Source organism: Idiotropiscis lumnitzeri, unplaced genomic scaffold (assembly GCF_059441095.1).
Source record: "Idiotropiscis lumnitzeri isolate Australia: NSW breed Sydney's pygmy pipehorse unplaced genomic scaffold, RoL_Ilum_1.0 HiC_scaffold_168, whole genome shotgun sequence".
NCBI classification, from domain to species: Eukaryota; Metazoa; Chordata; class Actinopteri; order Syngnathiformes; family Syngnathidae; genus Idiotropiscis; species Idiotropiscis lumnitzeri.
In genome coordinates, this window is record NW_028283706.1 from 288,363 (window position 1) to 360,451 (window position 72,089).

General features: G+C 46.1%; 1 long non-coding RNA gene across 1 annotated transcript; it reads right to left on the bottom strand.

Annotated features, from left to right (window-relative positions):
- Positions 1-29,736: 29,736 nt before the first annotated feature.
- LOC148314970 (uncharacterized) lies at positions 29,737-30,209 on the bottom strand. Its single transcript, XR_015841372.1, has 2 exons — positions 30,110-30,209; positions 29,737-30,016 (listed from the first exon to the last, which is right to left on the bottom strand). It is a non-coding gene; the product is annotated as an uncharacterized LOC148314970 (long non-coding RNA).
- Between the last annotated feature and the right edge of the window lie 41,880 nt (positions 30,210-72,089).

Consider the following 72,089-nt stretch of genomic DNA (forward strand, 5'->3'; position numbering starts at 1 on the left):
ATCCACATCCGACTTGTGGTCGAGTCGCAACATGGATCCCTGTTTGAGCCTGAAATGTGCAGTACATAGACGAGAAGTGGCGACTGCGCACCGGAGTACTCGAGACGGCACATTTTACTGATGAAGCACACGCGTTTGTTTGGCACTGGCATTCCATTGATTTTTTTTTTTTCATTTTATTTAGCATTTTGTTTACAGGCGACTAGTGCCTTTGCACATGGCATTATTTATATTGTTTACAAGATACCTTTACACAAATCTAAGCATTTGCAAATGGCATTACACCATCTCGGCACAATCTATTTGCAGGAAAAGATTTTGTGAGAGGTACCCTTTTTTTTCCTGTTCTTTGTGACATTGTTCAAGTCATGCAAAGCAAGCTATTTTGAATGTTTATTCAAATGATTTTTGTACTTCTATTTTTCATTGAAAGTAATGTGTACCAGTTGGTCAATAAAAAAAAGCAGTTAATATGCATTTTCTGCATTTATTTTGATTTTGGTCCTCAGGGGGAATTTATCGTGCATTTATCGTTATCGAGGTAAAATTGCCCAATTTATCGCGATATTGATTTTAGGTCATATCGCCCAGCCCTACACCTGGTTACGTAAAAAAAAAACTTTAAGATTATTTAGTTTCATAACAATGACATACACTGTATACACAGTCATATTGGATCGCGTCACGTGATCTCTGTGACGTATAACGTGCTTTACACTAGACTATCAATATCGGACTTGTTCACTGGTCTATTGTGGTATAAAAATGCCGGAGGGCGTCATCAAGTACAGCCTTAATTTAGATAGAACTCCTACCATCAGGTTTCACGCTCACTGAAATAACTTGAAACTGACAAAAGAAAAGGTCAAGACACTCTTAATGTAAAATAACCACTTAAAAAACGATGTCAGCTTGGTTATCAGAAAACAATAATATATCTTAGCAAAAGCGTTAACATCATACCTTTAAATGAGTTTATATACTTCGCTTCTAACTCTGCAGTCTTGTCCAGACCCTTGACTGCATGTTCAATAGTATCCTGCTTTGGGGACTTCCTGCATCTCAGGGAAGGCATTGTTTATTCTATAAAGAAAAAAGACAGTTTTGTGTTGAGAATTATTAATACTATAGGCTAAATGGAGTTTTAACAATATCAGTGTAAGAAAAATAAATTATAAATTAAAAAAATATCAATCCCTCCATCCCAATTAATGATTTCAACCATAATAGTTTATATTGAAGTTTAAACAACAGACAGACAGATTTATGCAGTGTGACTACAAAAATCTTACCAAAATTGCATTCACAGTAACCTTTGCTTTAAGAATCATGTAATTAACCAGTGAACATCGTGTCTTACACAAAAATTAATGACAGAAATTATCATGGTACTTGCATTCTGTTGTTCTATAACAAAAGTGCAAGCTGTTAGCTCCGCAAAGCTAACGCAACAAGCTAGCGTCCCTCGTGCTCACATTCAATGCAAACCTGACCACCGGATGAAAATACGCGTCGGTTTAGTTCTTTAAATGAGTAAAAGCACCATGACGTTTTATAATTATTCAATGCTTAACTGGAGCTCGTCAATTATGTCGATGTAGGAGCACATGTTTGCTAGGCCAGTGTTGTAGGCCCACATCCATGGTGCTACTTTGTATAGTGTTTTCCACACAACTATCTCTAACCATGAACAAATGCACTCGAGGCATGTTTTGAATAAAAACAAACGAAAAACACTTACCTCTCCGTTTCAACAGCAGTTCGAACTTCGAAGTGGTGATATTCTCCAGCGTTAAGCACCTGCTCGAACTGCGAATAGGTCAAATTCAACAGCGTCTTTTTTCTGTCTTAATAAGGACGCGATGAGAGGAGGAGCGCTTGCCTTTTCGTCAGCACGCCCCGCGCGGGTGGTGCTGCTTTATCACTCTCTATCTGTGCCCGCCCGCCGGCATGTCGATAGAAAAATAATATTCCTTCAAACATTACTTTCATCTTCTTAACGTTTTGTAGTGAATTTAACAGGTTCACCACTTTTTTCAAATACACCAATGGAAAACAGGTCTTAATTGAGGAAACATACAAAGAGCGTCTCACAAACACCTTATGATGAGCAATGTAATTTGATCACGTTTTTTGTCACTGCCTGGACGTCGGTTCACTGGCCTGGTGGCAGTGGCTTGTAGACACTGTCACTGAGTGGGAACGGATCTCAAGGTGGGTCAAACTAACCCAAGCAGTGGATCGGTCCGTTTTTTAAATTTATTAATTTTTTTATTTTATGTATTTATTTATTATTTAATACAAGGGCTTCGGCTCACTACCAGTGGGCGGGACCAAAGAATTTGGGTTTCCTTTGAGCTAGGAGGCAGTCAAAGGCAGTCCAATCCCCGGCAACATAAAGCGCCTAGCTCTGGGGACATGGAATGTCATTTCTCTGGTAGGGAATGAACCCGAGCTGGTGTGTGACTAGACCAGTGGTTCTCAATTATTTCCTGTCATGCCCCCCCTACCAAGAAGAAAACAATTCGCACCCCCCCCACCACAATTTTTTTTTACATTTCGTACTAATGTACATGTTCTTTGCATATTAATGTTAGATTGTCAATAAAATATCTTACCTTAACAAAGCTAAATTGATAAAAAAAAATATCATTTTGAGAACGACTATTGTGAGGATCTCGAAACTCAGTACTCTGTGGTGCTAATATTGATGAGATGATAAATATGTTGAAGCCACAGAACAAAAAGATTAGATATTGTTTGGAAATTAATGACGTACATAACAAAGGAATATCAGCCTTGATTGGAGTACATTACTGCATTTAAATTTTTAATAAAAATGAAACAATTATTGATGTTATGACCACTATGAAGAATTTAAAAAAACAATATATAGGGATAATTATAGTTTTCATTTTGTTATGTTTAGTCTGTTCATGTTGCATTATTTTTATGACAAAGATGATGGTTAATCGTAGGTTTGTTGCCCAAATGTACCGTTACAACCTGATTAATGTTGAGAATGACGAACTCAAACTGGACACTAAAACGTAAAAACACATGGACTTCTTGCCCCTGTCCACACACGTGCACACACACACACACCATACACGAAGATCCGGGAGGTAAGGACGGCTGTCCTCTCCTACAACGAGGCAAGGGCCTCCACCAAGTCACCCCAGGGACAAGTTTTATTCCCTGATGGTCATCAAATTATGAGGATCTCATTCTACGCCGGAAGGGAGGAGGGGAATTTTTCCCTAATGTGAGGTTTTCGCTCCTCCACTGATGATCACACTGTTGTATGATTTCATTATGATGATCTGTCTTAAAGCCGTAAGGACATGATTTTTAAATCCACAACAGGGGGGAAATGTAAGATGGGCTGAGGATAGGTAATCAGTTTGTGTATTCATAATCATGTTTTTATACACTCATTAATGTTTAACACACACAGAGACACTTACTTGTTATTTTAACACACACACACACAGACACCGTATCCTGAAGATGTGTTTAGTTAAACTGACCTTGGGTTATGATTTTCTGCCTGCTGGAGTCCCTGGTGATTAGTTATTGATGCTTTAGTTAAACTGACCTTTATACCGTGAGTTATTGATGTTTTCTGTCTCTTGGTGATTAGTTGTTGATGCTTTTCTGTCTTCTGGTGATTAGTTATTGATGAGTTAGTTTCAATAAAAAGGCAGAACGGAGGGTGAGAGTCAGAGGGTGTGCGGGATTGAACTGGCAAGACGGCTGTTTCGCCTCCTGGCTCCCTCTCCCATTCTGAATGGCACAAAACGAAAACTTTAGTAAGTTATTTCAGTCTAAAAAAAGGCGTCAGGGCATTTTTAAACCGGACAGTAAGTCGTCACTGTCTTGGTTCCTTTTTGTGCCTTGACCCATCCCGGAATTATTGAAAGGATGCAGTCCTATTTACAGGCCCCAGTGACACCCCAGGTTTCTGTTGTTTGTACGAGGGCGCTTAATAGGTACTGCTATTCACAATCGTCTTAGGCTGTTTCTTTGCAGAAGTTTATGGACAATGTGTAGTGCTGTAGGATGCAGTCTAGAGCATTCTTGACATTGAAGCTTTTGTTTCCAGCAACTGCTAATGCGACCGTGCATCAAACATGCAAAACACAGACCCTTGCTCCTCAAGAAGTCAATCTTATCCTTGTGATGCTTTCTCCTAAATTCCTTACAAATTGTGAGACTGTTGCTCTCCATTACAATTAGCACATGGTTTGGCAATAGCATCCACTGAAACAGGTTCTGCCTTTGGCGTGGTGGTTTTGTTGTTTTCCATCTTGGCGGGCACAATGACTGTTGTGAAGACTTTCTTTGATTTTGGTGTTTCTGTGTGTTGTGATTTTGTTTTCTGTTTTATAGAATCTTTCGTGCTTGTCAACAAAGTCAACAAAATCCTTAAACTTCACTCTTCTATTTGTTCTTTCTTGGAGATTGCAGGCAAATTTTCTCCAAGATTCTATAAGTCTGTATGGAAGTTTGTTTGCCAATGCCTTTATATTAGCCATGTTGTCCAAGTCCTCCATGTAATTAACATCTGCCATTATGTTCAAACAGCCCATAAGGAATAATGTGAAAGACTGAAGTGCAACACCATCTTCAGACTTGATTGTTGGCCAATCCATGGCTTCCTTTAAATATGCTTCTGCTATCATGAAGTCATCACCATAAAACTCCTTCAAGATTTGTTTTGCTTTGGTATATCCTGTCAGAGGTTCCATATGGATGCAGCTCTTCACCAACTCATGTGGTTGTTCACTAGTATACTGCAGCTAAAATTGAAGATGATCACGGTTATCACTTGTACGGCCTTCAATCCCATGTTCAATGGCACCTATACAGGTTTTATAATGCAGAGGGTCGCCTTTAAACGTAGGAATGGAAAGTTCGGGAAGTAGCGATGCTTTTTGACTCTTTGCTAAGTATTCTGCGACACTGGCTTGCTGTGAGATTGCTTGGCAAAGGCCATCAAGCACATGTCCCTGTTGTTCTCTACTTTCTGTCTGATGTGGAAATCTAGCCATTGGAATAGTCGAAGTGGGAGCATTTCAGGTCAACACTGCTTGTTGCTCTGATAGGCTGTGATGGTAATTGAATGTTTTTCCTTGTTTAAATTGTAACACACTCATCAGGAATGTGGATACCATCCTCCTGGGTATTTTCATATCTTCTCAAGACATCCAATTTAGCATCAGACTCAGGGAGTGCCGTTTGCATTGCATGCATTTGCTTCTTTGCCTTAATTGCAGCTTCTTCTTGCTCAAGTGCCAACCTTTGTTGTAAATCAGCAGCCTTTGCCTTTAAACATGCTCGTTCCATTTGAGCCTTTAATTTAATTGAAGACGTTGACAGAAGTGAGCTTCTGTCTGTTAGATTCTTTACTTCTACTTCTATGGGTGTAGTTAGTTGATGCAGATCTACTATCATCAGGTGATATTTGTTTATTGCATCCTTCCTCTGCACGTTTCAAAACGTCCTTCTTCCATTGCTCACATTTCCATTAATTACATTTTTTGGATCAAACCAGTTATTTTGGTCATCGGCAAAATCCTCTTCAGTCTTTAAATTTTGCACACCGGAATTGAGGTCCACAAATTCTTGCTCCATGCCGCTAAAGCAAACACGAAGCTCAGTTTTTTACAGCGTCAACATTTGCATCATCCTCCATCAATTGTTCAATTTGACGTTGCATGGAGGTCAATTGAGCAAATTTGCACCTGCGTGCCTGCATCCGTTTAGGCTTGTGATCTTCTACAGCTTTTCTCCGTCATTTTTAATGTCCGCTTTCCACTGTCTTGTTCCTCCATGTCAATCCACAATCAAGCAAACAAAAACGTCAAACTGACTGTAGCGTCTCAATTTGTAGGTCAGCTGAATGACGATCAAAGTTTTAAGCAGTTTACTCACGCACCTGTTACGTGCACGTCCTTGTTAACTCGCGATGCTTGTCAAGTATGGACGCATGCTAACAGCTAGCAGCTCATTGTCCCGACTGGAAAGTTGCTCCTTAGCTGTGATGTGCCTAGGGTTACACTATCTATCATTAACAAACACAGCAAGCCCTCCTCTTTCCTCTTACCGCTTTCCAGTGTCCTGTCCGCAAGTAGTATTTGGAAGCCGTCAAATTCCACGACGGTGTCCGGCGTTAGGTCTGTTAGCCATGAATCCGTGAACATCAGCAAGCTAGCTCATTGGAAGTTCCTCTCGTGCCGCGTCCATTTTCTTGGGAAGGTATCTAACATTTCCCATAAAAACGGACAGGAGGACGGGGTGGTCACGCCTCCTCTTTGCCTGGCGTTTCGCCCCCGCGCGACATCCCCCGTCTCTTCCTCCTCAACTCGTGGGGGATATCGGGTCTCGCTCCGGGAGTCGGCACGGGGTTAGCACGAAGTGCTAACAGCTGATCTCTTGTGTAAACGATTGATCCGTAGCTCCCAGTGACATCTCCGGACACGATCACGCAAAAAACAGCCCCCAGCAGCAATAAAACCACCGCAATTTGGATGTCCATTGCTGCGATGAGGTAAAATAAATAAAACTGGGTAAAGGAAAAAACACGCGAAAAAGGCTCAAATAGTGAGCCGTGCTGCTTTAGCAGGTAGCCACTCGCGTGGTGACGGAACCGTAAAAACAAATGTGGTCCCATCAAAATCTGATGGGATATTTAAAAATAAAAGCGTGAAAATTTGCTTATTTGTCTGTCGTCACCAATGATTAAAAAAATTAAAATCATTACAAAATCCTCAAGCTATCGTGATACCAGACAAGTTCTGCGGGACACCAGACCACCCCAGTTGTCCACAAAAAGTGGTCACTTCAAAATTTGATGTGGCATTTAAAAATAAAAAAATCACCTGAAATATGCACTGTGATCAACACTGATTTAAAAGAAAAATCTTTAAAAAATATCCTCAAACTATCGTGATACCAAACCAGGATTGGGGATACTAGACCACACCAGCTGTCCACCAAAAGTGGTCACATCAAAATGTGATGTGGCACTTCAAAATAAAAGTAGCCTGAAATTCGCTTATTTCACGGTCATCACCACTGAGTTAAAAAAAAAATAGCTCGAGCTATCGTGATACCAGACCAGTTTTGTGGGACACGAGACTACCCCAGCTGTCCATAAAAAGTGGTCCCATCGAAATCTAATTTGTAATTTCAAACTAAAAGTTGCCTGAAATCTGCACATTTCACTGTCATCATGCCTGACTTTAAAATTTCATTAAAAAATATCCTCTAGCTATGGTAATACCAAACCAGGTTTGGAGGACACAAGACAACACAGCTTTCCACCAAAAGTAGTCCCATCAAAATGTAAGGAGGCATTTTAAAATAAAAGAGCTGGAGCTGTCGTAATACCAGACTAGTTTTGTTGGACACTAGACGACCCCAGCTGTTCATCAAAAATGGTCCCATCAAAATCTGATGTGTAATTTCACAATAAAAAAAAAACCCACCTGAAATATGCACATTTCATTGTCATCAACACTGATTTTAAAATAATCATTTCAAAATACCCTCGAGCTATCGTGATATCAGACCCATTTTGGGGGACACTAGACAACCCCAGTTGTCCATCAAATGCGGTCCCACCAAAATGTGATACGGCATTTCAAAATAAAAGTAGCCTTAAATCAGCATACATCACTGTTATCAGGCCTGACTAAAATATCATGACAAAATATCCTCCAGCTATCATGATACCAGACAAGACATATTTCACTGTCATCACCATTGATTTAAAAAAATTAATTAAAAACTAGAGCTGCGAGCAGCTATAAAGGGCCCTCGCCACCCGGACAACGTTGGGGTACTGGCACGTTGGAAATGTGAAATATTTCCGAGAAATAACGTGAGGAATCTTCAAGAGGAATTTGCTTGTAGTTAAAGTTAGAGCAGCTTTTGTTTTCAAAGCCTCGTCAATGTTTGAAGTAAATTTGTTGGCAGGCACTACAGGTGCATCAAATCAAAGACTAATAGACTGAAAAACATTTTCTTTCCGAGAGCCATCACCATTCTGAACTCTCACACACATGCACACACACACGACCACCCTTACCTTGCTGAACAGCGACGTATTGTGTTGTATTTCTCCAATTTTCCATCACAATATTTATTCTCTTATTTATCTAATTTATATATTTGATTAAATTATTGTTGTATTGCACTGGAGAGGGGAGCTCCCTAATCTTGTTGCACACTGTACAATGACAATAAAAGGATTTCGGATTCTGATCAATTTAGAATGGCCGACTTCCTGTTCAATTTAGCATACGGCTCCATGAGACTTTTTATTAGGTCTTGGCTTTGTACACACTTCATCAAATTTTCAGTTTGGTGAAACAGAGATATGGGGCTGTTTTTTTTTGTTGTTTTTTTTTTTCTAGGGGGCGATAGCGAGCCATTTTTAAACAACTGTACGACAAAATAATAAAATATTGTGAATATTGAATCAACTCCCGGTTGAGTGGACGCTGGCACGTTTGGCTGCCACTGCTCACCGGTAACTCTCAGAAATTTTTTGGATCCGCTTGTTGTACCTGCTTTAGCAGTTTACAATCCCTCCAGTTACAGTGATTTTATTTATTATTATCTGTATGTTGAGCGATCCCGATTCTCATGAATGCCACCCACCGATTGCATAGTCGCTGACGCGTCTACTGTGGCTAAAGTTTAGCTTACCTATCAAAGTTAGCACCTGTCTGCCATGTGGACCCGCAGGCCAGTCTGCTTCTCGCACTTCTGCCTGTTCCTGTCATGTCATCAACCTGTGTCAGGACAACTTCAATCCACTGCCGCTGAACTCCGCTGGATTTACCGACACATGCCCGAGGGAAACGCACCACCACCACTGCTCCTCCTCCCGAACATCGCTCGTCGACCCTTGAAGGATTGTATGGCAATTACCGGCATTTTAAACATTTATGGGACAGAATGTCAATTATTTAATTTAGCAGGTTTATATTTACTGAATATGCTATGATCGCAAAATTCCGGACGAACTGGCGAGGCTGCCCGGCTCACCGTGGCTTGTCATCGGGACCGGGAGGCGGCGCAGGCGACGCAGAGAGAGGAAGCAGAAGCGGGGCTGCAGGTCCGGTGTCTTGCAACGGCTGCGACGGCAGCCCCATAGGCAACCACTGCCGAGTCTGTACCTCACCAACGCCAGATCCGTGGTCCACAAAATCGACGACCTGGGATTACAAATCCTGGGAAACCGCTATGTGCGAGACAGCAGTGTGATCGTCGTCACGGAATCCTGGCTGCACGCAGACGTCCCCGATGCTAGCATCCAGCTGGCCGGGCGCTCGCTACATCGCGCGGATCGGACAAGGGACACCGGTAAGAGACGGGGCGGGGTGGCTCTGTGTTTACGTGCATGAGAACTGGTGCGGCGATAGCACGATCGTCGAGAAGCACTCTTCCCCCGACATCGAGTTCATGTCCGTTAAATGCCGGCCTTATTTTCTCCCGAGGGAGCTAACGGTCGTGATTGTCACAGCTGTTTACATCCCTCCCGACGCTAGCACTAGCACGGCGCTCTCGCTACTCGCGTGCGTCATCAATAAACATCAGCGGGCCCACCCTGATGGCGTTCACGTAGTAGCGGGAGACTTTAATAAGGCCAATTTAAAGACTGTACTCCCAGAGTTTCACCAGCATGTCAAGTGCCCAACGAGGGGAGACAACACTCTCGACCATGTGTACTCGAACATCAAGCACGCATACAGGGCCCTCCCACTCGCCCCCCTCGGCCAGTCAGACCACCTGTCCTTGCAGCTCGCACCTGCATACATCCCTCTCAGGCGCAGATTCAGGCCCACCACAAAGACTGTGAAAACCTGGCGTGACGGCGCCATGAGTGAATTACAGGACTGCTTTCAAGACACAAACTGGGGCCTCTTTGATCATCAGGACCTTGATGTCTACACACATTGTGTAGTGGACTACATCAAGTTCTGCATGGAAACTGTGTCCCTACACAGGACTATACGGACCTTCCCAAATGCGAAGCCCTGGATGTCCAGCAGGGTTCGCTCTCTCCTCAAGGCCCGTGACGCTGCCTTCAGGTCAGGCGACAAAGCCCAGTACAGGGTGGCTCGTGCTGACCTGAGCAAAGGCATCAAGCTAGCCAAGGCAACCTACAAGGGGAGGCTGGAGGCCCACCTTGCCAGTAACAGACCACGGGAGGTGTGGCAGGGTCTACGGAGCATCACCAACTTCCGTGGCAGCAGCACGACCTCTGCAGACCCGAGTGCATCGCTGGCAGAGGAGCTTAACTGCTTCTTTGCTCGCTTTGACTCGCCCCAACCGTCACACCCCCGCACTTCATGCTCCAACTCCCCCCCACTCACCGTAGAGGAACACGATGTGAGGCGCGCGCTCCTGGCTGTTAACCCCAGGAAAGCTACTGGACCCGACGGAATACCAGGCAAGGTCCTCAAAACATGTGCCCACCAACTGTCACATGTATTCTGCAGGATCTTCAACCGCTCCCTGGCTCAAGCAGTCATCCCCTCCTGCTTGAAAACTTCCATCATTATTCCTGTCCCCAAAAAGTCACCAGCCGTCCACCTGAATGACTACCGTCCTGTTGCTCTCACACCAGTCATCATGAAGTGCTTCGAGAGGCTGGTTCTCCAGCACATCAGGGACTGCCTTCCTCCCACTCTGGACCCCTACCAGTTTGCATACTGGGCTAACAGATCCACTGAGGACGCCATCAACACTGCTCTGCATGTTGTGCTGGGCCACCTGGAACAACAGCAGAGCTATGCAAGGATGCTCTTTGTGGACTACAGCTTGGCATTCAACACAATCATCCCAGACATCCACGTCGCCAAACTTGACATTCTCGGCCTCCCTGCCCTCACACGCATCTGGATTAAGGACTTTCTGACCAACAGACCCCAGACTGTGTTGCTCGGCCCCTACACGTCCTCCACCTGCATGCTGAGCACCGGTTCCCCTCAAGGATGCGTGCTGAGCCCTCTCCTATACGCCCTCTACACCTACGACTACAGCCCGGCCCATGGCAACAACACCATCGTCAAGTTTGCTGACGACGCGACAGTGGTCGGTCTGATCTCGGAAGGTGACCAGACAGCCTACAGAGAGGAGGTAAAGAGACTGACAGCTTGGTGCAAGGACAACAGACTGCACCTTAACACTGCAAAAACAAAGGAGATTGTCGTCGACTTCAGGAGGAACAAGACGGTGCCGCCCCCCCTCTGCATCGAAGGCGTGTGTGTGGAGAGGGTCCACACGTTCAAGTTCCTGGGAGTACAGATCTCCGACGACCTTTCTTGGACTCACAACACCACAGCAGTGGTAAAGAAGGTCCACCAGCGTCTGCACTTCCTGAGAGTCCTCAGGAAATTCAACCTGGACAGGAAGCTGCTGCTAGCCTTCTACCACTCGTCCATTGAGAGCCTGTTGACGTACTGTGTCTCCACCTGGTACAGCGGCTGCACTGAGGCCGACAGAGTGAGGCTCCAGAGGACAGTCAAAACAGCGCAAAGGATTATTGGCTGCCCTCTCCCCTCACTGTCGGACATCTACACCGCCCGGTGCCTCAGAAGGGATCTCAACATCGTCAAAGACAATACCCACCCAAACTCACACCTGTTCGACCTGTTGCCCTCTGGCAGGCGCTACAGATGCATCAAATCGAGGACCAATAGACTGAGAAACAGTTGCTTTCCGAGAGCCATCTCCATTCTGAACTCTCACACACACACGAGAACACCCTTACCTTGCAGAACAGCATCGTGATGTGTTTTTATATACCCTATTCTGTACTAAATTCCATTGCACTCTCTTATTTATTAATCTAATTTATATATTTGTCTGTCTTATTGTTGTATTGCACTGGAGAGGGGAGCCTTCTAATCTCGTTGCACACTTGAGTACAATGACAATAAAGGGATTTCTAATTCTAATTCTAATTCTACTACGCATAGGAATGACTGATTGTAGTCATGGTCTTTACTGATTTATGATATTATTTTCACATGCTAAAGTTATATTACTTAGTTTATAAATGTGTGAACATAGTATTTTCATGACCTACACTCACATTCACATCATACATATTCAGTCTGCACATTACAAACTGATGACAAGCCAGACAGCACTTCATGGACAAATATGACAAAGCACATTCTCCACATAGGACATAGAGATGCAAACATACCAAATTGGGCACTGGATTTAGTTTTAAAATCGCTGCATTGGCTCCCCGTGTGTTTCAGGATTGATTTTAAGGTTCTTCAATTAGTTTTTAAATGCCTTAACGGTCTTGGGCCATCCTCGCGGACCCTGAGGTCCTCTGGCACCGGCCTGTTAATTATTCCTCGGGTGAGGACTGGAACACATGGCGAGGCTGCATTCAGCCATTCTGGTCCTCGTCTATGGAATAGCCTGCCGGAGGACATCAGGTCCGCAGAGACTGTTGATATTTTTAAAAGGAGGCTCAAGACCAGACCTGGGCATTGCACGGCCCGCGGGCCACATCCGGCCCGCCGGGTGGCACTGACTGGCCCGTATGACAGACCTGGGCATTGTATGGCCCGGGCCACATACCTTTGGTTGACTCTGACCGCGAGTGTAAGGTTAATTGGAAATTTCAAAATAAACATACTTTTTAATTTCACCTCATTCATGGGCGAAAGCTGCACTGCTTTTATTCTGAAATTGTTTTTTTTTTTTATTCCCGCACAATGTGCGTCGCACATAATGACGTAATGCGTTTATCAAGACATGCGCGCGATTGAATCACAACAAGACAACGTTCGTCCTCAAAAATGTCCGCTCAGGCTACAAAAAGAAAGGTAGATGCCGAATGTAGAATTTTCAACAAAAATTGGACAGCGAAGTATTTATTTACTGAAGTTAGAGGTAAAGCTGTGTGTTTAGTTTGCGGGGAGCAGATCGCCGTGTTGAAGGACTACAATTTGAGTCGGCATTACCAGACGAAACATGCAGAGAAATATAAAAACGGCACCAGATAACAATGAACTGGGACACTTTTTCTCAAAATCACAGTTCAGTGACAGTCAATATGTTGTATCTTGCTTAATGTTTGGTGCAAAAAGACAATATTGTGATGTCTTTAAAATGCTCAGAACCTTTACACAACTATCCAACAGTATATGGAACTCAAAATGTGTTTTGAAGTGAATGTGACAGAATATGTTTACTAATATGAGTCACAAATAGTAAAAAATGTTAATATTATGTCTACCATTGTGTTGAGAAATTTGAATGAATACATTTTTGTAAGGCAACCTCATTTTTTCAGTTTATTTGGTATTTAGTTTCATTGCTTAACTTTAATGCCAGCTTGTCAAAACAGTGCTATTTACTGCTTTTTAAAAAAGAAATACAATTAATATTATGCAGAATTGAGTTCAGCCTTTTGGCCCGGCCCTCCACAATATTTAATGTTTCTTATGTGGCCCCATGGAAAAAATAATTGCCCACCCCTGCTCAAGACTCACCTTTTTTGTTTGGCTTTTAAATAATTTATCTTAGTCTTTTAATTCAGGATTGTCATTTTATATATTATCATTGTCTTTAATTTTTTTTAGCTTCTTTGTCTTTTAGTATCATCATTTTTCTTATATATTTTAGCTGCGTCGTTTTATATTATTGTCTTTTAATTTTTAGCTTCTTCTCTGTCTTTTAGTATCATAATTTTTCTTATATATTTTAGCTTCGTCTTTTTATATTATTGTCCTTTAATTTTTAGCTTCTTTTTTGTTTAGCATTATCATTTTCTTTTATATATTTTAGCTCCAGTGTTTCCTCAAGGGGGGCCTCCGCGCTGGGAGGTGTGGCTGGCCTTCTCACAGGGGGCTTCATCCCGGAGGCTCCTTAGGCCCGGCGGACCGGGGCCCTCTGCACTATGTGTAGGGTCTACCCCGGTCAGTCTGGGCTAGGGGTCTGTGTGTTGGCGCAGCTCCCTGTGGGCGTGAGCCGTCATCCCTCTCAGCGCGGATGACCTACCCTGGGTACATTTTCTCATATGGTTTCTCTGTGCCTTACCCTGTCTTTCTACTAAGATGGTTTATTAAGTTGTGTGAATGCGAGTGTTCTGTGTGTGTGCGAGTTCAGGCGTGTATGTGGATGTGTCTTGTGTTTATGTTGAGTGGGTGGAATGGGTTTTAGTTTTTCGTTGTAATTTGGATGTTTTTATTGTACAGCACTTTGAGCCGCATTTTATGTATGAAAAGTGCTCTTATAAATAAAATTTGATTGATTGATTGGAGGGTTCAAGGGGACGCCATTGCAAAAACACATTCTGAAAGACATAATTTGATTTTGGAGCACACATACATGCACACTGACAAGATTACAGGGGAATACCAGCAGAAGAGACGGAGAGACTGCCCGCCGGAGAAGGCCAGCCGTGGAATACCAGTCTTGGGGACCAGCTGGGAATCAACCATCCAGACAATGATTAATCTGGAGAGGACCTTCCCTTGGACGTAGACCCGTGCCGGGGGAAGAATGTGAGGCTGGGCTGAGATAACGCACGACTCTTTTCGACTGTGCTTGCCCAAGTACATTTTCTCATGAGATTAAGAAAAAGCCGCTCAGTACTATTTCCTGAACCTCCGCCCTATTTCCTACCTACCATTCATTTCAAAAGTCCTAGATAATGTAGTCGCCACTCAACTCCACTCTCATCTCACCTGCAATAACCCTTTCAGTCCGGTTTCCGTGCACTTCACAGCACTGAATCAACTCTACTCAAGGTCACCTCTGCTCTCCTCATTGCAGCTGACTCAGATTCATTCTCCATTGTCATCCTTCTTAACCTGACTGCGGCCTTTGACACCATCTCACACACCATCCTTCTCAAAAGACTTTCTTCCATCGGCATCACCCACACCGCCCTCAACTGGTTCCATTCATACTTCAAAGACCGCACTCAGTTCATCCAGCTTAAATATTTCTCATCAAAGTCCCTCCCAGTCACCTCAGGTTTGCCCCAAGGCTCGGTCCTGGCCCCCCTATTATTTATCATATACCTCCTTCCCCTTGGCAGAATTTTCCGAAAATTCAATATCGCTTTCCATTGCTTCGCGGATGACACCCAGCTCTAGTTCTCCTGCAAACCCAGCATATCACTCCCTCCCACCTCCGTCACCTCCTGTCTATCTGAAATCAATGACTGGTTTTCTAATAATTTCATGAGGCTTAACAGCGACAAAACAGAAGTTATTCTTTTCAGTACAAAATCAATACAATCCAAAGTTGGCAGTTTTCCCATTCCTGTTGGCCCCTCCATTGTTTTCCCATCCCCTCAGGTCAAGAGTCTGGGTGTCATCCTTGACAGCACTCTATCTTTCCATAAGCATAATAACACAACCCGGTCAGCCTACTTCCATCTGCACAATATCAGTCAACACCGCCCCTCCCTTTTTCCCTCATCCACTTCTATTCTGGTCCAAGTCGAGTCAAGTCAATTTTATGTGTATAGCCCTTAATCACAGACAGTCTCAAAGGGCTTTACATAACCACAATCAACATCCACTGATCTTAACCCCCAGGAGGGCAAGGAAAAACTCAAAACCCCATTGGGGGAAAAGTGAGAAAACTTGAGAAGGGACCACAGATGGGGGGGAAACCCCCTTCCAGGATGACCAGGCTGCTTTGGATGCCAAGTGGGCAACATTTGACACATACAATGATGCTATACAATGTTAGATGAGATAATGTGAGAGTCAATTAAATGAAGTGCTGCAGGAAGATGACTTTAGTGGAGTGGGTCCTCATCCAGGACCGTAATCGCCATGGCAGCATATCCGAGGTTGAGCCTTTGATCTTGAAATAGTCAGTTTGGGGTAAATTCAGAACAGCCACTTCCAAGTGAATCACCATCACCTAATTCCCAAGCTGTGGAATTGGGAACAGAAAAAAAAGAACAGAAATAGTAAACAGGCCAACAAGTAGTTCAACGAAGTGCTGAAATATAGGGAAATCAGAAGAGGTGCTGCATGAAGACGACTTCGGCAGAGCAGGTCCCTCCCCGGTTGGTCAGTGCCGTAATCTTCATAGCAGGTCACCATCACCTAATTCCCAAGCAGGGGAAGAGGGGGCAGAAAAGAGGAGAAGCGGCAGTAAACAGGCCAACAAATAATTAAATTAGATGCTAAAGTATATAAATAAATGTCGCGCTGCAGGAAGACGACATCACTGGAACAGGTGCATGCCCAGTTTGTCAATGCCTTAAACTTCCTAGTGGGTCACCGTCACCTAATCCCCCAGCCGGGGAAAAGGGGGCAGAAAAGAGAAGATAAGAGAAAAAGCGGCAGTAAACAGGCCAACAAATAGTTCAACTAAATGCACAAGAGTATAAATGCGTCTTTAATAGTGTTTTGAACATTTCTACTGAGGTGGCGCCTCTAATACCTGAGGGTAGTACATTCCAAAGCATTGGTGCCCGAATAGAGAACGCTCTAGAACCTGTGGACTTCTTTTTGGCTCGCGGGATCACTAAAAGACCAGCATTTTGTGAGCGAAGGTTTCGGGACGGAACATATGGTACCACGAGGTCAACGAGATAGGAAGGTGCTAAGCCATGCAATATTTTATAGGCAAGTAGCAGAACTTTAAAATCACATCTCAAGTGGACCGGAAGCCAATTCAAATTGGCAAGTATCGGGGTAATATGATCAAACTTTCTCGTTCTAGTCAAGAGTCTAGCTGCTGCATTTTGAACTAACTTTTAATACTAGACATGGGGAGACCCGAGAGCAAAACGTTACAATAGTCGAGGCGAGACGTAACAAACGCATGGATTAAGATTTTTGCATCACAAGTTGATAGAATTGGGCGAATTTTAGCAATGTTACGCAGATGAACAAATGCAGTTCTAGTAATATTTTTAATGTGCATTTGAAACGACATAGTTGTGTCAAATATAAGACCGAGATTTTTTGTTGAATCCTTTTGGGCAATTTATCGATACTCATAGTGGTGTCTTTGAAAAAGGTACAGATGACGCGCTGGTCCAATGATCAGCATCTCGGTTTTATCTGAGTTAAGACGCAAAATATTGAAAGACATTCATAGTTTAATTTCGGCAAGGCATGCCTCTAATTTATAGCAATCACACGGATTCGTTATATCCAACGGCATGTATAATTGCGTATCATCAGCATAACAATGAAAACTAATGTGATATTTCCGTATAATATCACCAAGCGGTAGCATCTAGTACCAATCCCTGCGGAACTCCGCGTGTGATCTTACAAAGATCAGAAGACGCATTGCCATGAATTACACGGTGCGTCGTCTCCGACAGATACGAATTAATCCAAGAAAGCGCTGAACCTGAAATGCCAACACAAGTTTCAAGGCGTTTTAATAATATGTTATGATCAAGTGTCAAAAGCGGCGCCAAGATCGAGTAAGAGTAATACAGTGAACCCTCGGTTATCGCGGTTAATGGGGACCTCGTAGCGGTCGCTGCTCGGGCCCTAATAATAATTTCTACAAAAACAATAGGGACCTCGCCGCCGTCGCAGCTCGGGCCCTAATAACAATTTCTAGAAAAACAATAGGGACATCGCAGCGGCCACTGCTCGGGCCCTAATAATAATAATAAAAATAATAATGATTTCGACAAAAACAATGGGGACCTCGTAGCGGTCGCTGCTCGGGCCCCAATAATAATTTCTACACAAAGTCCATTGTGGTGACCCGCCCCCTTTTAAGTAAATTCAAAGTGGCCGACTTCCTGTAAAACCTAGCTCATTGCTCCAAGAGACTTTTTTGTAGGTCTTGGTCTTATACATACAGTGAACCCTCGCTACTTCGCGGTTCACCTTTCGTGGGTTCAGTGCTTCGCGGGTCTAAAAAATATTCGGGGGCATTGTAGTTTCGCCGAGCGGCACGACAGGGCGCTGGAGCGGTTAGACGGCCGGCGTGCGCCGAAGAAGAGCGTGGGCGAAGAGGAGAGTGGACGAAGAAGAGCACGTTCCCCCGGACACGATCGGTGGCGACGTTTCACGCGGTTCGGACCGTACCAGAGCTCCGGCCGGCGTGCGTGGCAGTTAAGCCGTAGAGGAGCACCTTCCTGTTAAGGATGTTTCTATCAAAACAAGCCTGAACAAATGAATCAACCAGCCAAGATTGTCTGTCATTTACGCGCGGGGCAGCCCTCGAACTCCGAGGCGAAGCCAGCGTGTTCGACTGCACACATGGTTTTTATTTGCATCAGCATAAGCAATTTGAATATGCAATACATACAGAATGGAAAACTTGACATTTGACTCCATCCCACTTGCCCACCCTCTTCCTGCCTATTCTAACGGTTTCAGCTTACAAGACACCTTTTGTTCATACTTCTGCTTATTCTAACAGCAAAAGTTCACTCTGAACTTCATTTGACCTGTGTAGTGTATTTTCACAAGGCTTAACGTGTTGAACTTATTTTATGGCCATGACGATATTGTTGCTTTAGAAATACCAAGCCTTGTGTTGGACCTCCCTAAATGCAGAAGTTACAGCCTTAAGAGGCCTCGGGCCCCAACATTATCTACGAAGGGTTAAAGAGGTCATCAACACCCCAAGGGAGGTGTTTACAGAAAAGGGTTCTGGCGTTGGGGAGTCACATTCGCGAGGAGGCCGTACCTGGCACCCGTAGCTGTCGAAAGTTTAATTAGAGGCCAGAAAGATACGAATGCATGTGCAACAAAGGGGGCCTGTAAGATTAGTTATAGTTTGAAACTTGCTAAGATGACAAACTAAACAACAAAACTAACAGATGAACATACAAACTTAAATTTCTTTAACATATCCCTCCTGTTTATCAAGTTTCAAATCTCATCATCAAAGGCTGTCGCTTGAGGGGGGAGAAAAACTACCCAAAAACTCAAAAATTCTTGGAGAAAAGGGTAGAAACCCATGCCCCGAACGAGAAGCCCAAAAAAATAATAACAATTAAAAGATAATAAAGCAAAGCTAATGCAGTTTTTGGTCCAATACATGTATGTACAAAATAAACCCGGAACATCAAACATTCACAACTGCAACTCTTTTCTGTGATGCAAGTTACATGAATCAGTGACCTTGAGCGTTTTTTCAGAGGCTGCAGGTTTTATTTGATGTGCGTGTAGTCAGCAGTCTGCGCCTGTGCAACTCGTCTGCGTTTGACGTTGTCCTGGTCTCGAGGTTGTGCGCTGACCAGGCACAGCCCTGCAAGGAAGTAGATGATGCATCTGGTCGACAGGGCAGTGCCCAGTTGCTGTTCGGCGGCTTGCTCCATCCTTCCGAGAGGGGTGTGTTTGCCACGGAAAACCCTCTTTCCAACTGTGGTCTTTTGTTGGTACATTGGAGTGTACGTGGTGGAGATCCTCTCCAAGGGACTTGCGTCGCTCAGCCTTCAGCAGGGACCGGAGAAGCTTGCACTGCGACTGATGGTTCCAGCCGCCACGCCCCTCGACCTTTGCTGCCGTCGGGGTCACTGCAATCACCTGATGAGGGCCGTCCCAGCGTTCACTGTCCCAACGAGGTCGTTTCAGCACCTTGAGGAAGAGTTGGTCTCCCACATGGACGTGGTTTATCTGTGGATCAAAACACACTGGCCAGTAATTGTGGTCAAACATGTCTTTCATGTGGACTGGGACAGATGTGCCAGTCGCTGGTGGTTCTGATGAACCTGAGAGTCTATGTGTGAGGCCATATAGGATAAAAAGGGGATAGTGTCCTTCCTTCGGCTGGCACTATCCTCATTGCTGTGATTGAAACACAGTCTGGCCATTGTCTCTTTTTTTTTTCTTTGTCTTGATAAGTCAGTTCCATTCGTGCGTTCCACAAGTCCTGCAGACTGTATGCAAAATGACGCTTTGAGTCAATTTTGCAACAACTGTCCCACTTGTTACAAACATTATTCACAAAATGCATCATTTTCACTTTAAATCACTCTTGAAATTCCAAATGTCAGGATAATTCGATTACACAACACTTTTTCCAACTGTTTTAACATCATCATGTGTTGTTGGAAACAACGTAATCCATTTTGAAAACACATTAATTATAACCAAACAATATTGCAACCCAAACAACTAACACTTTGTCTAAAAAAAAGTTTTTTGTTGAAAAGTCTATATGTGGGAACAATTTCATATCATACTTCCCCCTGTTGACACACATGTGTCACTCATGTTACTCCTCTACTCCTCAGCAATGTTTGCACCTTTTTTCTCCCAATGTGTGCATTCAATTAGTGGTGTATTTTTCCCTGGCGTGAGATCAAATTGTCAAGTTGATTTGCTGCGTGTGTGTGTGTGTGTGTGTGTGCATTACCCCTTGCTGCATTGTCTGCGAGGCAGTATTCAATTGTAATCGTTTCATTTTCTGTTCAGAAAATTTTGCATTTACAAATACTTATTTAGACGTGCTTTATGCACAACTTTTCTTTCATCTTTTGTGATTTTTTAAAACGCCGTTTGCCCAATGTCGACAGAACACATAAACATATATCTTGGCAGTCAGTCCAAATTGTAAAATGTTTTTTAGAAAACATCTTACAATTCTGGATCAGCACAGAAGTTTCTGCTGCTTGTCCTGCACATACAGATTTTAATATCCCTTGAAACAAAATGCTTTGTTAAAAAAAAAATTCCCACCCCTTTGCGGCCGTCAAAAAACTGTCTCTCCAGTCGGGAGAAAGGTGTCCAAGAGGTCAGGTCGCTGTTTGGTGGTAATTTGGACTCGGCTTCCACAGTCGTGTGGTGTGCCTTCTACTGGTGCGGGAAAAAGTGACGCTGGGCTGAGCGCACCTTATCAGTGTAATGTGACAATTAGGTCGCCGTGCAATGTGAATGTGGTGGGTGAAGGCTGCTTGATCCAATTGTTGTGACTAATATGCAAGTGATTTCATGAGCCCTGCGCGTCTGCAGCCACACAAGGTCATGAAACCATTTTTTGCAGTCACTGTTTGCTCAAATGGCTCATAGTAATTTGGTAGTGCTAATACATCTTAATCAATGAGTTCACACTTGACAAGTTCAAAAGCTTGTCAACCTCAAGTGTTCAAACATTTTTTTTTTCCTCAAATGTCATTGGCTTGTCATAAATGATGTCCAGCAATAGTCGTGTGATTTCTAAGTACTTTGCAATCCATGCCTGGCAATAATTGCGTACACCTATAAGGGACATCATTTACTTCTTTGTTATTGGTTTTAGGGCTCGGGCAACGCCTTCTTTTTGCTTGTCACCAAAAATGCGCCCCTTTTCAGTCAAAATGCGGCCTAAATATGTGACTTCCTTTTTTAACAGCTGCATCTCATCGGTTCAGTTTGATGACGCATTAAGTAATTCTCGAGGTCAAACATATGTTTAATATCTTCCTCAATGTCCTCACTGTTGTCACTGTCAGAGGGGGAATCCAGAGGTTTGGACATCAACTCGCAGTCCGAAGCCCCACTGGGGTCCCGGCCTAGTCATTCATTTTCCCAATCGTACACTTCCTTAAAACAAGTTCTCAAACCCTTCATTCATTATGTAAATTACTCGTCTTCTCCTTGGCCGCCCTCGTGTGCAAGCCTATCCTAGACGCTCACAGCAGAAAAAGAAGGGAGGGGGGGGGCCTCACTGTTCATACGCCAATCACGCGGTCCCCAGGCAACCAAGCTGCCAGGGGTTACGCCCCCTACCAAAGGCTCCAGTTTACTGGCCACTCCTCCCTGCCAATTTACGAGCAGGCAATCTCAAGCCAATGGCAACAGCTCCTTCCCCCTAAACTTTCCGCTCGTTCCAATTCACTTACGCTTTCCTTCTGGCATCTGCCCAACCTACTTTACCTCTCAGTCATCTCCAACCCCCTCTTAACTTTCCGCTCATCCTATTTCACTTACGCTTTTCCTTCTCAACCTACCTTGCCTCTCAGTTAGAGAACCAAATTCTGCCCCCGCACCTCAGGTTTGACACCACTTAAAATTCAAAATCAGGAAACACCTATGCTTTTGCAAAGATTCCTCATGTTCACTTTCAAAACCTTCATTCCATCTTTCATAACACCTACTTCTCTCTTTCAATTCATGCAACCAACTCAGTGTCTTACATCCCTCAACCACATAGGTTCTAATTCTGTTACTCTATACAGTTTTCCACTTGCAAATCTGCCTATGACACCTTTCTCACTTGCCCTATCATTTGGACTTCATCAATCCTTTCTATGGAACATTAATTGTTCCTTTCCCTTTTCTACACATTCTTTTTCTTTCTTTACACATTCCTTTTCTTTTCTTATTAACTTCCAATCTCTACACTGCAAAGTTTCCCTGGACTTTACTATACTACCCAATACCCCAATTTTAGAAAATTGGACCAGTTTGTCAACACCTAGGGTGTTCTAAAAACTGGTTTCTCATCAGTAGGACAGCAACTCAATTTTCCTGTTGTGGCAATTCTCACTTCAACTTTTTCAGGTGGAGATTTCTTGTCTATTACATCCACAACAGTCTGCTGTTTATAATCCTACTGTATTACATGGGATAAAATACCAAGTGGTATTAGTAATCCCCAATCGCACACACTCCAGCTCACTGACTCAACCCCCACCCTTTCTCTTCTTTGTTCTCACACACACACATAGTCAGACTCAGACATATACACGGGCCCACAAAACAACACACACAGTTCTCAACATTGAACAGCTACAAACGAGAAGCTAATCAATATTTTTCAATTTCAACTAACCTACATTTTTCCTTTATTTCAAATTCGGAAAGTTGACAGTTAACTTCCTTCATCAATTCTGCCGCCATTTCTGACAGTCTTAATTGTTATGGTGTCTAGTTATGGTTCCTCAGTGTTGAGAAAAATTCAAATTGCCTGACTTTGGGTTGAATACCAAGCTTCTACTCCCAATTTGGAGCGGGTATTCCTGGGTGTTTTTACTCACAACCCTCGGTCAGTTTTAGATTTCTCAAACGTTGGACATTCATACAATACACATACACACTCACAGATTGATCAGTTCTGTGTCTGTGAAAATAGATAAACTATTTTCGTCTTCTATAAATAACAAACGTTGTACTATCACTTCCAAATATAGTAATAATTACATCTGTACTCTACCAGAAATAAGGACCCCTAAATCTGTCTTCCAGAAAAAACAACAGTTAATTCTGTACTATCCGAGCAGATATAATCAACTACACTTGTACTCTCTACCAGACAAGGAATGCCTTAATCTGCCTTCCAGAATAAACAACAGTTAATTCTGTACTGTCCGAGTCTTCCAACAAGTCTTCCAAAATAGCAAAGTTAAATCTGTATTTCTTCCAGAAAATAGCTAAGCTAAGATGTACTATCTCTTCGGGTAAAGGAACTCCCTGAAACCCTACTATCCTTCAAAAACCCCAAAAAGTTTTTTACTATCTGTTGTATACAACCACTGACCTGTGACAATCTCTCCGCTGGTCGAGACACTCGCGGTTCATGGATGAAGTCTGTGTTCTCTCCGGTGGAGGATGGCCGAGGACCGGCCTCCTGGAAGAGAGGACTTTTCACGATGGCGCCGTTTTCAGTCGTCGTCAATCGTCCACCGCAGATCACACGTTTTCATCCGGCATTCGAAGGACCAAGTAATGTTAAGGATGTTTCTATCAAAACAAGCCTGAACAAATGAATCAACCAGCCAAGATTGTCTGTCATTTCCGCGCTGGGCAGCCCTCGAACTCCGAGGCGAAGCCAGCGTGTTCGACTGCACACATGGTTTTTATTTGCATCAGCATAAGCAATTTGAATATGCAATACATACAGAATGGAAAACTTGACATTTGACTCCATCCCACTTGCCCACCCTCTTCCTGCCTATTCTAACGGTTTCAGCTTACAAGACACCTTTTGTTCATACTTCTGCTTATTCTAACAGCAAAAGGGAGCATGTTCACTCTGAACTTCATTTGACCTGTGTAGTGTATTTTCACAAGGCTTAACATGTTGAACTTATTTTATGGCCATGACGATATTGTTGCTTTAGAAATACCAAGCCTTGTGTTGGACCTCCCTAAATGCATAAGTTACAGCCTTAAGAGGCCTCGGGCCCCAACATTATCTACGAAGGGTTAAAGGGGTCATCAACACCCCAAGGGAGGTGTTTACAGAAAAGGGTTCTGGCGTTGGGGAGTCACATTCGCGATGAGGCCGTACCTGGCACCCGTAGCTGTCGAAAGTTTAATTAGAGGCCAGAAAGATACGAATGCATGTGCAACAAAGGGGGCCTGTAAGATTAGTTATAGTTTGAAACTTGCTAAGATGACAAACTAAACAACAAAACTAACAGATGAACATACAAACTTAAATTTCTTTAACACTTCCCCGGGCACGGGCGGTGCCAAGCGACCCCTAAGTTTAACCAAATGGAAGCTCCGGAGGAGGAGGGCATGCTCGCGTCACAGTAAGCCGAAGAGGAGCACCTTCCCCGGGCACGGGCGGTTCCAAGCGGCCCCTAAGTTTAACCGAATGGAAGCTCCGGAGGAGGAGGGCATGCTCGCGTCACAGTAAGCCGAAGAGGAGCACCTTCCCCGGGCACGGGCGGTTCCAAGCGGCCCCTAAGTTTAACCGAATGGAAGTTCCGAGGAGGAGGTCGGGCGTGTGTCACAGTTAAGCCGAATTGGAGCACCTCTTCCGCCCGGGCACGAGCGGAGCGCGAGGCTGTCCGTTATGAAAGAATAAATAAATAAAGAATGCCACCTTTTTTTCACAGGGCACACCGGACGGCGTACCATCAGGTTAAAGTCGGAGTAATTAAATAAATACAAAAAGAATGGCTGGGGAATAAAAAAATAATACGTTTTAATAATAATTTGGTTTTTTTGTTATAACATGAATTTCACTCTCTCTCTCTCTCTCTCTCCCCGTATATATATATATATATATATATAAATATAAATATTTATATATTTATTATATATATTGTATATTTTTTTAAGCATTTTTGAAGGTGCGCCGCTACTTCGCGGATTTTCAGTTTTTGCGGGTGGTCTCGGTCCCCATTAACCGCGATAACCGAGGGTTCACTGTACTCCATAAAATTTACAAAAAGCGAGGTGAAACACTCAACCAGGGCTGCTTTTTTGAACATTTCTCGAGGGCCATGGCGAGCCATTTCAAAAAAGCTGCACAACTAACGTATAAAATATTGATAAATTTGCTCTGCCTGATGTGTGTGTCAAGTTTCACGAGTTGTCGTTCATATTTAGAACCTCATAATCAGCGTTGTTTTATTGCCGAACCGTGCAATGCCACTCCCACAACTTTTCACGAAAAAGGATGAATTTCGTATTGTGACATCCTCATGGCCGAAACAGTCCTCCGAGCATATATGAGGGCGACCTTGTTGAGTTGCACGGAGAAAAACATCCAAGAAAATAACTTGTATTAGCTTTTACCAGTTGGTGGCGCTACTACTACGATGAAAAATAAGTTGGTAGATGTCTTCAGGGCTGAAGTATCCTCAAATGTGTACAACTTCGAGAAGATAGGATCATCTGAGTCATGTTGCCGGAGCTTTTGTTGCCACAAAGTACAATCGGACTTTTCAGCACCGTAATAGCCACGCCTTTTGCCAAAACGTCACAAATTCGGCAGAGAGTAAGATCATTGTCTTGAGTCTTTTCTGACTAATTTTCAGTCGGATTCGTCAAAAGGGCACCGTGCAGTACGTGAAAATTAAAATAAAAACAAATTTTTGATTCCACTTGGCGGCGCTGTGTGTATAACAAAATAATAACATTAAGATGTCTTCAGGTCGGGACATTTTATTTACAGGTGAAGGTTTGGATTTTTAGGAGCATGTGCAGGGGAGTTATTAAGCATTCATTTATTTGTATTAGGTTCATTTTGTCTTCTTATTATTGATATTTGACTGATTCATTAAAAGCAGACAATTATGTTTTAGGTAAATTTTTTACCTGACATGTTTCGGCGAGTCTTTCGCCTTCTTCAGAGTGTCGCATGATGGTGTCTTGAGACCCGTCTTTATCAGCTGATGTTCCATGAGGGTGTGACTTACCTGTCAAAAAAATTAAAAATCAGAGCAGTAAAAGAATAAGCACAACATGAACATTACAAATCAGCAATCACTGACCACTGCAAAAGGGAAAACCACATCATGGACCGGGAGAAGGGCAGGGTTATCCGCACCGAAGAGAACAAACAACAGCGCTGGATCAGAGAGGCCATTGAGATCTGCAAGCGAGGCATAAAAACCATGAACAGAGACAAGGGAGCCTTTATCCTCTCGACCACCTGGAGCAGCATCTTGGCGGAGTGAACGGACAGCGGGGGGTGTGACTTGCCTTCATTCTTGTGACAGGTAAGTCACGCCCTCATTGAACATCAGCTGATAAAGACGGGTCACAATACACCATCATGTGACACTCTGAAGAAGGCGAAAGACTTTTGTATTGTGACATCCTCAAGGCCTAAACACTCATCCGAGCAAATATAAGGTAGATTTTGTGAACCTGCCCGGAGAAAAACATCAACGAAAATAATTTGTATTTGTTTTAACCAGTTGGTGGCGCTACCACTGCGATCAAAAATAAGTTGGCAGCCGTCTTCAGGGCCTGAATATCCTCAAATGTGAAAAATTTCGAGAAGATGGATCATCTGAATCATTTTGCAGGAACTTTTGTTGCCACGGAGAATAATCAGACTCTGCGGCACCGCAATAGCCACGCCCTTCGAAGGAAAGTCACAAAAATAGGGATAGCGTAAGATCAATGTCTTGAGTCTTTTCTAGCCAATTTTCAATCGGATTCGTTAAAAGGGCACCGTGCAGTACGTCAAAATGTAAAAAATGATATTGATTGGCGCAAGGTGTATAACAGAATATAAACATATAGATGTCTTCAGGTACCGACTCTTTATGTACATGTGAAGTTTTGGATTTTTAGCAGCATGTGCATGAGAGTTATTAAGCATTTTGTCCATTGCGGCGAAGGAAATCTTAAGTGAAAACTTTGAAGCCCCGCCCCCGTCATATAGTATTTCGGAAACAAAAGATTTTAGCCCCAGTGTTTGTCCCAGGTCTTAAGATGCTACAGACAGAATTTTAAGGCAATCAGATGAAGCCTTTAGGATCAGGGTGCAAAAGAATGACCCCTGTAAACATGCAAAAAAGGGCAAAAGTCGGACTTTCAAAAATTCATAACTCACTTCCTGTTCATATTAGACGTTAAAATATCAAATTTTTCGCCATGCCCGATGAGACTGCCAAGTTTGGTGAGTTTTTGTGCATGTTTCGGGGGTCAAAAATGCGATCGAACAATCGGAAAAATAATAATAATAATAATTTCAACAAAAACAATAGCGACTTCGCAGCGGTCGCTGCTCAGGCCCTAATAATAATAATAATAATAATAATAAAAGTAATAATATTTTCTACAAAAACATTAGGGACTTCGCAGCCGTCGCAGCTCGGGCCCTAATAACAATTTCTAGAAAAACGATAGGGACCTCGCAGCGGTCACTGCTCGGGCCCTAATAATAATAATAATAATAATTTCCACAAAAACAATGGGGACCTCGTAGCGGTTGCTGCTCGGGCCCTAATAATAATTTCTACATAAACAATAGGGACCTCGCCGCGGTCGCTGCTCGGGCCCCAATAATAATTTCTACACAAAGTCCATTGTGGTGACCCGCCCCTTTTAAGTAAATTCAAAATGGCCGACTTCCTGTAAAACCTAGCTCATTGCTCCAAGAGACTTTTTTGTAGGTCTTGGTCTTATACATACAGTGAACCCTCGCTACTTCGCGGTTCACCTTTCGCGGGTTCAGTGCTTCGCGGGTCTAAAAAATATTCGGGGGCATTGTAGTTTCGCCGAGCGGCACGACGGGCGCTGGAGCGGTTAGACGGCCGGCGTGCGCCGAAGAAGAGCGTGGGCGAAGAGGAGAGTGGACGAAGAAGAGCACGTTCCCCCGGACACGATCGGTGGCGACGTTTCGCGCGGTTCGGACCGTACCAGGGCTCCGGCCGGCGTGCGTGGCAGTTAAGCCGTAGAGGAGCACCGTCCCCGGGCACGGGCGGTGCCAAGCGGCCCCTAAGTTTAACCGAATGGAAGCTCTGGAGGAGGAGGGCATGCTCGCGTCACAGTAAGCCGAAGAGGAGCACCTTCGCCGGGCACGGGCGGTTCCAAGCGGCCCCTAAGTTTAACCGAATTGAAGCTCCGGAGGAGGCGGGCATGCTCGCGTCACAGTAAGCCGAAGAGGAGCACCTTCCCCGGGCACGGGCGGTGCCAAGCGGCCCCTAAGTTTAACCGAATGGAAGCTCCGGGGGAGGAGGGCGGGCGTGTGTCACAGTTAAGCCGAATTGGAACACCTCTTCCGCCCGGGCACGAACGGAGCGCGAAGCTGTCAGTTATGAATGAATAAATGAATAAATAAATAAATAAATAAAGAATGCCACCTTTCATTTCACAGGGAACACCGGACGGCGTACCAGCAGGTAAAAGTCGGAGTAATTAAATAAATACAAAAAGAATGGCTGGGGAATAAAAAAATAATACGTTTTAATAATAATTTGTTTTTTTTGTTATAACATGAATTTCACTCTCTCTCTCTCTCTCTCTCCCCATATATATATATACATATATATATATATATATATACATATATATATATATATATATACATATATATATATATATATATATATATATATATTTATTATATATATATTGTATTTTCTTTTAAGCATTTTTGAAGGTGCGCCGCTACTTCGCGGATTTTCAGTTTCCGCGGGTGGTCTCGGTCCCCATTAACCGCGATAACCGAGGGTTCACTGTACTCCATAAAATTTACAAAAAGCGAGGTGAAACACTCAACCAGGGCTGCTTTTTTGAACATTTCTCGAGGGCCATGGCGAGCCATTTCAAAAAAGCTGCACAACTAACGTATAAAATATTGATAAATTTGCTCTGCCTGATGTGTGTGTCAAGTTTCACGAGTTGTCGTTCATATTTAGAACCTCATAATCAGCGTTGTTTTATTGCCAAAAAGTGCAATGCCACTCCCACAACTTTTCACGAAAAAGGATGAATTTCGTATTGTGACATCCTCATGGCCGAAACAGTCCTCCGAGCATATATGAGGGCGACCTTGTTGAGTTGCACGGAGAAAAACATCCAAGAAAATAACTTGTATTAGCTTTTACCAGTTGGTGGCGCTACTACTACGATGAAAAATAAGTTGGTAGATGTCTTCAGGGCTGAAGTATCCTCAAATGTGTACAACTTCGAGAAGATAGGATCATCTGAGTCATGTTGCCGGAGCTTTTGTTGCCACAAAGTACAATCGGACTTTTCAGCACCGTAATTGCCACGCCTTTTGCCAAAACGTCACAAAACTCGGCAGAGAGTAAGATCATTGTCTTGAGTCTTTTCTGACTAATTTTCAGTCGGATTCGTCAAAAGGGCACCGTGCAGTACGTGAAAATTAAAATAAAAACAAATTTTTGATTCCACTTGGCGGCGCTGTGTGTATAACAAAATAATAACATTAAGATGTCTTCAGGTCGGGACATTTTATTTACAGGTGAATGTTTGGATTTTTAGGAGCATGTGCAGGGGAGTTATAAAGCATTCATTTATTTGTATTAGGTTCATTTTGTCTTTGTCGCGGTTCTATGAACCGTGTGGGAAGGAAGGAGGACCCGAAAGCGACAGGTGAGTGGGAAACAGGGTTTATTGAAGGCTGGAGTGGGGATGCGAGCTGGAGAGAGTCCACCGCAAGGCAGGCGTCGTCCAGGACAGCGTCGAAGGAAGCCGACGGGCCAGTGCCGGGTGGCGCGGACGAGGGTGCGGTCGAGCGAGACGTGTTGGGAGGCGAAGTCGGGCTGGCGTGGTAGCGCGAAGCACGGCGGAGCGGAGAGCGCTGGCGGGATGTTTGCCGGGCGGGATCTCGGAGGCGCTGGCGTGCGGAGCGGGACCAGACGGGTTCAGGTCGGCTAGAGGGGGGAGACGGCAGAGCAGGGGTCAAGCAAGCACGAGAGCAAGGCGAGTCAGGCGAACGGGAAACAAGACGAGACATGAGCCAGTACCACGTGAGGTGACAAGATAATCCGGCGTCGGACTCCTGGCGTGGCTGGTTCTTAAGCCGGCGCTGATTGCCGGCAACGAGCTGCAGGTGCGCCGGAGCCGATGCCCACTTTCTCCGGAGGAGAGCCTGGCTGGGTGGATCGTGAACCTGTAACAAACAGAACTGCCACGCCCTCCTCCCCGACCCGAACCGTCACAGTACCCCCCCCCTAACGGACGCCTCCTGGCGTCCTACCCGGCTTGTCCGGGTGAAGTGCGTAAAACTCCCTGATGGGGGCGTCGGTCAGAAACAGTTTTCGGGAGATCCAGGAGCGCTCCTCCGGACCGTAACCCTCCCAGTCCACCAGGTACTGGTAGCCCCGGCCCCGGCGCCGAACGTCCAGGACTTTTGCCACCGTGTAAGCCGGGTGGTCGTCTATTATCATGGGGGGTGGGGGGGGTGCCGCCGGAGGGCTCAGAGGGCTGGAGGATACCGGTTTGAGGAGGGAGACATGGAATGTGGGGTGAATCTTCAGGGAGTCGGGAAGTTTGAGTCGAACAGAGCATGGGTTGATGATTCTTTCGACGGGAAAGGGACCGATAAAGCGAGGAGCCAGCTTACGAGACTCGACTTGTAGGGGAAGATCGCGTGAGGAGAGCCACACCATTTGGCCAGGCACGTAGTCCGGGGCTGGGGACCGACGGCGATCAGCCAGTCGCTTGGTCCTCTGGGCTGTTCGGATGAGGGCGGCCCTCGCTTCGGCCCACACCCCCCGGATCCGGCGGAGGTGCTCCTCCACGGAAGGAATGGCCACGGTATGCTCCTGGTCCTTGAAGAGAGGTGGTTGGTAACCGAAACAGACCATGAAGGGAGACATACCTGTGGCCGTGGTGGAGAGGGAGTTATGGGCGTACTCGACCCAGGGTAGTGCGTCGCTCCAGGAGTCCGGGTTGCGGGCCACCACGCATCGGAGGGCGGCTTCCAGGTCCTGGTTGGCCCGCTCCGTCTGGCCGTTGGATTGGGGGTGGTAGCCCGAGGAGAGACTGGCGGTGGCCCCGACTGCCTTGCAGAATTCCTGCCAAACTTGTGAAGCGAACTGGGGGCCCCGGTCGGACACGATGTCCTCCGGGATGCCGTGGGGTCGGAAAACGTGTTGGGTGACGAGTTTGGCGGTCTCAAGCGCGGTGGGCAGCTTGGGCAGGGGGACGTAGTGGACGCTTTTGGAAAACCTGTCGACCAGGGTGAGGATGACTGTGTGTCCGTTGGACGGAGGGAGACCGGTAACAAAGTCCAGGGCGATGTGCGACCATGGACGGCTTGGAATCGGCAGGGGCTGGAGGAGGCCGGCGGGGACCGCGTGGGAGGCCTTTCCGCGGGCGCAGACGGAGCAGGCTCGCACGAATTCCCGGGTATCCTTAGCCATCCGGGGCCACCAGAAACGCTGCTGGAGGAAGCGGAGAGTGCGTGCCACCCCCGGGTGGCAGGTGAGTGTGGATGAGTGCCCCCATTGCAGTACCTGTGACCGCACGGTGTCGGGAACGAACAAGCGGTCGGAAGGGACTGGGCGCGGGTCTGGTTGCTGCTCCTGAGCGTTGCGGACGACCTGCTCGATGTCCCAGGTGGCCGCCCCCAGTAGACAGGCCGAGGGAAGAATGGGCTCCGGAGCGTCAGGGCTGGCAGGGGGCGAGAACTGACGTGAGAGGGCGTCCGCCTTCCCATTGTTCGAGCCGGGGCGGAAGGAGAGGGTAAAATTGAAACGGCTCAAGAACAAGTTCCAGCGTGCCTGGCGGGGGTTGAGTCTCTTGGCGGACTGCAGGTATGCCAGGTTTTTGTGGTCGGTCCAGACCAAAAAAGGGGTCGAGGTGCCCTCGAGCCAGTGCCGCCACTCCTGGAGAGCCCATACCACCGCGAGGAGTTCTCGATTGCCCACGTCGTAGTTTCGCTCGGCGGGGGATAGGCGCCTGGAAAAGAAGGCACACGGATGGACTACCTGGGTGCCGGAATCCCGCTGGGAGAGGACGGCCCCCGCCCCGGTGTCGGAGGCGTCCACCTCCACGATGAACTGGAGGGCGGGGTCTGGGTGCCGGAGTACGGGGGCGCTGGTGAAGGCCTTCTTCAGGTGGGTGAAGGCCTGGGCGGCCGCCGGGGTCCACTGGAATGTGGTGGCTGTGGACGTAAGCGCGGTGAGTGGACTGGCGACCTTACTGTAGTCCCGGATGAAACGGCGGTAGAAATTTGCGAATCCGAGAAAACGTTGCAGCTCCTTCCGGGTGGTGGGCTGGGGCCACTCCGCCACGGCCTGGATCTTGGCCGGGTCGGGGCGAAGTTGCCCCCTGGCGATGATATAGCCAAGGAAGGGCACCGAAGGGACGTGGAACTCGCATTTCTCGGGCTTCACGTAGAGGCGGTTCTCCAGGAGGCGCTGGAGGACCAGTCGAACATGCCGGCGGTGATCTGCGAGAGAGCGGGAGAATATGAGGATGTCGTCGAGGTATATGAATACGAACCGGTTGAGCATGTCGCGGAAAACGTCCGTCATGAGGGTCTGGAAGACGGCGGGGGCGTTGGTAAGTCCGAAAGGCATCACCAGATACTCGAAGTGCCCCAATGGTGTGTTGAATGCCGTCTTCCACTCGTCCCCCTCCCTGATGCGGACCAGGTGGTACGCATTTCGTAAGTCCAACTTTGAGAAAATCTGGGCCTCACATAGGGGTTCGAACGACGGGTCGATGAGGGGGAGCGAAGACTTGTTTTTGACCGTTATTTGGTTTAATGGTTTGAAGTCAATGCAGGGGCGGAGCGAGGCGTCCTTCTTTTTTACGAAAAAGAAGCCCGCGCCCAGAGGAGAAGACGAGGGGCGGATGAGACCGGTCGCAAGTGACTCCCGGATGTACGTCTCCATGGCCTCCTTCTCTGGCCTGGAGATGTTGTATAGCCGGGTGTTGGGCAGGGGGGCCCCCGGGAGGAGGTCGATGGCGCAGTCGTACGGACGATGGGGGGGGAGGGTACGGGCAAGGTCCTTGTTGAAGACCTGCGCCAGGTCGTGGTAGTCCGGGGGAACGGAGGAGACGTCAGGGGGAGGGGGGGGGGGAAGCGTAGAGGAAGGGGGCGGATCCGCTGAACGCAGGCAGTGGGAGTGGCAGAACTCACTCCATCCTGTCAGCACGCACCTCCTCCAATCGATGGTGGGATTGTGGGTCTGGAGCCAGGGGAACCCTAAGACCAGGGGGACCTGGGGAGAGTGAATCAGAAAAAATCTGATGGACTCCCGGTGATTTCCAGAGACGATGAGGGTCAGGGGAGCGGTCTGTTGGGAGACCCGGGCGATGAGATGTCCGTCCAGCGCGACCACCCTTCGGGGAGACAGAATGGGTTCCATGGTGATGCCGAGCTGGCGGGCAAGGGTCAGGTCCAAGAAGCTGCCGTCGGCCCCCGAGTCGACCAGCGCGGTGACCGAGCGGGGGGTGTGTGGACCCAGCAGCCGGGCGGAGATGGACATCCGGGAAGAAGAGCCAGAAGCGGAGACCAGCAGGCTCGGCGTTGGGCTCTCCCTCAACGACGAGCCTGCTCTTTTGGGTTACTGGGACAGTGGATCAAGACGTGGCCGGGGAGGCCGCAATACAGGCAGAGCTGATGGGACCGACGGCGCTGGCGCTCCAGAGGGTCCAGAGTAGTTCTTCCTACCTGCATCGGTTCCTCCGCGCCGGTGGATAGCTGAACCGGCGATGGCGAGCGAACCTCGGGTCGGGGAATGGCTGCCCGGGCGGCGACTCTGGCGGGGCGTCGGAAACGATCAGCCTGCCGGTCCCGCAACCGATGGTCCACCTTGATGGCCAGGGCGATTAGTTCTTCGAGCGTCGTGGTTTCGTCTCGGATCGCCAGCTCGTCCTTGAGGGCGTCGGTCAACCCGTTGAGAAACGCCTCGCGGAGAGCCGGCTCGTTCCAACGGCTCTCGTGGGCCAGGATGCGGAATTCCACCGAGAAATCGGCCGCGGAGCGGGAACCCTGTCGGAGGGAGAGGAGCCGGCGGGACGCCTCGCGCCCCTGCACCGGGTGGTCGAAGACACGGCGTAACTCCTGGCTGAAATCCGCGTAAGTAGACATCGCAGGAGACGCCGCCTCCCACAATGCGGTTGCCCACTTGGCGGCGCGGCCGCGAAGCAAGTTGATGGTATAAGCGATCCTGGCCCGTTCGGTAGCGTAACTGTGGGGCTGGAGGTCGAAAACCAGGGAAGTGCTGAGTAAGAATTGGCTACACGAGCCCAAGTCCCCGGAGTAGGGTTCGGGAGTAGGAACGTGGGGCTCTCGACCGCCCGCATAATGCAATGCGGCGGCCGGGGGGGCCAGGGTCGCGTCCCTGGGGAGGTTGGAGGGGGGAGCGAGTGAACCCACCTGGTTAGAGAGGTGCGAGAGCTGGTGTTGGATGACCTGGAGGGAGCCCGGAACTTCCTGCAGCATTCGATCATGGCGCTCGAGCACGCTGCCCTGGTGGGCAAGCGTTTCGCCCAGGGGGTCCGTGGTCGCGGGGTCCATTAACTTGGCCGGATTATTCTGTCGCGGTTCTATGAACCGTGTGGGAAGGAAGGAGGACCCGAAAGCGACAGGTGAGTGGGAAACAGGGTTTATTGAAGGCTGGAGTGGGGATGCGAGCTGGAGAGAGTCCACCGCAAGGCAGGCGTCGTCCAGGACAGCGTCGAAGGAAGCCGACGGGCCAGTGCCGGGTGGCGCGGACGAGGGTGCGGTCGAGCGAGACGTGTTGGGAGGCGAAGTCGGGCTGGCGTGGTAGCGCGAAGCACGGCGGAGCGGAGAGCGCTGGCGGGATGTTTGCCGGGCGGGATCTCGGAGGCGCTGGCGTGCGGAGCGGGACCAGACGGGTTCAGGTCGGCTAGAGGGGGGAGACGGCAGAGCAGGGGTCAAGCAAGCACGAGAGCAAGGCGAGTCAGGCGAACGGGAAACAAGACGAGACATGAGCCAGTACCACGTGAGGTGACAAGATAATCCGGCGTCGGACTCCTGGCGTGGCTGGTTCTTAAGCCGGCGCTGATTGCCGGCAACGAGCTGCAGGTGCGCCGGAGCCGACGCCCACTTTCTCCGGAGGAGAGCCTGGCTGGGTGGATCGTGAACCTGTAACAAACAGAACTGCCACGCCCTCCTCCCCGACCCGAACCGTCACAGTCTTCTTATTATTGATATTTGACAGATTCATTAAAAGCAGACAATTATGTTTTCGGTAAAATTTTTTACCTGACATGTTTCGGCGAGTCTTTCGCCTTTTTCAGAGTGTCGCATGATGGTGTCTTGAGACCCGTCTTTATCAGCTGATGTTCCATGAGGGTGTGACTTACCTGTCAAAAAAATGAAAAATCGGAGCAGTAAAAGAACAAGCACAACATGAACATTACAAATCAGCAATCACTGACCACTGCAAAAGGGAAAACCACATCATGGACCGGGAGAAGGGCAGGGTCATCGGCACCGAAGAGAACAAACAACAGCGCTGGATCAGAGAGGCCATTGAGATCTGCAAGCGAGGCATAAAAACCATGAACAGAGACAAGGGAGCCTTCATCCTCTCTACCACCTGGAGCAGCATCTTGGCGGAGTTAACGGACAGCGGGGGGCGTGACTTGCCTTCATTCTTGTGACAGGTAAGTCACGCCCTCATGGAACATCAGCTGATAAAGACGGGCCACAAGACACCATCATGTGACACTCTGAAAAAGGCGAAAGACTTTCGTATTGTGACATCCTCAAGGCCTAAACACTCATCCGAGCAAATATAAGGTAGATTTTGTTAACCTGCCCGGAGAAAAACATCAACGAAAATAATTTGTATTTGTTTTAACCAGTTGGTGGCGCTACCACTGCGATCAAAAATAAGTTGGCAGCCGTCTTCAGGGCCTGAATATCCTCAAATGTGAAAAATTTCGAGAAGATGGATCATCTGAATCATTTTGCAGGAACTTTTGTTGCCACGGAGAATAATCAGACTCTGCGGCACCGTAATAGCCACGCCCTTCGAAGGAAAGTCACAAAAATAGGGATAGAGTAAGATCAATGTCTTGAGTCTTTTCTAGCCAATTTTCAATCGGATTCGTTAAAAGGGCACCGTGCAGTACGTCAAAATGTAAAAAATGATATTGATTGGCGCAAGGTGTATAACTGAATATAAACATATAGATGTCTTCAGGTACCGACTCTTTATGTACATGTGAAGTTTTGGATTTTTAGCAGCATGTGCAAGAGAGTTATTAAGCATTTTGTCCATTGCGGCGAAGGAAATCTTAAGTGAAAACTTCGAAGCCCCGCCCCCGTCATATAGTATTTCGGAAACAAAAAATTTTAGTCCCAGTGTTTGTCCCAGGTCTTAAGATGCTACAGACAGAATTTTAAGGCAATCAGATGAAGCCTTTAGGATCAGGGTGCAAAAGAATGACCCCTGTAAACATGCAAAAAAGGGCAAAAGTCGGACTTTCAAAAATTCATAACTCACTTCCTGTTCATATTAGACGTTAAAATATCAAATTTTTCGCCATGCCCGATGAGACTGCCAAGTTTGGTGAATTTTTGTGCATGTTTCGGGGGACAAAAATGCAATCGAACAATCGGAAAAATAATAATAATAATAATTTCTACAAAAACAATAGGGACTTCGCAGCGGTCGCTGCTCAGGCCCTAATAATAATAATAATAATAATAATAATAAAAGTAATAATATTTTCTACAAAAACAGTAGGGACCTCGCAGCCGTCGCAGCTTGGGCCCTAATAACAATTTCTAGAAAAACAATAGGGACCTCGCAGCGGTCACTGCTCGGGCCCTAATAATAATAATAATAAAAATAATAATAATTTCCACAAAAACAATGGGGACCTCGTAGCGGTCGCTGCTCGGGCCCTAATAATAATTTCTACATAAACAATAGGGACCTCGCCGCGGTCGCTGCTCGGGCCCCAATAATAATTTCTACACAAAGTCCATTGTGGTGACCCGCCCCTTTTAAGTAAATTCAAAATGGCCGACTTCCTGTAAAACCTAGCTCATTGCTCCAAGAGACTTTTTTGTAGGTCTTGGTCTTATACATACGGTGAACCCTCGCTACTTCGCGGTTCACCTTTCGCGGGTTCAGTGCTTCGCGGGTATAAAAAATATTCGGGGGCATTGTAGTTTCGCCGAGCGGCACGACGGGCGCTGGAGCGGTTAGACGGCCGGCGTGCGCCGAAGAAGAGCGTGGGCGAAGAGGAGAGTGGACGAAGAAGAGCACGTTCCCCCGGACACGATCGGTGGCGACGTTTCGCGCGGTTCGGACCGTACCAGAGCTCCGGCCGGCGTGCGTGGCAGTTAAGCCGTAGAGGAGTACCTTCCCCGGGCACGGGCGGTGCCAAGCGGCCCCTAAGTTTAACCGAATGGAAGCTCCGGAGGAGGAGGGCATGCTCGCGTCACAGTAAGCCAAAGAGGAGCACCTTCCCCGGGCACGGGCGGTTCCAAGCGGCCCCTAAGTTTAACCGAATGGAAGCTCCGGAGGAGGCGGGCATGCTCGCGTCACAGTAAGCCAAAGAGGAGCACCTTCCCCGGGCACGGGCGGTGCCAAGCGGCCCCTAAGTTTAACCGAATGGAAGCTCCGGGGCAGGAGGGCGGGCGTGTGTCACAGTAAAGCCGAATTGGAACACCTCTTCCGCCCGGGCACGAACGGAGCGCGAAGCTGTCAGTTATGAATGAATAAATGAATAAATAAATAAATAAATAAAGAATGCCACCTTTCATTTCACAGGGCACACCGGACGGCGTACCAGCAGGTAAAAGTCGGAGTAATTAAATAAATACAAAAAGAATGGCTGGGGAATAAAAAAATAATACGTTTTAATAATAATTTGGTTTTTTTGTTATAACATGAATTTCACTCTCTCTCTCTGTCTATATATATATATATATATATATATATATATATATATATATATATATATATATATATATATATTTATTTATTATATATATTGTATTTTTTTTTAAGCATTTTTGAAGGTGCGCCGCTACTTCGCGGATTTTCAGTTTTCGCGGGTGGTCTCTGTCCCCATTAACCGCGATAACCGAGGGTTCACTGTACTCCATAAAATTTACAAAAAGCAAGGTGAAACACTCAACCAGGGCTGCTTTTTTTAACATTTCTCGAGGGCCATGGCGAGCCATTTCAAAAAAGCTGCACAACTAACGTATAAAATATTGATAAATTTGCTCTGCCTGATGTGTGTGTAAAGTTTCACGAGTTGTCGTTCATATTTAGAACCTCATAATCAGCGTTGTTTTATTGCCGAACAGTGCAATGCCACTCCCACAACTTTTCACGAAAAAGGATGAATTTCGTATTGTGACATCCTCATGGCCGAAACAGTCATCCGAGCATATATGAGGGCGACCTTGTTGAGTTGCACGGAGAAAAACATCCAAGAAAATAACTTGTATTAGCTTTTACCAGTTGGTGGCGCTACTACTACGATGAAAAATAAGTTGGTAGATGTCTTCAGGGCTGAAGTATCCTCAAATGTGTACAACTTCGAGAAGATAGGATCATCTGAGTCATGTTGCCGGAGCTTTTGTTGCCACAAAGTACAATCGGATTTTTCAGCACCGTAATAGCCACGCCTTTTGCCAAAACGTCACAAAATTCGGCAGAGAGTAAGATCATTGTCTTGAGTCTTTTCTGACTAATTTTCAGTCGGATTCGTCAAAAGGGCACCGTGCAGTACGTGAAAATTAAAATAAAAACACATTTTTGATTCCACTTGGCGGCGCTGTGTGTATAACAAAATAATAACATTAAGATGTCTTCAGGTCGGGACGTTTTATTTACAGGTGAAGGTTTGGATTTTTAGGAGCATGTGCAGGGGCGTTATTAAGCATTCATTTATTTGTATTAGGTTCATTTTGTCTTCTTATTATTGATATTTGACTGATTCATTAAAAGCAGACAATTATGTTTTAGGTTAATTTTTTACCTGACATGTTTCGGCGAGTCTTTCGCCTTCTTCAGAGTGTCGCATGATGGTGTCTTGAGACCCGTCTTTATCAGCTGATGTTCCATGAGGGTGTGACTTACCTGTCAAAAAAATGAAAAATCAGAGCAGTAAAAGAACAAGCACAACATGAACATTACAAATCAGCAATCACTAACCACTGCAAAAGGGAAAACCACATCATGGACCGGGAGAAGGGCAGGGTCATCCGCACCGAAGAGAACAAACAACAGCGCTGGATCAGAGAGGCCATTGAGATCTGCAAGCGAGGCATAAAAACCATGAACAGAGACAAGGGAGCCTTCATCCTCTCTACCACCTGGAGCAGCATCTTGGCGGAGTGAACGGACAGCGGGGGCGTGACTTGCCTTCATTCTTGTGACAGGTAAGTCACGCCCTCATGGAACATCAGCTGATAAAGACGGGCCACAAGACACCATCATGTGACACTCTGAAGAAGGCGAAAGACTTTCGTATTGTGACATCCTCAAGTCCTAAACACTCATCCGAGCAAATATAAGGTAGATTTTGTTAACCTGCCCGGAGAAAAACATCAACGAAAATAATTTGTATTTGTTTTAACCAGTTGGTGGCGCTACCACTGCGATCAAAAATAAGTTGGCAGCCGTCTTCAGGGCCTGAATATCCTCAAATGTGAAAAAGTTCAAGAAGATGGATCATCTGAATCATTTTGCAGGAACTTTTGTTGCCACGGAGAATAATCAGACTCTGCGGCACCGTAATAGCCACGCCCTTCGAAGGAAAGTCACAAAAATAGGGATAGAGTAAGATCAATGTCTTGAGTCTTTTCTAGCCAATTTTCAATCGGATTCGTTAAAAGGGCACCGTGCAGTACGTCAAAATGTAAAAAATTATATTGATTGGCGCAAGGTGTATAACTGAATATAAACATATAGATGTTTTCAGGTACCGACTCTTTATGTACATGTGAAGTTTTGGATTTTTAGCAGCATGTGCAGAGAGTTATTAAGCATTTTGTCCATTGCGGCGAAGGAAATCTTAAGTGAAAACTTCGAAGCCCCGCCCCCGTCATATAGTATTTCGGAAACAAAAAATTTTAGCCCCAGTGTTGGTCCCAGGTCTTAAGATGCTACAGACAGAATTTTAAGGCAATCAGATGAAGCCTTTAGGATCAGGGTGCAAAAGAATGACCCCTGTAAACATGCAAAAAAGGGCAAAAGTCGGACTTTCAAAAATTCATAACTCACTTCCTATTCATATTAGACATTAAAATATCACATTTTTCGCCATGCCCGATGAGACTGCCAAGTTTGGTGAATTTTTGTGCATGTTTCGGGGGTCAAAAATGCAATCGAACAATCGGAAAAATAATAATAATAATAATTTCTACAAAAACAATAGGGACTTCGCAGCGGTCGCTGCTCAGGCCCTAATAATAATAATAATAATAAGAGAAGATAAGATAAGATGTCCTTTATTAGTCCCACAATGGGGGCCAAGGCGAGCAGTGGCGACGGGTCGTCGGATGCTGCCGCGGCCAGAGCGGGGCGCGGTGGTGGGTCCTCGTGCGTCGCCGAGACTGAGGCGTGACGCGGCGGCGGACCGTCGTCCATCGCGGGCACCGGAACCGGGAGCGGCGGCTGGTCGTCGACCCCTGCCGAGACAAGAATGTGGAGCGGCGGTGAGTCGCCGTCCACCGCCGAGGCAGAAACCAGGAGCGGCCGTGGGTCGTCGAGCGCTGCCGGAGCCAAGGCGAGCAGTGGCGACGGGTCGTCGGATGCTGCCGAGGCCAGAGCGGGGTGCGATGGTGGGTCGTCGTGCGTCGCCGAGGCTGAGGCGTGACTCGGCGGCGGACCGTCGTCCATCGCAGGCACCGGGACCGGGAGCGGCGGCGCTTCATCAGGCGCCGCTGGGACCGATACGGCAGGCGACTGCTCGTCGTCCACCACGGGTGCAGGGACCGGGAGTGACGGCTGCGGGCCGTGTTCTGCCAAAACGTGAGCTTGGAGCGGAGGCAAGGCGTGCCCCACCGGAACATGGGCTTGGGACGGACGCACAACGTGCTCCGCCGGAACGTGAGCTTGGGACGGACGCGCAGCGTGCTCCTCCTGAACGTGAACCTGGGTCGGAAGCAGGGTGTGCTTCCCCTGAACGTGGACTTGGGACGGACGCACAACGTGCTCCACCTGAACGTGAGCTTGGGACGGACGCACAGCGTGCTCCGCCTGAACGTGAGCTTGGGACGGACGCACAGCGTGCTCCGCCTGAACGTGAACTAGGGACGGACGCCGGACGGGCTCCGCGTGAACGTGAACTTGGGTCGGGGGCAGGATGTGCTCCGCCTGAACGTGAACTTGGTTCGGGCGCACAGCGTGCTCCGCTGGATCGGGAGCTGGGATCGCCATTGGGGCTCCGGGACGGGGCTCGGCCGCTGACGGGGAGCCGGGACACGGCTCAGCAGCTGGCGGGGAGCCGGGACTGGGCTCAGCAGCTGGCGGGGAGCCGGGACTGGGCTCAGCAGCTGGCGGGGAGCCGGGACTGGGCTCAGCAGCTGGCGGGGAGCCGGGACTGGGCTCAGCAGCTGGCGGGGAGCCGGGACTGGGCTCAGCAGCTGGCGGGAAGCCGGGACTGGGCTCAGCAGCTGGCGGGGAGCCGGGACTGGGCTCAGCAGCTGGCGGGGAGCCGGGACAGGGCTCAGCAGCTGGCGGGGAGCCGGGACAGGGCTCAGCAGCTGGCGGGGAGCCGGGACAGGGCTCAGCAGCTGGCGGGGAGCCGGGACAGGGCTCAGCAGCTGGCGGGGAGCCGGGACAGGGCTCAGCAGCTGGCGGGGAGCCGGAACGGGGCTCGGCCGCCTTCGAGGAGTCGGCACGGGACTCTGGAGGCTGCGGCTCGCATGGAGGCGGCGGGGTCCGTGCAGCGGGAGCTGCATTGGTCACTGCTGCAGGCGTGGAGGCGACAGCGGGCCGGGTGCAGCAGTCGATCCGGGCACAGCCGAACCGGGAACCCTGATCCCTGTCAGCCTGCCGCCATAGGGAATCAGGAAAACGGGAGACCTGAGGGACCGTGACTGCGGGGGCTGGTGAACGCGAGCTAGGAGAAGCCAGGGGAGCGTGATCCGGTGCTGAAACTGATGGTGAACGATGTGCGCGACGTGACCGTGACTTCCGGGATTTGGGACGTGAAGCGCGCGAGGGGGAGTGGGAGGTGGTCGCGAAAAACTCAAATGGCTCGGGGGGAGGAGGGTGACGGCTCAAAAATAACTCCGCGTTGCGCTGAGCGACTAAGAGAGTGGCAATATATTCAAAATCATAGTCGTGATCTGGATCGGAAAAAATGTGAGGGGCAAGGTGCTCAAAATCAAACTCGTGACCGGACTTACTCGAACCGTGAGGGGGTGAAAGGGCTTGGTGCTCAAAATCGTCCTCGTAATCCGAATCTATGATCAGGTGAGGGGGTATGACAGGCTGGTAATCGGTGCTGTAATCGGGGGGCAAAAGGGGAGAAACAGACGTCGAGCGGAAAATGGAACCTACTTGAAGGACACGGGGTTGGTCGGCAGGCTGAGGGGGGTTGTCCGTCCGGCGGCGTCATGAGCCTCTCGCTGGGTCCTTCTTTGGTCGGGTCATTCTGTCAGGACTCGCCGGTCGGCGAGGAGGAGGTGGACCCAAAAGGCGAGGAGGCAGAGAGGTCAGAAACATGAAGGGAATTTATTAACTGAAACAACCAGGGCAAACAATGTGGCAGGGTGAAAAATAACAAAAGACAAACTTAACGTGACCAGACTGGGAGGCAGGGCGAGGAACAACACTGAAAGACGGGAACGAAGAGGGGAACCAGAGCATGAACATGAACAAGGAGCAGAACGTGAACAAAGGTGGTCGTGGCTGTCCGTGATTTTCGGCAATGACCCGACACTGGGTTGAGAGCATGGAAGGCTTAAGTAGTCCGGTAATCAGGGGAGCAGATGGGGAGCAGGTGTGTGATCGTTGATGAGGAGCAGGTGCGTGGCTGGTGAGGGCGAGGTGCTGAGGGGAAACGCCCCTGCTCAGCTGATCAAAACAGACAGGAAAAGGCACATGGCAGGAAGGAGGGGAGAAAATTACAACAAAAACAATAACAAAAACCGCATGCATATGAAAACAATAACAAAAGGCTGTCATGCCCGACGCGGATCATGACAAGCACAACATGAACATTACAAATCAGCAATCACTGACCACTGCAAAAGGGAAAACCACATCATGGACCGGGAGAAGGGCAGGGTCATCCGCACCGAAGAGAACGAACAACAGCGCTGGATCAGAGAGGCCATTGAGATCTGCAAGCGAGGCATAAAAACCATGAACAGAGACAAGGGAGCCTTCATCCTCTCTACCACCTGGAGCAGCATCTTGGCGGAGTGAACGGACAGCGGGGGGCGTGACTTGCCTTCATTCTTGTGACAGGTAAGTCACGCCCTCATGGAACATCAGCTGATAAAGACGGGTCACAAGACACCATCATGTGACACTCTGAAGAAGGCGAAAGACTTTCGTATTGTGACATCCTCAAGGCCTAAACACTCATCCGAGCAAATATAAGGTAGATTTTGTTAACCTGCCCGGAGAAAAAAATCAACGAAAATAATTTGTATTTGTTTTAACCAGTTGGTGGCGCTACCACTGCGATCAAAAATAAGTTGGCAGCCGTCTTCAGGGCCTGAATATCCTCAAATGTGAAAAATTTCGAGAAGATGGATCATCTGAATCATTTTGCAGGAACTTTTGTTGCCACGGAGAATAATCAGACTCTGCGGCACCGTAATAGCCACGCCCTTCGAAGGAAAGTCACAAAAATAGGGATAGAGTAAGATCAATGTCTTGAGTCTTTTCTAGCCAATTTTCAATCGGATTCGTTAAAAGGGCACCGTGCAGTACGTCAAAATGTAAAAAATGATATTGATTGGCGCAAGGTGTATAACAGAATATAAACATATAGATGTCTTCAGGTACCGACTCTTTATGTACATGTGAAGTTTTGGATTTTTAGCAGCATGTGCAGGAGAGTTATTAAGCATTTTGTCCATTGCGGCGAAGGAAATCTTAAGTGAAAACTTTGAAGCCCCGCCCCCGTCATATAGTATTTCGGAAACAAAAGATTTTAGCCCCAATTTTAGCCCCAGTGTTTGTCCCAGGTCTTAAGATGCTACAGACAGAATTTTAAGGCAATCAGATGAAGCCTTTAGGATCAGGGTGCAAAAGAATGACCCCTGTAAACATGCAAAAAAGGGCAAAAGTCGGACTTTCAAAAATTCATAACTCACTTCCTGTTCATATTAGACGTTTAAAATATCAAATTTCTCGCCATGCCCGATGAGACTGCCAAGTTTGGTGAGTTTTTGTGCATGTTTCGGGGGTCAAAAATGCAATCGAACAATCGGAAAAATAATAATAATAATAATTTCTACAAAAACAACAGGGATTTCGCAGCGGTCGCTGCTGAGGCCCTAATAATAATAATAATAATAATAATAAAAGTAATAATATTTTCTAGAAAAACAATAGGGACCTCGCAGCCGTCGCAGCTCGGGCCCTAATAACAATTTCTAGAAAAACAATAGGGACCTCGCAGCGGTCACTGCTCGGGCCCTAATAATAATAATAATAATAATTTCCACAAAAACAATGGGGACCTCGTAGCGGTCGCTGCTCGGGCCCTAATAATAATTTCTACATAAACAATAGGGACCTCTCAGCGGTCGCTGCTCGGGCCCCAATAATAATTTCTACACAAAGTCCATTGTGGTGACCCGCCCCCTTTTAAGTAAATTCAAAATGGCCGACTTCCTGTAAAACCTAGCTCATTGCTCCAAGAGACTTTTTTGTAGGTCTTGGTCTTATACATAGAGTGAACCCTCGCTACTTGGCGGTTCACCTTTCGCGGGTTCAGTGCTTCGCGGGTCTAAAAAATATTCGGGGGCATTGTAGTTTCGCCGAGCGGTACGACGGGGCGCTGGAGCGGTTAGACGGCCGGTGTGCGCCGAAGAAGAGCGTGGGCGAAGAGGAGAGTGGACGAAGAAGAGCACGTTCCCTCGGACACGATCGGTGGCGACGTTTCGCGCGGTTCGGACAGTACCAGAGCTCCGGCCGGCGTGCGTGGCAGTTAAGCCGTAGAGGAGAACCTTCCCCGGGCACGGGCGGTGCCAAGCGGCCCCTAAGTTTAACCGAATGGAAGCTCCGGAGGAGGAGGGCATGCTCGCGTCACAGTAAGCCGAAGAGGAGCACCTTCCCCGGGCACGGGCGGTTCCAAGCGGCCCCTAAGTTTAACCGAATGGAAGCTCCGGAGGAGGAGGGCATGCTCGCGTCACAGTAAGCCGAAGAGGAGCACCTTCCCCGGGCACGGGCGGTGCCAAGCGGCCCCTAAGTTTAACCGAATGGAAGCTCCGGGGGAGGAGGGCGGGTGTGTGTCACAGTTAAGCCGAATTGGAGCACCTCTTCCGCCCGGGCACGAGCGGAGCGCGAAGCTGTCAGTTATGAATGTATAAAAGAATAAATAAATAAATGAATAAAGAATGCCACCTTTCATTTCACAGGGCACACCGGACGGCGTACCAGCAGGTAAAAGTCGGAGTAATTAAATAAATACAAAAAGAATGGCTGGGGAATAAAAAAATAATACGTTTTAATAATAATTTGGTTTTTTTGTTATAACATGAATTTCACTCTCTCTCTCTCTCTCTCCCCGTATATATATATATATATATATATATATATATATATATATTTATTATATATATTGTATTTTCTTTTAAGCATTTTTGAAGGTGCGCCGCTACTTCGCGGATTTTCAGTTTCCGCGGGTGGTCTCGGTCCCCATTAACCGCGATAACCGAGGGTTCACTGTACTCCATAAAATTTACAAAAAGCGAGGTGAAACACTCAACCAGGGCTGCTTTTTTGAACATTTCTCGAGGGCCATGGCGAGCCATTTCAAAAAAGCTGCACAACTAACGGATAAAATATTGATAAATTTGCTCTGCCTGATGTGTGTGTAAAGTTTCACGAGTTGTCGTTCATATTTAGAACCTCATAATCAGCGTTGTTTTATTGCCGAACAGTGCAATGCCACTCCCACAACTTTTCACGAAAAAGGATGAATTTCGTATTGTGACATCCTCATGGCCGAAACAGTCATCCGAGCATATATGAGGGCGACCTTGTTGAGTTGCACGGAGAAAAACATCCAAGAAAATAATTTGTATTAGCTTTTACCAGTTGGTGGCGCTACTACTACGATGAAAAATAAGTTGGTAGATGTCTTCAGGGCTGAAGTATCCTCAAATGTGTACAACTTCGAGAAGATAGGATCATCTGAGTCATGTTGCCGGAGCTTTTGTTGCCACAAAGTACAATCGGACTTTTCAGCACCGTAATAGCCACGCCTTTTGCCAAAACGTCACAAAATTCGGCAGAGAGTAAGATCATTGTCTTGAGTCTTTTCTGACAAATTTTCAGTCGGATTCGTCAAAAGGGCACCGTGCAGTATGTGAAAATTAAAATAAAAACACATTTTTGATTCCACTTGGCGGCGCTGTGTGTATAACAAAATAATAACATTAAGATGTCTTCAGGTCGGGACGTTTTATTTACAGGTGAAGGTTTGGATTTTTAGGAGCATGTGCAGGGGAGTTATTAAGCATTCATTTATTTGTATTAGGTTCATTTTGTCTTCTTATTATTGATATTTGACAGATTCATTAAAAGCAGACAATTATGTTTTAGGTTAATTTTTTACCTGACATGTTTCGGCGAGTCTTTCGCCTTCTTCAGAGTGTCGCATGATGGTGTCTTGAGACCCGTCTTTATCAGCTGATGTTCCATGAGGGTGTGACTTACCTGTCAAAAAAATGAAAAATCAGAGCAGTAAAAGAACAAGCACAACATGAATATTACAAATCAGCAATCACTGACCACTGCAAAAGGGAAAACCACATCATGGACCGGGAGAAGGGCAGGGTCATCCGCAACGAAGAGAACAAACAACAGCGCTGGATCAGAGAGGCCATTGAGATCTGCAAGCGAGGCATAAAAACCATGAACAGAGACAAGGGAGCCTTCATCCTCTCTACCACCTGGAGCAGCATCTTGGCGGAGTGAACGGACAGCGGGGGGCGTGACTTGCCTTCATTCTTGTGACAGGTAAGTCACGCCCTCATGGAACATCAGCTGATAAAGACGGGTCACAAGACACCATCATGTGACACTCTGAAGAAGGCGAAAGACTTTCATATTGTGACATCCTCAAGGCCTAAACACTCATCCGAACAAACATAAGGTAGATTTTGTTAACCTGCCCGGAGAAAAACATCAACGAAAATAATTTGTATTTGTTTTAACCAGTTGGTGGCGCTACCACTGCGATCAAAAATAAGTTGGCAGCCGTCTTCAGGGCCTGAATATCCTCAAATGTGAAAAATTTCGAGAAGATGGATCATCTGAATCATTTTGCAGGAACTTTTGTTGCCACGGAGATTAATCAGACTCTGCGGCACCGTAATAGCCACGCCCTTCGAAGGAAAGTCACAAAAATAGGGATAGAGTAAGATCAATGTCTTGAGTCTTTTCTAGCCAATTTTCAATCGGATTCGTTAAAAGGGCACCGTGCAGTACGTCAAAATGTATAAAATTATATTGATTGGCGCAAGGTGTATAACTGAATATAAACATATCGATGTCTTCAGGTACCGACTCTTTATGTACATGTGAAGTTTTGGATTTTTAGCAGCATGTGCAGGAGAGTTATTAAGCATTTTGTCCATTGCGGCGAAGGAAATCTTAAGTGAAAACTTCGAAGCCCCGCCCCCGTTCATATAGTATTTCGGAAACAAAAGATTTTAGCCCCAGTGTTTGTCCCAGGTCTTAAGATGCTACAGACAGAATTTTAAGGCAATCAGATGAAGCCTTTAGGATCAGGGTGCAAAAGAATGACCCCTGTAAACATGCAAAAAAGGGCAAAAGTCGGACTTTCAAAAATTCATAACTCACTTCCTGTTCATATTAGACGTTAAAATATCAAATTTTTCGCCATGCCCGATGAGACTGCCAAGTTTGGTGAATTTTTGTGCATGTTTCGGGGGTCAAAAATGCGATCGAACAATCGGAAAAATAATAATAATAATAATTTCTACAAAAACAATAGGGACTTCGCAGCCGTCGCAGCTCGGGCCCTAATAACAATAGGGACCTCGCAGCGGTCACTGCTCGGGCCCTAATAATATTAATAATAATAATTTCCACAAAAACAATGGGGACCTCGTAGCGGTCGCTGCTCGGGCCCTAATAATAATTTCTACATAAACAATAGGGACCTCGCCGCGGTCGCTGCTCGGGCCCCAATAATAATTTCTACACAAAGTCCATTGTGGTGACCCGCCCCCTTTTAAGTAAATTCAAAATGGCCGACTTCCTGTAAAACCTAGCTCATTGCTCCAAGAGACTTTTTTGTAGGTCTTGGTCTTATACATACAGTGAACCCTCGCTACTTCGCGGTTCACCTTTCGCGGGTTCAGTGCTTCGCGGGTATAAAAAATATTCGGGGGCATTGTAGTTTCGCCGAGCGGCACGACGGGGCGCTGGAGCGGTTAGACGGCCGGCGTGCGCCGAAGAAGAGCGTGGGCGAAGAGGAGAGTGGACGAAGAAGAGCACGTTCCCCCGGACACGATCGGTGGCGACGTTTCGCGCGGTTCGGACCGTACCAGAGCTCCGGCCGGCGTGCGTGGCAGTTAAGCCGTAGAGGAGCACCTTCCCCGGGCACGGGCGGTGCCAAGCGGCCCCTAAGTTTAATGGAATGGAAGCTCCGGAGGAGGAGGGCATGCTCGCGTCACAGTAAGCCGAAGAGGAGCACCTTCCCCGGGCACGGGCGGTTCCAAGCGGCCCCTAAGTTTAACCGAATGGAAGCTCCGGAGGAGGAGGGCATGCTCGCGACACAGTAAGCCGAAGAGGAGCACCTTCCCCGGGCACGGCGGTGCCAAGCGGCCCCTAAGTTTAACCGAATGGAAGCTCCGGGGGAGGAGGGTGGGCGTGTGTCACAGTTAAGCCGAATTGGAGCACCTCTTCCGCCCGGGCACGAGCGGAGCGCGAAGCTGTCAGTTATGAATGAATAAATGAATAAATAAATAAATAAATAAAGAATGGCACCTTTCATTGCACAGGGCACACCGGACGGCGTACCAGCAGGTAAAAGTCGGAGTAATTAAATAAATACAAAAAGAATGGCTGGGGAATAAAAAAATAATACGTTTTAATAATAATTTGTTTTTTTTGTTATAACATGAATTTCACTCTCTCTCTCCCCGTATATATATATATATATATATATATATATTGTATTTTTTTTTAAAGCATTTTTGAAGGTGCGCCGCTACTTCGCGGATTTTCAGTTTTCGCGGGTGGTCTCGGTCCCCATTAACCGCGATAACCGAGGGTTCACTGTACTCCATAAAATTTACAAAAAGCGAGGTGAAACACTCAACCAGGGCTGCTCTGCATGTTGTGCTGGGCCACCTGGAACAACAGCGGAGCTATGCAAGGATGCTCTTTGTGGACTACAGCTCGGCATTCAACACAATCATCCCAGACATCCTCGTCGCCAAACTGGACACTCTCGGCCTCCCTGCCCTCACACACATCTGGATTAAGGACTTTCTGACCAACAGACCCCAGACTGTGTTGCTCGGCCCCTACACGTCCTCCACCCTCATGGTGAGCACCGGTTCCCCCCAAGGATGCGTGCTGAGCCCTCTCCTGTACGCCCTCTACACCTACGACTGCAGCCCGGCCCACGGCAACAACACCATCGTCAAGTTTGCTGACGACACGACAGTGGTCGGTCTGATCTCGGAAGGTGACGAGACAGCCTACAGAGAGGAGGTAGGGAGACTGACAACTTGGTGCAAGGACAACAGACTGCACCTTAACTCTGCTAAAACAAAGGAGATTGTCGTCGACTTCAGGAGGAACAAGACGCTGCCGCACCCCTCTGCATCGAAGGCGTGTGTGTGGAGAGGGTCCACACGTTCAAGTTCCTGGGAGTACAGATCTCCGATGACCTTTCTTGGAGTCACAACACCACAGCAGTGGTAAAGAAGGTCCGCCAACGTCTGCACTTCCTGAGAGTCCTCAGGAAATTCAACCTGGACAGGAAGCTGCTGCTGGCCTTCTACCACTCGTCCATCGAGAGCCTGCTGACGTACTGTGTCTCCACCTGGTACAGCGGCTGCACTGAGGCGGACAGAGTGAGGCTCCAGAGGACAGTCAAAACAGCGCAAAGGATTATTGGCTGCCCTCTCCCCTCGCTGTCGGACATCTACACCGCCCGGTGCCTCAGAGGGGCTCTCAACATCGTCAAAGACAATACCCACCCAAACTCACACCTGTTCGACCGGTTGCCCTCTGGCAGGCGCTACAGATGCATCAAATCAAGGACCAATAGACTGAGAAACAGTTTCTTTCCGAGAGCCATCTCCATACTGAACTCTCACACACACACGAGACCACCCTAACCTTGCAAAACAGCATTGTGATGTGTTTCTATATGCCCTATTCAGTACTGAATTCCATTGCACTGTCTTATTTATTTATCTAATTTATATATTGTCTGTATTATTGTTGTATTGCACTGGAGAGGGGAGCCCTCTAATCTCGTTGCACACTTGAGTACAATGACAATAAAGGGATTTCTATTTCTATTCTATTCTTTTTTTAACTTTTCTCGAGGGCCAAGGCGAGCCATTTCAAAAAAGCTGCACAACTAACGTATAAAATATTGATAAATTTGCTCTGCCTGATGTGTGTGTAAAGTTTCACGAGTTGTCGTTCATATTTAGAACCTCATAATCAGCGTTGTTTTATTGCCGAACAGTGCAATGCCACTCCCACAACTTTTCACGAAAAAGGATGAATTTCGTATTGTGACATCCTCATGGCCGAAACAGTCATCCGAGCATATATGAGGGCGACCTTGTTGAGTTGCACGGAGAAAAACATCCAAGAAAATAACTTGTATTAGCTTTTACCAGTTGGTGGCGCTACTACTACGATGAAAAATAAGTTGGTAGATGTCTTCAGGGCTGAAGTATCCTCAAATGTGTACAACTTCGAGAAGATAGGATCATCTGAGTCATGTTGCCGGAGCTTTTGTTGCCACAAAGTACAATCGGACTTTTCAGCACCGTAATAGCCACGCCTTTTGCCAAAACGTCACAAAATTCGGCAGAGAGTAAGATCATTGTCTTGAGTCTTTTCTGACTAATTTTCAGTCGGATTCGTCAAAAGGGCACCGTGCAGTACGTGAAAATTAAAATAAAAACACATTTTTGATTCCACTTGGCGGCGCTGTGTGTATAACAAAATAATAACATTAAGATGTCTTCAGGTCGGGACGTTTTATTTACAGGTGAAGGTTTGGATTTTTAGGAGCATGTGCAGGGGCGTTATTAAGCATTCATTTATTTGTATTAGGTTCATTTTGTCTTCTTATTATTGATATTTGACTGATTCATTAAAAGCAGACAATTATGTTTTAGGTTAATTTTTTACCTGACATGTTTCGGCGAGTCTTTCGCCTTCTTCAGAGTGTCGCATGATGGTGTCTTGAGACCCGTCTTTATCAGCTGATGTTCCATGTGGGTGTGACTTACCTGTCAAAAAAATGAAAAATCAGAGCAGTAAAAGAACAAGCACAACATGAACATTACAAATCAGCAATCACTGACCACTGCAAAAGGGAAAACCACATCATGGACCGGGAGAAGGGCAAGGTCATCCGCACCGAAGAGAACAAACAACAGCGCTGGATCAGAGAGGCCATTGAGATCTGCAAGCGAGGCATAAAAACCATGAACAGAGACAATCCTCTCTACCACCTGGAGCAGCATCTTGGCGGAGTGAACGGACAGCGGGGGGCGTGACTTGCCTTCATTCTTGTGACAGGTAAGTCACGCCCTCATGGAACATCAGCTGATAAAGACGGGTCACAAGACACCATCATGTGACACTCTGAAGAAGGCGAAAGACTTTCGTATTGTGACATCCTCAAGGCCTAAACACTCATCCGAGCAAATATAAGGTAGATTTTGTTAACCTGCCCGGAGAAAAAAATCAACGAAAATAATTTGTATTTGTTTTAACCAGTTGGTGGCGCTACCACTGCGATCAAAAATAAGTTGGCAGCCGTCTTCAGGGCCTGAATATCCTCAAATGTGAAAAATTTCGAGAAGATGGATCATCTGAATCATTTTGCAGGAACTTTTGTTGCCACGGAGAATAATCAGACTCTGCGGCACCGTAATAGCCACGCCCTTCGAAGGAAAGTCACAAAAATAGGGATAGAGTAAGATCAATGTCTTGAGTCTTTTCTAGCCAATTTTCAATCGGATTCGTTAAAAGGGCACCGTGCAGTACGTCAAAATGTAAAAAATTATATTGATTGGCGCAAGGTGTATAACAGAGTATAAACATATAGATGTCTTCAGGTACCGACTCTTTATGTACATGTGAAGTTTTGGATTTTTAGCAGCATGTGCAGGAGAGTTATTAAGCATTTTGTCCATTGCGGCGAAGGAAATCTTAAGTGAAAACTTTGAAGCCCCGCCCCCGTCATATAGTATTTCGGAAACAAAAGATTTTAGCCCCAATTTTAGCCCCAGTGTTTGTCCCAGGTCTTAAGATGCTACAGACAGAATTTTAAGGCAATCAGATGAAGCCTTTAGGATCAGGGTGCAAAAGAATGACCCCTGTAAACATGCAAAAAAGGGCAAAAGTCGGACTTTCAAAAATTCATAACTCACTTCCTGTTCATATTAGACGTTTAAAATATCAAATTTCTCCCCATGCCCGATGAGACTGGCCAAGTTTGGTGAGTTTTTGTGCATGTTTCGGGGGTCAAAAATGCAATCGAACAATCGGAAAAATAATAATAATAATAATTTCTACAAAAACAACAGGGACTTCGCAGCGGTCGCTGCTCAGGCCCTAATAATAATAATAATAATAATAATAAAAGTAATAATATTTTCTACAAAAACAATAGGGACCTCGCAGCCGTCGCAGCTCGGGCCCTAATAACAATTTCTAGAAAAACAATAGGGACCTCGCAGCGGTCACTGCTCGGGCCCTAATAATAATAATAATAATAATTTCTACAAAAACAATAGGGACCTCGCCGCGGTCGCTGCTCGGGCCCCAATTATAATTTCTACACAAAGTCCATTGTGGTGACCCGCCCCCTTTTAAGTAAATTCAAAATGGCCGACTTCCTGTAAAACCTAGCTCATTGCTCCAAGAGACTTTTTTGTAGGTCTTGGTCTTATACATACAGTGAACCCTCGCTACTTGGCGGTTCACCTTTCGCGGGTTCAGTGCTTCGCGGGTCTAAAAAATATTCGGGGGCATTGTAGTTTCGCCGAGCGGCACGACGGGGCGCTGGAGCGGTTAGACGGCCGGTGTGCGCCGAAGAAGAGCGTGGGCGAAGAGGAGAGTGGACGAAGAAGAGCACGTTCCCCCGGACACGATCGGTGGCGACGTTTCGCGCGGTTCGGACAGTACCAGAGCTCCGGCCGGCGTGCGTGGCAGTTAAGCCGTAGAGGAGAACCTTCCCCGGGCACGGGCGGTGCCAAGCGGCCCCTAAGTTTAACCGAATGGAAGCTCCGGAGGAGGAGGGCATGCTCGCGTCACAGTAAGCCGAAGAGGAGCACCTTCCCCGGGCACGGGCGATTCCAAGCGGCCCCTAAGTTTAACCGAATGGAAGCTCCGGAGGAGGAGGGCATGCTCGCGTCACAGTAAGCCGAAGAGGAGCACCTTCCCCGGGCACGGGCGGTGCCAAGCGGCCCCTAAGTTTAACCGAATGGAAGCTCCGGGGGAGGAGGGCGGGTGTGTGTCACAGTTAAGCCGAATTGGAGCACCTCTTCCGCCCGGGCACGAGCGGAGCGCGAAGCTGTCAGTTATGAATGTATAAAAGAATAAATAAATAAATGAATAAAGAATGCCACCTTTCATTTCACAGGGCACACCGGACGGCGTACCAGCAGATAAAAGTCGGAGTAATTAAATAAATACAAAAAGAATGGCTGGGGAATAAAAAAATAATACGTTTTAATAATAATTTGGTTTTTTTGTTATAACATGAATTTCACTCTCTCTCTCCCCGTATATATATATATATATATATATATATATATATATATATATATATATATTTATATATTTATTATATATATTGTATATTTTTTTAAGCATTTTTGAAGGTGCGCCGCTACTTCGCGGATTTTCAGTTTTCGCGGGTGGTCTCTGTCCCCATTAACCGCGATTACCGAGGGTTCACTGTACTCCATAAAATTTACAAAAAGCGAGGTGAAACACTCAACCAGGGCTGCTTTTTTTAACATTTCTCGAGGGCCATGGCGAGCCATTTCAAAAAAGCTGCACAACTAACGTATAAAATATTGATAAATTTGCTCGGCCTGATGTGTGTGTAAAGTTTCACGAGTTGTCGTTCATATTTAGAACCTCATAATCAGCGTTGTTTTATTGCCGAACAGTGCAATGCCACTCCCACAACTTTACACGAAAAAGGACGAATTTCGTATTGTGACATCCTCATGGCCGAAACAGTCATCCGAGCATATATGAGGGCGACCTTGTTGAGTTGCACGGGGAAAAACATCCAAGAAAATAACTTGTATTAGCTTTTACCAGTTGGTGGCGCTACTACTACGATGAAAAATAAGTTGGTCGATGTCTTCAGGGCTGAAGTATCCTCAAATGTGTACAACTTCGAGAAGATAGGATCATCTGAGTCATGTTGCCGGAGCTTTTGTTGCCACAGAGTACAATCTGACTTTTCAGCACCGTAATAGCCACGCCTTTTGCCAAAACGTCACAAAATTCGGCAGAGAGAAAGATCATTGTCTTGAGTCTTTTCTGACTAATTTTCAGTCGGATTTGTCAAAAGGGCACCGTGCAGGATGTGAAAATTAAAATAAAAACACATTTTTGATTCCACTTGGCGGCGCTGTGTGTAGAACAAAATAATAACATTAAGATGTCTTCAGGTCGGGACGTTTTATTTACAGGTGAAGGTTTGGATTTTCAGGAGCATGTGCAGGGGAGTTATTAAGCATTCATTTATTTGTATTAGGTTCATTTTGTCTTCTTATTATTGATATTTGACTGATTCATTAAAAGCAGACAATTATGTTTTAGGTTAATTTTTTACCTGACATGTTTCGGCGAGTCTTTCGCCTTCTTCAGAGTGTCGCATGATGGTGTCTTGAGACCCGTCTTTATCAGCTGATGTTCCATGAGGGTGTGACTTACCTGTCAAAAAAATGAAAAATCAGAGCAGTAAAAGAACAAGCACAACATGAACATTACAAATCAGCAATCACTGACCACTGCAAAAGGGAAAACCACATCATGGACCGGGAGAAGGGCAGGGTCATCCGCACCGAAGAGAACAAACAACAGCGCTGGATCAGAGAGGCCATTGAGATCTGCAAGCGAGGCATAAAAACCATGAACAGAGACAAGGGAGCCTTCATCCTCTCTACCACCTAGAGCAGCATCTTGGCGGAGTGAACGGACAGCGGGGGGTGTGACTTGCCTTCATTCTTGTGACAGGTAAGTCACGCCCTCATGGAACATCAGCTGATAAAGACGGGTCACAAGACACCATCATGTGACACTCTGAAGAAGGCGAAAGACTTTCGTATTGTGACATCCTCAAGGCCTAAACACTCATCCGAGCAAATATAAGGTAGATTTTGTGAACCTGCCCGGAGAAAAACATCAACGAAAATAATTTGTATTTGTTTTAACCAGTTGGTGGCGCTACCACTGCGATCAAAAATAAGTTGGCAGCCGTCTTCAGGGCCTGAATATCCTCAAATGTGAAAAATTTCGAGAAGATGGATCATCTGAATCATTTTGCAGGAACTTTTGTTGCCACGGAGAATAATCAGACTCTGCGGCACCGCAATAGCCACGCCCTTCGAAGGAAAGTCACAAAAATAGGGATAGAGTAAGATCAATGTCTTGAGTCTTTTCTAGCCAATTTTCAATCGGATTCGTTAAAAGGGCACCGTGCAGTACGTCAAAATGTAAAAAATGTTATTGATTGGCGCAAGGTGTATAACAGAATATAAACATATAGATGTCTTCAGGTACCGACTCTTTATGTACATGTGAAGTTTTGGATTTTTAGCAGCATGTGCAGGAGAGTTATTAAGCATTTTGTCCATTGCGGCGAAGGAAATCTTAAGTGAAAACTTTGAAGCCCCGCCCCCGTCATATAGTATTTCGGAAACAAAAGATTTTAGCCCCAGTGTTTGTCCCAGGTCTTAAGATGCTACAGACAGAATTTTAAGGCAATCAGATGAAGCCTTTAGGATCAGGGTGCAAAAGAATGACCCCTGTAAACATGCAAAAAAGGGCAAAAGTCGGACTTTCAAAAATTCATAACTCACTTCCTGTTCATATTAGACGTTAAAATATCAAATTTCTCGCCATGCCCGATGAGACTGCCAAGTTTGGTGAGTTTTTGTGCATGTTTCGGGGTCAAAAATGCGATCGTACAATCGGAAAAATAATAATAATAATAATTTCTACAAAAACAACAGGGACTTCGCAGCGGTCGCTGCTCAGGCCCTAATAATAATAATAATAATAATAATAAAAGTAATGATATTTTCTACAAAAACAATAGGGACCTCGCAGCCGTCGCAGCTCGGGCCCTAATAACAATTTCTAGAAAAACAATAGGGACCTCGCAGCGGTCACTGCTCGGGCCCTAATAATAATAATAATAATAATTTCCACAAAAACAATGGGGACCTCGTAGCGGTCGCTGCTCGGGCCCTAATAATAATTTCTACATAAACAATAGGGACCTCGCCGCGGTCGCTGCTCGGGCCCCAATAATAATTTCTACACAAAGTCCATTGTGGTGACCCGCCCCTTTTAAGTAAATTCAAAATGGCCGACTTCCTGTAAAACCTAGCTCATTGCTTCAAGAGACTTTTTTGTAGGTCTTGGTCTTATACATACAGTGAACCCTCGCTACTTCGCGGTTCACCTTTCGCGGGTTCAGTGCTTCGCGGGTATAAAAAATATTCGGGGGCATTGTAGTTTCGCCGAGTGGCACGACGGGCGCTGGAGCGGTTAGACGGCCGGCGTGCGCCGGAGAAGAGCGTGGGCGAAGAGGAGAGTGGACGAAGAAGAGCACGTTCCCCCGGACACGATCGGTGGCGACGTTTCGCGCGGTTCGGACCGTACCAAGGCTCCGGCCGGCGTGCGTGGCAGTTAAGCCGTAGAGGAGCACCGTCCCCGGGCACGGGCGGTGCCAAGCGGCCCCTAAGTTTAACCGAATGGAAGCTCCGGAGGAGGAGGGCATGCTCGCGTCACAGTAAGCCGAAGAGGAGCACCTTCCCCAGGCACGGGCGGTTCCAAGCGGCCCCTAAGTTTAACCAAATGGAAGCTCCGGAGGAGGAGGGCATGCTCGCGTCACAGTAAGCCGAAGAGGAGCACCTTTGCCGGGCACGGGCGGTTCCAAGCGGCCCCTAAGTTTAACCGAATGGAAGCTCCGGAGGAGGCGGGCATGCTCGCGTCACAGTAAGCCGAAGAGGAGCACCTTCCCCGGGCACGGGCGGTGCCAAGCGGCCCCTAAGTTTAACCGAATGGAAGCTCCGGGGGAGGAGGGCGGGCGTGTGTCACAGTTAAGCCGAATTGGAACACCTCTTCCGCCCGGACACGAACGGAGCGCGAAGCTGTCAGTTATGAATGAATAAATGAATAAATAAATAAATAATTAAAGAATGCCACCTTTCATTTCACAGGGAACACCGGACGGCGTACCAGCTGGTAAAAGTCGGAGTAATTAAATAAATACAAAAAGAATGGCTGGGGAATAAAAAAATAATACGTTTTAATAATAATTTGGTTTTTTTGTTATAACATGAATTTCACTCTCTCTCTCTCTCTCTCCCCGTATATATATATATATATATATATATATATATATATATATATATATATATATATATATATATATATATTATATATATTGTATTTTCTTTTAAGCATTTTTGAAGGTGCGCCGCTACTTCGCGGATTTTCAGTTTCCGCGGGTGGTCTCGGTCCCCATTAACCGCGATAACCGAGGGTTCACTGTACTCCATAAAATTTACAAAAAGCGAGGTGAAACACTCAACCAGGGCTGCTTTTTTGAACATTTCTCGAGGGCCATGGCGAGCCATTTCAAAAAAGCTGCACAACTAACGTATAAAATATTGATAAATTTGCTCTGCCTGATGTGTGTGTCAAGTTTCACGAGTTGTCGTTCATATTTAGAACCTCATAATCAGCGTTGTTTTATTGCCAAACAGTGCAATGCCACTCCCACAACTTTTCACGAAAAAGGATGAATTTCGTATTGTGACATCCTCATGGCCGAAACAGTCCTCGGAGCATATATGAGGGCGACCTTGTTGAGTTGCACGGAGAAAAACATCCAAGAAAATAACTTGTATTAGCTTTTACCAGTTGGTGGCGCTACTACTACGATGAAAAATAAGTTGGTAGATGTCTTCAGGGCTGAAGTATCCTCAAATGTGTACAACTTCGAGAAGATAGGATCATCTGAGTCATGTTGCCGGAGCTTTTGTTGCCACAGAGTACAATCGGACTTTTCAGCACCGTAATAGCCACGCCTTTTGCCAAAACGTCACAAAATTCGGCAGAGAGTAAGATCATTGTCTTGAGTCTTTTCTGACTAATTTTCAGTCGGATTCGTCAAAAGGGCACCGTGCAGTACGTGGAAATTAAAATAAAAACAAATTTTTGATTCCACTTGGCGGCGCTGTGTGTATAACAAAATAATAACATTAAGATGTCTTCAGGTCGGGACATTTTATTGACAGGTGAAGGTTTGGATTATTAGGAGCATGTGCAGGGGAGTTATTAAGCATTCATTTATTTGTATGAGGTTCATTTTGTCTTCTTATTATTGATATTTGACAGATTCATTAAAAGCAGACAATTATGTTTTAGGTAAATGTTTTACCTGACATGTTTCGGCGAGTCTTTCGCCTTCTTCAGAGTGTCGCATGATGGTGTCTTGAGACCCGTCTTTATCAGCTTATGTTCCATGAGGGTGTGAATTACCTGTCAAAAAAATGAAAAATCATAGCAGTAAAAGAACAAGCACAACATGAATATTACAAATCAGCAATCACTGACCACTGCAGAAGGGAAAACCATATCATGGACCGGGCGAAGGGCAGGGTCATCCGCACCGAAGAGAACAAACAACAGCGCTGGATCAGAGAGGCCATTGAGATCTGCAAGCGAGGCATAAAAACCATGAACAGAGACAAGGGAGCCTTCATCCTCTCTACCACCTGGAGCAGCATCTTGGCGGAGTGAACGGACAGCGGGGGGTGTGACTTGCCTTCATTCTTGTGACAGGTAAGTCACGCCCTCATGGAACATCAGCTGATAAAGACGGGTCACAAGACACCATCATGTGACACTCTGAAGAAGGCGAAAGACTTTCGTATTGTGACATCCTCAAGGCCTAAACACTAATCCGAGCAAATATAAGGTAGATTTTGTGAACCTGCCCGGAGAAAAACATCAACGAAAATAATTTGTATTTGTTTTACCAGTTGGTGGCGCTACCACTGCGATCAAAAATAAGTTGGCAGCCGTCTTCAGGGCCTGAATATCCTCAAATGTGAAAAATTTCGAGAAGATGGATCATCTGAATCATTTTGCAGGAACTTTTGTTGCCACGGAGAATAATCAGACTCTGCGGCACCGCAATAGCCACGCCCTTCGAAGGAAAGTCACAAAAATAGGGATAGAGTAAGATCAATGTCTTGAGTCTTTTCTCGCCAATTTTCAATCGGATTCGTTAAAAGGGCACCGTGCAGTATGTCAAAACGTAAAAAATGATATTGATTGGCGCAAGGTGTATAACAGAATATAAACATATAGATGTCTTCAGGTACCGACTCTTTATGTACATGTGAAGTTTTGGATTTTTAGCAGCATGTGCAGGAGAGTTATTAAGCATTTTGTCCATTGCGGCGAAGGAAATCTTAAGTGAAAACTTTGAAGCCCCGCCCCCGTCATATAGTATTTCGGAAACAAAAGATTTTAGCCCCAGTGTTTGTCCCAGGTCTTAAGATGCTACAGACAAAATTTTAAGGCAATCAGATGAAGCCTTTAGGATCAGGGTGCAAAAGAATGACCCCAGTAAACATGCAAAAAAGGGCAAAAGTCGGACTCTCAAAAATTCAAAACTCACTTCCTGTTCATATTAGACGTTAAAATATCAAATTTCTCGCCATGCCCGATGAGACTGCCAAGTTTGGTGAGTTTTTGTGCATGTTTCGGGGGTCAAAAATGCGATCGAACAATCGGAAAAATAATAATAATAATAATTTCTACAAAAACAACAGGGACTTCGCAGCGGTCGCTGCTCAGGCCCTAATAATAATAATAATAATAATAATAAAAAAAGTAATAATATTTTCTAGAAAAACAATAGGGACCTCGCAGCCGTCGCAGCTCGGGCCCTAATAACAATTTCTAGAAAAACAATAGGGACCTCGCAGCGGTCACTGCTCGGGCCCTAATAATAATAATAATAATAATTTCCACAAAAACAATGGGGACCTCGTAGCGGTCGCTGCTCGGGCCCTAATAATAATTTCTACATAAACAATAGGGACCTCGCCGCGGTCGCTGCTCGGGCCCCAATAATAATTTCTACACAAAGTCCATTGTGGTGACCCGCCCCCTTTTAAGTAAATTCAAAATGGCCGACTTCCTGTAAAACCTAGCTCATTGCTCCAAGAGACTTTTTTGTAGGTCTTGGCCTTATACATACAGTGAACCCTCGCTACTTCGCGGTTCACCTTTCGCGGGTTCAGTGCTTCGCGGGTATAAAAAATATTCGGGGGCATTGTAGATTCGCCGAGCGGCACGACGGGCGCTGGAGCGGTTAAACGGCCGGCGTGCGCCGAAGAAGAGCGTGGGCGAAGAGGAGATTGGACGAAGAAGAGCACGTTCCCCCGGACACGATCGGTGGCGACGTTTCGCGCGGTTCGGACCGTACCAGAGCTCCGGCCGGCGTGCGTGGCAGTTAAGCCGTAGAGGAGCACCTTCCCCGGGCACGGGCGGTGCCAAGCGGCCCCTAAGTTTAACCGAATGGAAGCTCCGGAGGAGGAGGGCATGCTCGCGTCACAGTAAGCCGAAGAGGAGCACCTTCCCCGGGCACGGGCGGTTCCAAGCGGCCCCTAAGTTTAACCGAATGGAAGCTCCGGAGGAGGAGGGCATGCTCGCGACACAGTAAGCCGAAGAGGAGCACCTTCCCCGGGCACGGGCGGTGCCAAGCGGCCCCTAAGTTTAACCGAATGGAAGCTCCGGGGGAGGAGGGCGGGCGTGTGTCACAGTTAAGCCGAATTGGAACACCTCTTCCGCCCGGGCACGAACGGAGCGCGAAGCTGTCAGTTATGAATGAATAAATGAATAAATAAATAAATAAATAAAGAATGCCACCTTTCATTTCACAGGGCACACCGGACGGCGTACCAGCAGGTAAAAGTCGGAGTAATTAAATAAATACAAAAAGAATGGCTGGGGAATAAAAAAATAATACGTTTTAATAATAATTTGGTTTTTTTGTTATAACATGAATTTCACTCTCTCTCTCTCTCCTCGTATATATATATATATATATATATATATATAAATATATATATATATATATATTTATATATTTATTATATATATTGTATTTTTTTTTAAGCATTTTTGAAGGTGCGCCGCTACTTCGCGGATTTTCAGTTTTTGCGGGTGGTCTCGGTCCCCATTATAATATAATAATAATAATATAATATTCCCTTTATTAGTCCCACAATGGGGAAATTTGAGATTCGAACCCAGGCCTCGTGGGGAGACTGGGTCCTGAACGCGGCGCCTTAGACCACTCGGCCATCCTGGCAGCCAAAGAAATCATGCGAGGCACATCAGGTGGGGATCGAACCCGCGCCGATAATACGTGCTTGCACTGCAATTCTTGTCATTGACCATTCGACCATTTTAACATTAACCGCGATAACCGAGGGTTCACTGTACTCCATAAAATTTACAAAAAGCGAGGTGAAACACTCAACCAGGGCTGCTTTTTTGAACATTTCTCGAGGGCCATGGCGAGCCATTTCAAAAAAGCTGCACAACTAACGTATAAAATATTGATAAATTTGCTCTGCCTGATGTGTGTGTAAAGTTTCACGAGTTGTCGTTCATATTTAGAACCTCATAATCAGCGTTGTTTTATTGCCGAACAGTGCAATGCCACTCCCACAACTTTTCACGAAAAAGGATGAATTTCGTATTGTGACATCCTCATGGCCGAAACAGTCATCCGAGCATATATGAGGGCGACCTTGTTGAGTTGCACGGAGAAAAACATCCAAGAAAATAATTTGTATTAGCTTTTACCAGTTGGTGGCGCTACTACTACGATGAAAAATAAGTTGGTAGATGTCTTCAGGGCTGAAGTATCCTCAAATGTGTACAACTTCGAGAAGATAGGATCATCTGAGTCATGTTGCCGGAGCTTTTGTTGCCACAAAGTACAATCGGACTTTTCAGCACCGTAATAGCCACGCCTTTTGCCAAAACGTCACAAAATTCGGCAGAGAGTAAGATCATTGTCTTGAGTCTTTTCTGACAAATTTTCAGTCGGATTCGTCAAAAGGGCACCGTGCAGTACGTGAAAATTAAAATAAAAACACATTTTTGATTCCACTTGGCGGCGCTGTGTGTATAACAAAATAATAACATTAAGATGTCTTCAGGTCGGGACGTTTTATTTACAGGTGAAGGTTTGGATTTTTAGGAGCATGTGCAGGGGAGTTATTAAGCATTCATTTATTTGTATTAGGTTCATTTTGTCTTCTTATTATTGATATTTGACAGATTCATTAAAAGCAGACAATTATGTTTTAGGTTAATTTTTTACCTGACATGTTTCGGCGAGTCTTTCGCCTTCTTCAGAGTGTCGCATGATGGTGTCTTGAGACCCGTCTTTATCAGCTGATGTTCCATGAGGGTGTGACTTACCTGTCAAAAAAATGAAAAATCAGAGCAGTAAAAGAACAAGCACAACATGAATATTACAAATCAGCAATCACTGACCACTGCAAAAGGGAAAACCACATCATGGACCGGGAGAAGGGCAGGGTCATCCGCAACGAAGAGAACAAACAACAGCGCTGGATCAGAGAGGCCATTGAGATCTGCAAGCGAGGCATAAAAACCATGAACAGAGACAAGGGAGCCTTCATCCTCTCTACCACCTGGAGCAGCATCTTGGCGGAGTGAACGGACAGCGGGGGGCGTGACTTGCCTTCATTCTTGTGACAGGTAAGTCACGCCCTCATGGAACATCAGCTGATAAAGACGGGTCACAAGACACCATCATGTGACACTCTGAAGAAGGCGAAAGACTTTCGTATTGTGACATCCTCAAGGCCTAAACACTCATCCGAGCAAATATAAGGTAGATTTTGTGAACCTGCCCGGAGAAAAACATCAACGAAAATAATTTGTATTTGTTTTAACCAGTTGGTGGCGCTACCACTGCGATCAAAAATAAGTTGGCAGCCGTCTTCAGGGCCTGAATATCCTCAAATGTGAAAAATTTCGAGAAGATGGATCATCTGAATCATTTTGCAGGAACTTTTGTTGCCACGGAGAATAATCAGACTCTGCGGCACCGTAATAGCCACGCCCTTCGAAGGAAAGTCACAAAAATAGGGATAGAGTAAGATCAATGTCTTGAGTCTTTTCTAGCCAATTTTCAATCGGATTCGTTAAAAGGGCACCGTGCAGTACGTCAAAATGTAAAAAATGTTATTGATTGGCGCAAGGTGTATAACAGAATATAAACATATAGATGTCTTCAGGTACCGACTCTTTATGTACATGTGAAGTTTTGGATTTTTAGCAGCATGTGCAGGAGAGTTATTAAGCATTTTGTCCATTGCGGCGAAGGAAATCTTAAGTGAAAACTTTGAAGCCCCGCCCCCGTCATATAGTATTTCGGAAACAAAAGATTTTAGCCCCAGTGTTTGTCCCAGGTCTTAAGATGCTACAGACAGAATTTTAAGGCAATCAGATGAAGCCTTTAGGATCAGGGTGCAAAAGAATGACCCCTGTAAACATGCAAAAAAGGGCAAAAGTCGGACTTTCAAAAATTCATAACTCACTTCCTGTTCATATTAGACGTTAAAATATCAAATTTCTCGCCATGCCCGATGAGACTGCCAAGTTTGGTGAGTTTTTGTGCATGTTTCGGGGTCAAAAATGCGATCGTACAATCGGAAAAATAATAATAATAATAATTTCTACAAAAACAACAGGGACTTCGCAGCGGTCGCTGCTCAGGCCCTAATAATAATAATAATAATAATAATAAAAGTAATAATATTTTCTACAAAAACAATAGGGACCTCGCAGCCGTCGCAGCTCGGGCCCTAATAACAATTTCTAGAAAAACAATAGGGACCTCGCAGCGGTCACTGCTCGGGCCCTAATAATAATAATAATAATAATTTCCACAAAAACAATGGGGACCTCGTAGCGGTCGCTGCTCGGGCCCTAATAATAATTTCTACATAAACAATAGGGACCTCGCCACGGTCGCTGCTCGGGCCCCAATAATAATTTCTACACAAAGTCCATTGTGGTGACCCGCCCCTTTTAAGTAAATTCAAAATGGCCGACTTCCTGTAAAACCTAGCTCATTGCTCCAAGAGACTTTTTTGTAGGTCTTGGTCTTATACATACAGTGAACCCTCGCTACTTCGCGGTTCACCTTTCGCGGGTTCAGTGCTTCGCGGGTATAAAAAATATTCGGGGGCATTGTAGTTTCGCCGAGCGGCACGACGGGCGCTGGAGCGGTTAGACGGCCGGCGTGCGCCGAAGAAGAGCGTGGGCGAAGAGGAGAGTGGACGAAGAAGAGCACGTTCCCCCGGACACGATCGGTGGCGACGTTTCGCGCGGTTCGGACCGTACCAGGGCTCCGGCCGGCGTGCGTGGCAGTTAAGCCGTAGAGGAGCACCGTCCCCGGGCACGAGCGGTGCCAAGCGGCCCCTAAGTTTAACCGAATGGAAGCTCCGGAGGAGGAGGGCATGCTCGCGTCACAGTAAGCCGAAGAGGAGCACCTTCCCCAGGCACGGGCGGTTCCAAGCGGCCCCTAAGTTTAACCAAATGGAAGCTCCGGAGGAGGAGGGCATGCTCGCGTCACAGTAAGCCGAAGAGGAGCACCTTTGCCGGGCACGGGCGGTTCCAAGCGGCCCCTAAGTTTAACCGAATGGAAGCTCCGGAGGAGGCGGGCATGCTCGCGTCACAGTAAGCCGAAGAGGAGCACCTTCCCCGGGCACGGGCGGTGCCAAGCGGCCCCTAAGTTTAACCGAATGGAAGCTCCGGGGGAGGAGGGCGGGCGTGTGTCACAGTTAAGCCGAATTGGAACACCTCTTCCGCCCGGACACGAACGGAGCGCGAAGCTGTCAGTTATGAATGAATAAATGAATAAATAAATAAATAATTAAAGAATGCCACCTTTCATTTCACAGGGAACACCGGACGGCGTACCAGCAGGTAAATGTCGGAGTAATTAAATAAATACAAAAAGAATGGCTGGGGAATAAAAAAATAATACGTTTTAATAATAATTTGGTTTTTTTGTTATAACATGAATTTCACTCTCTCTCTCTCTCTCTCCCCGTATATATATATATATATATATATATATATATATATATATATATATATATATATATTTATTATATATATTGTATTTTCTTTTAAGCATTTTTGAAGGTGCGCCGCTACTTCGCGGATTTTCAGTTTCCGCGGGTGGTCTCGGTCCCCATTAACCGCGATAACCGAGGGTTCACTGTACTCCATAAAATTTACAAAAAGCGAGGTGAAACACTCAACCAGGGCTGCTTTTTTTAACATTTCTCGAGGGCCATGGCGAGCCATTTCAAAAAAGCTGCACAACTAACGTATAAAATATTGATAAATTTGCTCTGCCTGATGTGTGTGTCAAGTTTCACGAGTTGTCGTTCATATTTAGAACCGCATAATCAGCGTTGTTTTATTGCCAAACAGTGCAATGCCACTCCCACAACTTTTCACGAAAAAGGATGAATTTCGTATTGTGACATCCTCATGGCCGAAACAGTCCTCCGAGCATATATGAGGGCGACCTTGTTGAGTTGCACGGAGAAAAACATCCAAGAAAATAACTTTTATTAGCTTTTACCAGTTGGTGGCGCTACTACTACGATGAAAAATAAGTTGGTAGATGTCTTCAGGGCTGAAGTATCCTCAAATGTGTACAACTTCGAGAAGATAGGATCATCTGAGTCATGTTGCCGGAGCTTTTGTTGCCACAAAGTACAATCGGACTTTTCAGCACCGTAATAGCCACGCCTTTTGCCAAAACGTCACAAAACTCGGCAGAGAGTAAGATCATTGTCTTGAGTCTTTTCTGACTAATTTTCAGTCGGATTCGTCAAAAGGGCACGGTGCAGTACGTGAAAATTAAAATAAAAACAAATTTTTGATTCCACTTGGCGGCGCTGTGTGTATAACAAAATAATAACATTAAGATGTCTTCAGGTCGGGACATTTTATTTACAGGTGAAGGTTTGGATTTTTAGGAGCATGTGCAGGGGAGTTATTAAGCATTCATTTATTTGTATTAGGTTCATTTTGTCTTCTTATTATTGATATTTGACAGATTCATTAAAAGCAGACAATTATGTTTTCGGTAAATTTTTTACCTGACATGTTTCGGCGAGTCTTTCGCCTTCTTCAGAGTGTCGCATGATGGTGTCTTGAGACCCGTCTTTATCAGCTGATGTTCCATGAGGGTGTGACTTACCTGTCAAAAAAATGAAAAATCAGAGCAGTAAAAGAACAAGCACAACATGAACATTACAAATCAGCAATCACTGACCACTGCAAAAGGGAAAACCACATCATGGACCGGGAGAAGGGCAGGGTCATCCGCACAGAAGAGAACAAACAACAGCGCTGGATCAGAGAGGCCATTGAGATCTGCAAGCAAGGCATAAAAACCATGAAGAGAGACAAGGGAGCCTTCATCCTCTCTACCACCTGGACCAGCATCTTGGCGGAGTTAACGGACAGCGGGGGGCGTGACTTGCCTTCATTCTTGTGACAGGTAAGTCACGCCCTCATGGAACATCAGCTGATAAAGACGGGCCACAAGACACCATCATGTGACACTCTGAAGAAGGCGAAAGACTTTCGTATTGTGACATCCTCAAGGCCTAAACACTCATCCGAGCAAATATAAGGTAGATTTTGTTAACCTGCCCGGAGAAAAACATCAACGAAAATAATTTGTATTTGTTTTAACCAGTTGGTGGCGCTACCACTGCGATCAAAAATAAGTTGGCAGCCGTCTTCAGGGCCTGAATATCCTCAAATGTGAAAAATTTCGAGAAGATGGATCATCTGAATCATTTTGCAGGAACTTTTGTTGCCACGGAGAATAATCAGACTCTGCGGCACCGTAATAGCCACGCCCTTCGAAGGAAAGTCACAAAAATAGGGATAGAGTAAGATCAATGTCTTGAGTCTTTTCTAGCCAATTTTCAATCGGATTCGTTAAAAGGGCACCGTGCAGTACGTCAAAATGTGAAAAATGATATTTATTGGCGCAAGGTGTATAACTGAATATAAACATATAGATGTCTTCAGGTACCGACTCTTTATGTACATGTGAAGTTTTGGATTTTTAGCAGCATGTGCAAGAGAGTTATTAAGCATTTTGTCCATTGCGGCGAAGGAAATCTTAAGTGAAAACTTCGAAGCCCCGCCCCCGTCATATTGTATTTCGGAAACAAAAAGTTTTAGCCCCAGTGTTTGTCCCAGGTCTTAAGATGCTACAGACAGAATTTTAAGGCAATCAGATGAAGCCTTTAGGATCAGGGTGCAAAAGAATGACCCCTGTAAACATGCAAAAAAGGGCAAAAGTCAGACTTTCAAAAATTCATAACTCACTTCCTGTTCATATTAGACGTTTAAAATATCAAATTTCTCGCCATGCCCGATGAGACTGCCAAGTTTGGTGAGTTTTTGTGCATGTTTCGGGGGTCAAAAATGCAATCGAACAATCGGAAAAATAATAATAATAATAATTTCTACAAAAACAACAGGGACTTCGCAGCGGTCGCTGCTCAGGCCCTAATAATAATAATAATAATAAAAGTAATAATATTTTCTACAAAAACAATAGGGACCTCGCAGCCGTCGCAGCTCGGGCCCTAATAACAATTTCTAGAAAAACAATAGGGACCTCGCAGCGGTCACTGCTCGGGCCCTAATAATAATAATAATAATAATTTCTACAAAAACAATAGGGACCTCGCCGCGGTCGCTGCTCGGGCCCCAATTATAATTTCTACACAAAGTCCATTGTGGTGACCCGCCCCCTTTTAAGTAAATTCAAAATGGCCGACTTCCTGTAAAACCTAGCTCATTGCTCCAAGAGACTTTTTTGTAGGTCTTGGTCTTATACATACAGTGAACCCTCGCTACTTGGCGGTTCACCTTTCGCGGGTTCAGTGCTTCGCGGGTCTAAAAAATATTCGGGGGCATTGTAGTTTCGTCGAGCGGCACGACGGGGCGCTGGAGCGGTTAGACGGCCGGTGTGCGCCGAAGAAGAGCGTGGGCGAAGAGGAGAGTGGACGAAGAAGAGCACGTTCCCCCGGACACGATCGGTGGCGACGTTTCGCGCGGTTCGGACAGTACCAGAGCTCCGGCCGGCGTGCGTGGCAGTTAAGCCGTAGAGGAGAACCTTCCCCGGGCACGGGCGGTGCCAAGCGGCCCCTAAGTTTAACCGAATGGAAGCTCCGGAGGAGGAGGGCATGCTCGCGTCACAGTAAGCCGAAGAGGAGCACCTTCCCCGGGCACGGGCGATTCCAAGCGGCCCCTAAGTTTAACCGAATGGAAGCTCCGGAGGAGGAGGGCATGCTCGCGTCACAGTAAGCCGAAGAGGAGCACCTTCCCCGGGCACGGGCGGTGCCAAGCGGCCCCTAAGTTTAACCGAATGGAAGCTCCGGGGGAGGAGGGCGGGTGTGTGTCACAGTTAAGCCGAATTGGAGCACCTCTTCCGCCCGGGCACGAGCGGAGCGCGAAGCTGTCAGTTATGAATGTATAAAAGAATAAATAAATAAATGAATAAAGAATGCCACCTTTCATTTCACAGGGCACACCGGACGGCGTACCAGCAGATAAAAGTCGGAGTAATTAAATAAATACAAAAAGAATGGCTGGGGAATAAAAAAATAATACGTTTTAATAATAATTTGGTTTTTTTGTTATAACATGAATTTCACTCTCTCTCTCCCCGTATATATATATATATATATATATATATATATTTATATATTTATTATATATATTGTATATTTTTTTAAGCATTTTTGAAGGTGCGCCGCTACTTCGCGGATTTTCAGTTTTCGCGGGTGGTCTCTGTCCCCATTAACCGCGATTACCGAGGGTTCACTGTACTCCATAAAATTTACAAAAAGCGAGGTGAAACACTCAACCAGGGCTGCTTTTTTTAACATTTCTCGAGGGCCATGGCGAGCCATTTCAAAAAAGCTGCACAACTAACGTATAAAATATTGATAAATTTGCTCGGCCTGATGTGTGTGTAAAGTTTCACGAGTTGTCGTTCATATTTAGAACCTCATAATCAGCGTTGTTTTATTGCCGAACAGTGCAATGCCACTCCCACAACTTTACACGAAAAAGGACGAATTTCGTATTGTGACATCCTCATGGCCGAAACAGTCATCCGAGCATATATGAGGGCGACCTTGTTGAGTTGCACGGAGAAAAACATCCAAGAAAATAACTTGTATTAGCTTTTACCAGTTGGTGGCGCTACTACTACGATGAAAAATAAGTTGGTAGATGTCTTCAGGGCTGAAGTATCCTCAAATGTGTACAACTTCGAGAAGATAGGATCATCTGAGTCATGTTGCCGGAGCTTTTGTTGCCACAGAGTACAATCTGACTTTTCAGCACCGTAATAGCCACGCCTTTTGCCAAAACGTCACAAAATTCGGCAGAGAGAAAGATCATTGTCTTGAGTCTTTTCTGACTAATTTTCAGTCGGATTTGTCAAAAGGGCACCGTGCAGGATGTGAAAATTAAAATAAAAACACATTTTTGATTCCACTTGGCGGCGCTGTGTGTATAACAAAATAATAACATTAAGATGTCTTCAGGTCGGGACGTTTTATTTACAGGTGAAGGTTTGGATTTTCAGGAGCATGTGCAGGGGAGTTATTAAGCATTCATTTATTTGTATTAGGTTCATTTTGTCTTCTTATTATTGATATTTGACTGATTCATTAAAAGCAGACAATTATGTTTTAGGTTAATTTTTTACCTGACATGTTTCGGCGAGTCTTTCGCCTTCTTCAGAGTGTCGCATGATGGTGTCTTGAGACCCGTCTTTATCAGCTGATGTTCCATGAGGGTGTGACTTACCTGTCAAAAAAAATGAAAAATCAGAGCAGTAAAAGAACAAGCACAACATGAACATTACAAATCAGCAATCACTGACCACTGCAAAAGGGAAAACCACATCATGGACCGGGAGAAGGGCAGGGTCATCCGCACCGAAGAGAACAAACAACAGCGCTGGATCAGAGAGGCCATTGAGATCTGCAAGCGAGGCATAAAAACCATGAACAGAGACAAGGGAGCCTTCATCCTCTCTACCACCTAGAGCAGCATCTTGGCGGAGTGAATGGACAGCGGGGGGTGTGACTTGCCTTCATTCTTGTGACAGGTAAGTCACGCCCTCATGGAACATCAGCTGATAAAGACGGGTCACAAGACACCATCATGTGACACTCTGAAGAAGGCGAAAGACTTTCGTATTGTGACATCCTCAAGGCCTAAACACTCATCCGAGCAAATATAAGGTAGATTTTGTGAACCTGCCCGGAGAAAAACATCAACGAAAATAATTTGTATTTGTTTTAACCAGTTGGTGGCGCTACCACTGCGATCAAAAATAAGTTGGCAGCCGTCTTCAGGGCCTGAATATCCTCAAATGTGAAAAATTTCGAGAAGATGGATCATCTGAATCATTTTGCAGGAACTTTTGTTGCCACAGAGAATAATCAGACTCTGCGGCACCGCAATAGCCACGCCCTTCGAAGGAAAGTCACAAAAATAGGGATAGAGTAAGATCAATGTCTTGAGTATTTTCTAGCCAATTTTCAATCGGATTCGTTAAAAGGGCACCGTGCAGTACGTCAAAATGTAAAAAATGTTATTGATTGGCGCAAGGTGTATAACAGAAGATAAACATATAGATGTCTTCAGGTACCGACTCTTTATGTACATGTGAAGTTTTGGATTTTTAGCAGCATGTGCAGGAGAGTTATTAAGCATTTTGTCCATTGCGGCGAAGGAAATCTTAAGTGAAAACTTTGAAGCCCCGCCCCCGTCATATAGTATTTCGGAAACAAAAGATTTTAGCCCCAGTGTTTGTCCCAGGTCTTAAGATGCTACAGACAGAATTTTAAGGCAATCAGACGAAGCCTTTAGGATCGGGGTGCAAAAGAATGACCCCTGTAAACATGCAAAAAAGGGCAAAAGTCGGACTTTCAAAAATTCATAACTCACTTCCTGTTCATATTAGACGTTAAAATATCAAATTTCTCGCCATGCCCGATGAGACTGCCAAGTTTGGTGAGTTTTTGTGCATGTTTCGGGGTCAAAAATGCGATCGTACAATCGGAAAAATAATAATAATAATAATTTCTACAAAAACAACAGGGACTTCGCAGCGGTCGCTGCTCAGGCCCTAATAATAATAATAATAATAATAATA